The 72,089-nt window shown below is 42.8% G+C and overlaps 1 protein-coding gene and 1 pseudogene across 4 annotated transcripts; both read right to left on the bottom strand.

Moving 5' to 3' along the window:
- Positions 1-31,844: 31,844 nt before the first annotated feature.
- On the bottom strand, positions 31,845-61,723 carry CYLD (CYLD lysine 63 deubiquitinase). 4 transcript variants are annotated; one of them, XM_061594721.1, is made up of 17 exons: positions 61,297-61,723; positions 56,133-56,806; positions 55,485-55,787; positions 54,032-54,137; positions 50,876-50,953; positions 48,773-48,889; positions 46,090-46,469; positions 43,755-43,920; positions 42,291-42,432; positions 40,660-40,782; positions 39,562-39,653; positions 38,752-38,818; positions 37,151-37,283; positions 35,763-35,871; positions 34,334-34,452; positions 33,938-34,154; positions 31,845-32,538 (listed from the first exon to the last, which is right to left on the bottom strand). In XM_061594721.1, the coding sequence occupies exons 2-17, from the start codon at positions 56,640-56,642 to the stop codon at positions 32,354-32,356; spliced, it is 2,847 nt and encodes a 948-aa protein (XP_061450705.1). In that variant the 5' UTR covers positions 56,643-56,806; positions 61,297-61,723; the 3' UTR covers positions 31,845-32,353. The 4 variants fall into 4 exon arrangements, with proteins under 4 accessions (XP_061450705.1, XP_061450704.1, XP_061450707.1 ...); XM_061594720.1 differs by having other exon boundaries at positions 50,858-50,953; positions 61,297-61,722; XM_061594723.1 differs by having other exon boundaries at positions 50,858-50,953; positions 55,620-55,787; positions 61,297-61,722.
- Positions 61,724-69,888: 8,165 nt separating this feature from the next.
- On the bottom strand, positions 69,889-70,007 carry LOC133369437 (5S ribosomal RNA; annotated as a pseudogene).
- Between the last annotated feature and the right edge of the window lie 2,082 nt (positions 70,008-72,089).

Genomic DNA, 72,089 nt, shown 5'->3' with positions numbered 1-72,089 from the left:
GGACACACCCCAGGTGATCTCAGGTAGAACAAGATGCACCATGTACTGTCGTTCAGTCAAACAGATGTTTATTATAAGAAGACAGGACTTTCATTTTCAAAAACTGTCCTGGATAAAGGTGGTCCTAATATGCTTTAAGTAAAATAAACTATGTGATAGAGATAGAGTGAAGCAACTGTAGATTCTAGGGACCTATGCAATATGCACATAAGTTGCCAGTTATTCCTTTTGAATCGCAAAGGGACAAGTGCTATTTCACTAGTTCACTGCCGTTTCCAAGAGCATCCTAAGGCAGGCCTGGTCCCCAACTCCACTACAGCAACACCTGTTGCTGCCTGCTCATGGACAAATTTTCTGATAAGCTACGCAGCCAGCAATCCAGACACGTCTCTTACACACAGATGTGCTCATGGGAGCCCATAAACAGTAATCAGTCAACAATAACTCAGGACCAGGTTACCTAAAAGACTGCCTGCCCTTGTATAGACCTGTAAGATCATCGAGGGAAATTCTGCTTGTAGTACTGCACCCTAGAGCAGCCTTTCCCAAGCAGTGTGCCTCCAGATGTTGTTGGACCACAATTCCCATCTTTCCTGACCATTGGCAATGCTGGCTGAGGCTGAAGGGAGTTGTGGTCCAACAACATCTGGAGGCACACTGCTTGGGAAAGGCTGCCCTAGAGAATAACATCTGTGTCCTGACTCCCGTCCCAAAACACAATGACAGAGGCTCTTCCTTGAATGTAAGAGAGAACGCTTTATTCAAGCAAGCAATGGTACAGGTTCAGCAGCAGGCACAAGATACAAGGGGCCTCGATGCAAGAGTCCAAGAGGAGGCCCAGAAGTTCAAGCCTAGAGAGAAGCTACAAAGATGTCCTGACAAGCTGTCATGCCCCTCCCCTCAAGTTTTTAAAGGCGAAGCGTGGCCAGCTTACCCGCAAGACTCCCTCCCCCAGGGCCGGATTAAGCTGAGGAGGGCCCCTAGGCTGATTGGTGTTTGGGCCCCCCTTCTCCCATCCCATCCCATCCCCCCACTTCACCTTTCTCTCCACTGTTTTTTGTGGCTGCGCGCGCAGGTTTGCCATCAATCAAGATGGCAGCCGAGGTTTCCCTAAGGGGCTGAAGCCTCTGCTGCCATCTTCGTTGATGGCAGCAATGCGTGCGTGTAGCACGCATGCATGCCATCAGAGGCTTCAGTCCCTTCAGTCCCTTAGGGAAACTTTGGCCACCATCTTAATCGATGGCAAACTGCAAAAAAAGCAGAGAAAAAGGTAAGTGAAGCGGGGGGATGGCGGGCCCCCAAGAGGTCCGGGCCCCTAGGCTTCAGCCTACTAAGCCTAATGGATAATCCAGCCCTGCCCTCCCGGTATACAGAAATGGTGTGGTTGCAGATGCATGCTCCTCCGGGGTGGGGGCGTCACCATCGATGAAGGCAATGACAGGACAGCATCCGGCCCCCAGGCTCCAGCTCAGCCATTCCCAGCTACTCTTCCAAAGTGATCAAAGTTCCCTCCACCCACTTCCTGATGCGGGTTTCTGCTCTGCTGGTGGGTTGGAGGGGAAAGTCACTGAGTCTGCTTCTCCAGCGATGCCAAAAGGGCTAAGACCTCCGCTCTCCATCCTTGGTTGTGACAACTCAACCCCATCCTCTATTCCTTCCTCTTCTTCTTCATCCGTCTCAGTCTACTGCTCCAGGCCAGACCCTGTCAGAACTATGGGACTCATGACCAGAGCTTGGAAAAGTTACTTTTTTGAACTACAACTCCCGTCAGCCCCAGCCATTATGGCCACTGGCAGAGCCGCCCCTAGGCACCGGGAAGCAGGGCAGTTGCCCCGGGCCCCACGCTTTGGGGGGGGCCACGCTTGGCAATCTGCTCACCAGCCAGCTCCTCCCTCCCTGCCTGCTCACCTTCGCCTCACCAGGCAGGGTGCAGCGCTCGCTCACTCTCTTTCTCTCCACCCGGGACAGGGGCTTGCTCGCCTGCCCGCCATGCCAAAGCCGCCGCCGCCGCCGCCGCTGCCGCCGCCGCTGCCGCTGCCGCTGCCGCCACTCCTCCTGCGCTCAGCGAGCGGTAGCCACCCCGGGGACAGCGAGCTGGGCTGGCAGTTCCGGGACTGGTGCTTGCGCACCTATGGCGACTCGGCCAGGACCATGATGGTGACCCGGAGCAAATGTGGGGGGGGGCAACTATGGTTTTGCCCCGGGCCCCGCACATGCCAAGGGAGGGCCTGGCCACTGGATTGGGCTGATGGGAGTTGTAGTTCAAAAAAGTAACTTTTCCAAGCTCTGCTCATGACAATAGGGTGGTAACCCCAAAACCATCATAGCAGAGGGGCATTTTCCACTCTTGCTCCTCTACTGTGGAACACCATTACTTCTGCCATGTGTGAAACAGCAACCATCAGTTGCTTCAGAGGCCTTGTAAAAATTTCTCTTTCTCTGACCCCTAAGATCAGATCTGTTTTTTATGCATTTGAATTCCCTGAACCCCTATATTTATTTGTTATGCTTTTACACTACTGTTTCATTGTCTGTATTTTTGTTTTAAGGATATTGTTCGTTGGCTATGTTTTCTTTATGTTTTGTTTGCTGTTCTGTCCTGGTTTGCCATATAGAACTATGCTCTTAAACTCTAATAAACATAAGGGGGGATCTTGTTTATGGTTTATGTTGTACACTGCTTAGACTTTTAAATATCAAGTGGTTCATAAATGCTTTTCAGTGAATAGATAAGATAAAATAAGGACAAAGGCTTCCCAGATTCTCTGCATGCTGAATTTTCCTCTGGACTTTGTAGTTACGAAGCAGGTCTGTTTTCAAGGGTCAGCATGGCTGGGCATTGGCTGAGGATGCATACCCTAGCAGAGGGGACACTGACAAGAGATCTCGGGGCCTGCTACAGTGAGGAAGTAGAACTCACTGAGAGAGGCGGTCCCAAGGAAGGCACTTTGACCCAAACCTGGAGCCAACATTGTGCACGGTCTTGCTTCCAAAATGGAACCAAGGCATTGGAAATCCTCCATGGTACCACAATTCCCACTACCTCCAGTGTTCAGGATGTGCATGATGCAGCTTAAGTAGCCAAAACAGCACCACCCATGCACAAGGAGGAGGAAGCAGCAGGCTTTGCAGAAATACTTTTTTTTTTTAAGAAAAAAAAACCTGAAGGGGAGACTCTAAAACAGCCCAATAAGAACTGAGCATGCTCAATAACTACACAGTGCTGATCAATGGTGGGTGGGGATTGGGTAGGAGGGCAATTGAATGGTGTGTTGTAGAAGAGGGCATGGCTGGCAGGCACCCTGAACTGGAGCTTTCCACATTAAAAGATTTTATTGCAGTCCCTACTCATTGTTTTCCCCTGGTTTTATATAGAGTTCTGTTTGCTTCCCCACCACAACTTTTCCCCTCCCCTCTAAATCAATGGCACCTTTTGGACAGAAATGGTTTGTCCACTGTACTCCACGCTCTGGTAATTTCCAGATTGGATTGTTGCAACATGCTCTACTTTGGGCTGCCCTTGAAGATGACTCGGAAACTTCAACTGGTCCAAAATGCAGCATCCAGATTACAGGCTAGGGTTCCATTTTGAACTCATATTCACATATAGGCAAAAAAAAAACCCTTACAGTTTAAGAATGCACCTATAGCCAACAGATATTTCTATCAAACTTTTAAAAGCAGGGAAATTGGGCAGCTATAGTGAATGTGCCAAGGGAGCAGGAGACTTGACCTGTTCTCTGAGATATTGTACTGCCCTACAACTTTGTAAAAATGCAAACACAATTTGGGTTGGTCTTTCACAGGCCAATCCACTTCCTGTGTAACTTGGAAGAATTTGGTAACATGTGCCTCTGAGCATGTTAAACCACTGGCTACTGGAGCTCTGTCAGGGGAATAGGAGTCTCCTAACAACTCTCAGCACCTTTAACAAGCTACACTTCCCATGATTCTTTGGGAGAAGCCATGATTGTCTAAAGCAGGGGTGGCCACTCTGTGGCTCTCCAGATGCTGCTGGACTACAGCTCCCATCAGTCTCAGCCAACACAGCTCATGGTCAGGGATGATGGGAGCTGTAGTTCAGCAGCATATGGAGAGCCACAGAGTGGCCCCCTGATTAGCCAAGCCAAATAGCTGTGAGTGTGGTTTTTAGAACACTGATGGTTGGTTCTTACTGAGCATACCCAGCACTATTATAGACATCAATGTAAAATTTCTTAATTAAAAATCAGCCAGGCATTTTTTAAACTTTTGAACTGCAGAAGATGAATGTCAGAGTATGGGGCAAGGCCAATAATAGGATTACAAGTCCTTGGTGAACATGGCTGATTTTTAATTAATTTCAAGAAATTATGAGACCACTGACAGAAAAAGTCCAACAGGGGTTTGGATTTTTCCCATCCCTTTTTTCACATTGAACTCTCAATTCTCTTTGACTGTTTTGTGTATCACCATGAAAATTTAGAGGGTTGTTAAGCAAGCATCTCTTGGTTCAGGACTATAAGTTTTGTAAGGTTTTGTTTTGAAATGAGTTTATGGGAAGTATCAGAATGGATGGTGGGTATTTTCAATTTAACATTGCAGAATGCAAAAAAAAAAACCCCACTGGCTATAGTATACAGCTACTCTCATGGCTGTATAATATCTCTTTTCATTGGAAGCTGCATTGGTTGCCAGTTCATTTCCAGGCCTAATTCAATGTGCTCTTGCTAGTGTATAAAGCCCTAAATATTATTCCTCTGATTCTAACTTCTTGTCATAGTTTTTAATACTGAATTTTAAACTGTTGTAACCCACCCTGGGACCTGCTGGTGAAGGCTGGATAATGCTAATACTCATACTAGACATAGGCCCCAAATATCTTAGAGACAGCCTCCTTCCCTACGGACCCTCTCTGGTGTTTAACATTAGCAGATCAACTGCCCTCAGAAGCTTGAGGGATAGTGGCCCAGAAGGCGGCATTTGGGGGGGGGTAAGTTGTGGAATGCCTTCAGAGATGCATCTGCACCTTCCCTATATATAGGAACATAGGCGGCTGCCTTATAATGAGTTGGACCATTGGCTCATCTAGCTCAGTCTTGTCTTCACAAACTGGCAGCAGCTCTCCAGAATTTCAGGTTCTCTCCCAGACCTCCCTGGAGATGCCTGGGATTGAACTTGGAACCTTCTGCATGCAAGGCAGAAACTCTACCACTGAGCTATAGCCCTCCCCCTGCCCCATTTTTGGCAAATTCTCTTTTTTGGTACATTTTTTAGCAAATGTTGAAGATGCACTTATTTACCCTGGCGCTTTGACACTTGACATGCATATTTTTAGGACCCACCCTATTCTTGTGACCATAATTTGTGTTAAACTTTTTTTTAATGTTGTATTTTAAATTGTTGTCCCCTGCCTTGTGACTTTAGGGTGAAGGGCAAGTTTTTGTTTATTATTATTATTATTATTAAATATACAAATTCATAAAACAATGCCAAAAAAAGAGAAGCTCTTATTGTAAAAGCATTTATAGATGTATCAATTCTGCTCAAGTGGTGTTTTACCAACACACAGGACTCCATCATTAAAATCTTGCACAAGGAGAATATTGCTGCCTGTGCTTTAAGATCAGCTTTGGAGGCCCTGCCCCCAGGCCCACGGGCAAGTTAAAGTAAACTTGCTCACACACAACACAGATCCTTTTCAGTGGTGGCCCCATGGTTTTGGAAATTCCTACTTTAATGCAAATAGCCCTGTCAATGCAGGCTTTAAAACAAGTAGCTACATGAGCTGTTATAAACCCATTTATTCCAAGGTGCTTACTGTTAAAGTTATAGATGTATTGCTAGCATTTCTTAGATATGTAGCTGGCCACTGTGAGAAATCTTCATATTTTTTCTACTTCTGAGTAGACACAGTTGGAGTGCACAGTTGGTAGGACTTTACTGACCTCTTTGTACAGATGTGGCCAGGGGGTGGGGACGACACAAATGGGGCAGTCTGTTAAATTTTGTTTAATGAATAAAAGTTTGCTCTCTCTTTACTCAGAGGAAAATTGCTCCTCTCAACTGCTTTTCAAACGTAATAACTTTACCTGCACGCAAGTGACTCAGACCCTGACTGGTCTCTGAATTATTACCGTGAGATGAAACATTTCTTTAACAAAACCAAGGCCTTTAATATCTCCCCATCTCTGTTATTAGATGGACAAATGAATTTCTCTTTGAACATAACATGCGGCATTGTCTGAAAATTGCTGGTATGAACTGAAGTTGGCAGGTATTTTCTTGCTCCCCTCGTCAGTGATTGCCATTTATTATATGTTGCACCTTTATCTGTCAAACGTTGCAGCGCGTGATATTGATTTGTGTCTGCTTGCCAAGCAAAGGTCACTTTGATCAACATACTACAAAACCAGAAAAAGTAGGGCTCTGACATTTCATTACCTGGGAGAGGGAGAGAGGGAAAAAACAAGAGACCTAAAATAAATAAGAATATGTTTGAGAATCAAACACTTTAATATCACGGTGTGGAGTTACTATAATTAACAAAGGGCCGCTCTAGTGAGGTTAAAGAGGTAGGGTGGGTAGACATGCAGGACTGTTATATAGGGGACCAATACTGTAATATTGGGTCTGTGATCTTAAAGAGGAGAGGCGTTTGTTACAAATAAAAATACACCTGCTTCTTGGATATGTTTATCTTATGATAGATAGAACTTGAGCAACACTTTTAATGAGTTTGGTGAAGAACTTTGTGGATTCTTCACAGTGGCAATTCGGGCTTTTGGGGGTCCCCAAGACACACTCAAGACATTTTAATAAAGTTGTGGACCACTGCAAGAAGTTTTAAGGTAGAACAAGAGGTCACCAACATGGCGGCCTCCAGGTGCTGTTGAACTTCACCTCCCATCAACCCGGCTTGCACGGCCAATGGTCAGGGATAATGGGAGTTGTAGTCCAACAACATCTGGAAGGCACTATGTTGGCTATCCATGATGTAGAGAATTGAAGTAACTATCTTTCATTTGTAATTTTAATGCTGCTGCTGTTGTTGTTGTAAGCCACTTAAAGGTTCTCTTACGATTAAGCTGGATATATATTTTGTTAATTAATAAATAACATTTGCGGGGGGAATGGCTACAATTCCTTTCTCTGGCTGAATTCAACCCATACTTGTAGGGGAGTACTGAGTCAATGTTCCTTCACTGCAACCAGAGCCGGCCCTGCCATTCGACAGAGTGAGACACCTGCCTCAGGTGGCAGATGCTGGTGATGAAGAGTGCTGGAAAGGTGTTGGCGGACAGAGCTGTGTGTGCCACCTGGCCTGCCCTTCTTCCTTTACACAAGCCTTCCACTCTCAGGTGCAGTGGAGGACATTGTCCCATTACCAGGTCTGAAGCTAGATTCAAATGCTCATCTACACAGTTTCTCTGCATGGAAAAAGGGGAAAGGGATGTTGTCCTTCCCTCAGGCTGCAAAATGCCTTGCGCTGTTCCTGATGGAAGCTTTGCCACTTCTCCACTGGGAAAGAGACATAGCCCAAGGGTAGACCATCTGCTTTACGTGCAGAAGGTCCCACGTTCAATCCCTGGCATGACAGGTAGGGCTGGGAGAGATTCCCTGTCTGAACACCTGGAGAGCCACTACGAGTCATTGTCAGAGGTGCATTCGTCCAGCATTATTGGGGGGGCGTAGACCCCTTACTTTTTTGGGAGCAGGGTCCCTATGTCTCCAGTGTCCTATGAGCCAATCAGCATGAAAGGGGAGCATGTTAGCCACTGAGAAGAGTCTTCTGGAAGCTTTCGTTGTCTTCTTCTTGTTGAACTTCAAAAAGACAAAACCTCGTCCTGCATTCATCGCTCAACAGAACTCTAAAAAAAGTAAGAGACTGAATGCTTATGTTATTGTGCAATCTTAGAGGGGGGCGTGGCATGACTATCATGAAGGGATCCTGCCCTTCTGAATTTACCATTACATTGCTGCTCAGTGTAGACACCACCAAGCTGGATGGGCCATTGGTCTGACTTAGTATAAGGCACCTTCCTATGTACTGACACCTGCTGGTTCTCAGACCATGGTAGGCCACAGTATATGACTTAGTACTTGACAGTTTATTGGTGTGGGAAATATGTTTTGGGAAAATAGGTTGCAGAGCTTGAGGATTTCACCCTGTGAGTGTGTGTGTTTTTAATTTCTCATGAGTAAAGTTTAGGTACGGGGTGGGTCATTGCACATCATCCGTTTGCTATGAGGACTGTCAGCCCTCCCAACTGGCAAATGGTTAACGGTAAGCAACAGATTTATAACCTGACATAATTAATTGCTGAGATAGTGACATTTCCCATATTATAGACAATTGTGAATTATGAGCCCAGCTGCTAGCCTTCTCATTCGCTGAAATCGGTTGATAAATATGTTTATTCGAGGTCAGCCCGGCCTCATCCATTAGAAATATTGTTTTTTCTAAACATTACATTGATTTAATTTAACTCTAATCAATTTAAAATGGTTCTGACAATTAACAAAAGCTTCAAATATGACCTTAAAGTAATAGGATTCATTAGCTATGTTTAGGATTAAACTTATCCTAATAGGGCCATTTTTCTTCCAGAGACTGACCGGTGGTCAGTCAAAATGAAATCAATTATTATAAATTATACACTTTAAGTTGATTATGTAGTGCCTGCTAATTTGTATAAATAAGGATGTCAAACAATAGAAGCCATTTATTAATAACTCTCTCTCTCTCTCTCTCTCTCTCTCTCTCTCTCTCTCTCTCCTGGGGCCCCGTCATACTTTGTGGTACAGCTGTGGGGTCATCTGTTAACTATGAAGTGTTATATTCGCTGCTGCCAGACATATATGCTAATTAAACCCATAATTAATTGTAACAGTTATAGTTAAAGTCAAAATGCTGACAGCATTTCTTGCCCTATTATTCATGGTAATCAACTGAATCAAAGAGAATCTAATCAACAATTCATATGCTAGCCAGGAGATCAGAATACGGGAACAGCCCTAAAGACAGCTGGTACCTACAGGTCTTGGGACACAATGTGAAACATAAACCTCTCAAATTGCAACACGTCAACATGAAGCCGCCTCTATTGTCTTGCAATACAAATGCAAGCATAAGTCATATTTAAGGATTCAAAGGCTTGGGCTGCATATAGAGAGAGTCATGCATCCTTACATGCCAATAGATGCAAATAAATAAATAAAGTAAAATAACAAAGGCTTGGCTGGCATGAGAGGCCTGCAGCAGAGAACTCTAGGGCTAAAAGGAAGAAAAGCGCATCGCTAGTAGTAGTGATCAGGAAATCGCTTAAGGGCGCTTTCAGACTCACTATCTTGTGGTGGGATTCAATCGTATACTGGCAAATTCAGGTTGTGCAATTAAAGCGGGTTTGGGCACTTTTCTGCAACAAATCTGCTTCCAAAAAGGGGGAGGGAAATACACACTTTTGTGGTAAGGAAAGTAATGGGGAAATGCACTGGAAAAAGTGGGGTAACAGTACATTTATGCAACGTAGTATTATCTTCCTGCAAAAAAATCAGAAAGAATGCTCAATAAACAGCCAACATCATTTAACCTCCCTGCAAACTTTACGCAGACAAATCAGAATGCATGCTCAATAAGCATGTCTTCTGGAAGTGACTTTAAGTCATTTATTTTGAAATGGAAATCTTTATGTGCATTTGTATGTTTCTGGATTGTTTCTAGACTGCCTCCCAGAAGATAGGTACCTGTTGCAGTGCCAAAGTTGGAAGACTAGAACAGACTTTAAGGTCATCTAGGCCAGCATTGCACTGCTTTTTATACCTAGGGAACCCAAATATATTAAGTCCAAGAGCTTGTGCTGACATGAATATTTTACTAGCAAAATGTCTGTCTCTGTGATGAGTAGGGATGGATGGAGTAGTCTGTCTCCAGTCCATTCACTTTGCATGGGTTCACTCATAAATCCATTTCATCCTATTTGCCCAACCCCCCCAAAAAAAAATCTGCACCAAAAGTTGCTCTTCAATTATGGATTTAAATCCATTACTTTAAATGTACCCCTCAAATATGCCTTTCTAACAGCACAGTCCTAAATCACTGAGTTTAATGGGGTTTAGTTCTATGTAAGTGTGTAATGGGATTGTAGCCTAAATGTATTTTATCTCAAAATACACATCTTAAAGCCCATTTTGACCCCCAGTTCAGTCCTGTAGGACCTTATTGCTGCTGACTGTAATGAAAGAAAAACTCTAAGCGGTTTGCAAAAAACAACACCGCAGCATTCAATACAATTCCCCAAAAACTAGATAAAAATGAGATACAAACAAAACACAGCTGTATATCACAAATAAAACAGAACAGTGTACACCAAACAAATATTAAACATTTGCAGCTTTCAGCTGCTCCACTCTGCCTAATAGCAGAGCCAGCTCTGTCCCTCCCTGAGTGGGCCCTCCCTCCTCTGTGCCAATACAGCCTGTGCTGCCCCTGCCCATATGCTTGCCTGTCCAACAGATACCACCTCTGAGAGGAAGGAGGAGAGAGAAGATTCTCCTTGATCCTCTCACTGTTGGCTTGCTCAGAGACAGTAGATGCCCTGGGCTCCTGCTGGGAGGAAGGGTGGGGTATAAATCAAATAATAGATAGATTAGATAGATAGATTAGATAGAAAGAGAGAGAGAGATGATAGGTGAGCAAGCAGCAACCCCAAGGAGGAGGAGAAACAGGGCTGGTAAGTTCTAAGAATTGGTAGAGGGCCCCTAGTGGAAAGAGGGACCTTAGCATGTGCCCAACAATCCCAATCCTGCTGTCAGCCCTGGAATGCATGATCATGGAGCAAAGGTCATCTTGGTCATCCTTACCGTCGTTCCATAAGTCATGGGCCAACTTTGACAGGTGGACGGAGCAACCCACCTGTCAATCATGTTATTTATGTCACGTGATTGGCAGGTGGATTTTCCTGCCCACCTGTCAAAATCCCTTGCCCTTTGCAAGCCTCCCCACACTTCTCTTCATAATGCCATTACACAGATCTATGGTGTAACCGCATTTGGAATACTGTGTACAGCTCTGGTTGCCTCACCTAAAAAATGATATTGTAGAGTTGGAAAAGGTTCAGAAAAAGGGCTATCAAGATGATCAAGGGGATGGAGTGACTCCCCTATGAGGAAAGGTTGCAGCATTTAAGGCTTTTTAATTTAGAGAAAAGGCGAGTAAGAGGTGAGATGATAGAAGTTTTTCAAATTATGCATAGCATGGAGAGAGTAAATACAGAGAAGTTTTTCCCATAATGCTTAGAACTTGTGGACATCCAATGGAACTGAATGTTGGAATATTCAGGACAGATAAAAGAAAGTATGTCTTCACACAGTGCACAGTTAAACTATGAAACTCACTCCCGCAAGAGGCAGGGATGGCCACCAGCTTGGAGGTCTTTAAAACAGGATTAGATAAAGGAGCAAAAGGCTATCAAAGGCTATTTATTTATTTATTTAATTAATTTGTATACCACTTCATACTTGAAAAAAGCCTCTAAGCGGTTTACAGTGTTAAAAAAAATCAAACCAAATTACACATTTAAAACAATACAAAATGTTTAAAAGAAACCATCTTAAACATTAACATCTTAACATTAATAAGACATCATAAGAACCAAATTAGACACTGAAGACAATACAAAACATTTTTTTAAAAAAATCTTAAACATTAATATAAGCTAACATAACTAACATAGTAAGTCATAATCACTACCAACAGATTAAAACACAAACATACCAGGAAGACAAAACAACCCCACCCAGCAAACACACATGTATGTGTACAGGTAGCAGCATCACTCCCACTTCTTCTGCTACCACCCCAACTTATGCTGTCACCAAAAGGTGGGGCAACTCCCCTAGAGCTCCCTCCTCTCACCAGGGAGCAACCACAATCATTCCACCCACACACCACCCATAACAACAGGGGGTAACACCAGGATAATGCACAAAGTGATTTGCAGTAGCATAAGTTGTATGTCCACGGACAGGAATTTGAAGATGCATCATGTTGCATCGTGTTGAAACCATGCAGCGACTATATTACACTGTGGCTACTAGCCACAGTGGCTCTGCCTCCACAGTTGGAGGCAGTATGCTTCTGAATACCAGTTGCTGGAAACTGCAGGAGGAGAGAGTGCTCTTGTGCTCAGGTCCTGCTCATGGGCTTCCCATAAGTATCCAAGAAAAGGATGCTGGACTAGATAGACCATTTGTCTCATGCAGCAGGGCTCTTGGTTCTTATGCTACCTTGCATCCTGGAAATAGCCATATAAACCTGTTTGCGAGTTTCTCATAGGCATCTGGCTGGCCATGTGAGACCAGGATGCTGGAGTGGATGGGCCACTGGCCTGATCTGCCAGGCTCTCCTTATCTTTCCATCCCCAGTGTTGGAGGTGGAAATGGAAAGCGCAGGGCAGCTTCAAAAAGCAGCACTAGGAAGGAGAAGCTGTTTCTATTGAACGGAAACTGCTTCCCCCTCCTTGAGCAAGGCACACTCCTACCACCAAGAACACACCTTGTTCCAGCAAAAGAACAATCAGGACCCCGTTATTCCTTTGAAGCCCCGCCCTTACCCAACTCACACCTGGCATCTTGTGTGATGTCAACGGAAATGGCATCATGGGCCAAGTGGGAGGGCCTGGCTGGCCAAGTCTGACCCACAGGCAAGAGGGTCCTCATCCCTCCTGCAGTTGATGCTGACATTGAGAGGGGACAATGATACGAGCTGAGCTATTCATGACTGAGCTAGAAATTCTCCTCCTCCATCAGTGGTGTCACTAGGGTTTATACAATAAATAAATAAATAAATAAATAAATAAATTGAAGGTATGCAAATGTAGAACTAAAACCATCGGTGGTTGGGAACACATCTCATTTTCAAGCATCTCACTCCCAGGTGGGGATGGAAAGATCTGTCCATGATGGGTCTCTCTTCATTCTTCCAAACTTAATTTCAGTTCTCTACATTCTTCAGTAGTTTGCAATTAAAAGAAAAAAATCCTTACAAAAATTCTCCAGCATTTTAATGTGAAATTCTCCTAATAAATACATATTTGGAGACAGTTTTAACGAATGCACAATTTTTGCAAGCAATTTCTCGTCCTATAATGCATTTTTGTACGTTGTTTTCACTCATATATTCATTCTTATGCACACTTTCCCCAGTGGTATGCATTTTTGTAAACATTGGTTGGTTGGTGAACTGCATTACAAAATTCTAATCTGTGAATTTTGAAGGATGGCTGGGTTTCGGTTCTCACATTGCTTCAGAAAGTGCAAATTTGATAGATTTGGCCTGAAATGCAAGCTGAATTGACTTTTTCACCCTACTCCTAGGAAGTCCTTAAAAACACACACTAAGCATCATGCCTGAAGCTGGGCAAACCAGATCGGCTTCATTCATTCATATGTTCAACGCCATCAGTTAGAGACTGTAGAAACCACAGAGTTATCAGGCCCTGAAACATCCCATCAGACACGCCTTGTGTTGCGATTCTTATAATCAATAATAAACTTATAGCAGCGGTTTTCCCCCTCCCCCCTTTCCTCCACCCCCTCAAACCATCAGCCCGGTTATTGAGTTGAAGTTAATGGCTGGCTGAAAAGTATGTCAACACAACAGCTGGAAAGCAACACTTCCTTGTAGCTTTATGTGACAGCATATGCCAGCCACTCGGAACATGTGATAATTCAAACTGGAGCTGAAACTGCAATAGCAGATGGGCCGGAGCATTGTTATTCTCACTCTAGCTCCCGGCCCTTGAGGGATCACTAAATAAAATCAAAGCAGATGGACCATTACAAGCTCATTCGTGTTCGACGACAAGCACCTCTACCTCCAAGTGGTGATATACGGCACCTTGGCATAAAATGACACAGCTGGGTAACATGACCTAATGAAAACAGCATCCGACTTGGCAAGTGAGGAATGAGACTAAAGAAATATGCACAGATCTATTTATCACAGGAGTTCTCTCGACTTTGTACCGACGAGGGTGGCTTTCACCTCCCTTCTCACGTCTAACGTTTCCGCTTCTTCACACCTGATGCACGCTGCCTGGAAATTCCATCACTGTCTGATTCACATGTGCTGCAGAATGAGGCGTTGTCGTGCACTGGGACTGTAGACTGTCATATTTCAGGATGGCAGGTGGTTGGTTAAGGGGATGGGGGTACCATTTCTGAATGCTCCTTCACATTTTGAAAAAAACCACACAGGTAGATGAGCATATTAGGGATTCACATATTCTCCCTAATGTGCTAACTTTCTCCTCACAGGGAATTTGTCCCCCCCCCAATGTTGAACGTTCAAAAAATGATATTTCTTCCTCTTGCACTCTAAAGTGGCACAGTCCACTGTACAGAATGAAACCAACTCATTCTGTTGCTGGCACAGTCCCAATCAGAGAAAGTAATGACGTGGCACATATAGAATATGCAGGAGTTCCATCACAGTCCTAGATTGGACTAACACTGAACTCAGCACCTCAATATATATTTTTGTCTTCAGCACCCTTAGGCACATCTCAAAATCTCAAAATCTGGTGCAGCGCAATAGCTACGGCCGCAATTCTAAGGCACTGTGCGGGTTTAAAGGCAAACCTACCTCATTTGCACTTTCCAAAATAATATTGTGATAGGATTGTGGGGGTGAGTTTGGATGATATCTGTGAGATCCTTTCTAGTTTATAATTGTGTGCCTGTAAGAGATACAACTTGCAAAGGAAGGAACCTGATCCACTGGTCAGACTAGTTTCGTTTGTTAATCTAATAGAGTGGGTAATGGGTCTGTCAATTGCCTCCATTAACAAGTGTAAGAATCTGCCAGAGAGGCAATGTGGGCCATTTAGAATTCTTTCAAAAGAGAGGCCCTCCTCCCCCTCGTCACCTGGCTGGAAGCTCCCCCCATCCTGGAGCCAAGGAGAGACTTGTGTTTTTAGTCTAGTTTGGAGAGGCAGGGAACTAGGGAGACTCAGAGAGGGGGCTGCTTGCTGGAACAAGGGTGTGCCTCCCTAAACACCTGATGGAAAAGCAAGATCTATTGGACTGCTAATGCTGCAGACCCCTCCATCAGGTTGGAATGTGTGTAAATAAAAACCATATAACCTATAAGACGCCATAGCCTCCGCTGACCTTCTTTCCAAGGAAATGAAACCTGGGTAAGCGTGGGAACCCCTGGAAGTCTCATACTGTTCAGAGATTGGGGCGGCGCACAACAATATGATGTGAACTGAAACACAGCCATCTTTTGAAATCCATGCTTCTCTGAGCCAGCTCTCTAGCCAAGTAACATGTGCACAAATGCATGCGCCACATAAAGTATGCATAAAAATGGCTATCTTTGTGAAAATAGCACACCAAAACGCATTGCAGTAGGGGAAATTGTTTTACATAAATGTGTATATTGAGAAAAACTTGCACCAGAATGCTGATGGATGTTCGTGAGGACTTTAAAAAGAAAATTGGCTGCTAGTCCAATCAGCTTCTGTATGTAGAATGGTGAGGAGGGCACTATCTTTTCCTTTGACTCAGGTAGCAAAATTAGGACTGTGCACAGGGCAATCCAGGCTTCTGCCAGATCAGGCTGAGACAGCCCCGAGTCAGGTGGGCTCACCTGGAGCAATCTGGGGCTGTCAAAAGGCAGAGCAGTCACACTGACAAAGCAGCACCCAGCAGGATTGAACTCACTGTCACTTTCCTTTGCCTCCCTCCTGACCACATGTTTGATTAGGGCTGTCCTCTAAATCAGTTTGGACCCCAGATTATCTCAGGTTGGGTCAGGTTGGGTTCCAGATTGGATGGGAGGCATGCACAGCCCTAAGCAAAATGCCTTGAACCGGCCATGCATGTGAACCAATGTTGTTGACTCAAGATGACCAAGATTCTCTTGGATCCCAGGCTAAGGTCTTTCCTAGCCTTGCAACCTTTTTTTTTTTTTTAAACCCTTTTCATTGAAGATGCTGGGGACTAAATCTGGGGCCTTCCGTGTACAAAGTTGACACTCCAGCACCGGACACTCCCCACAACCCATTCATAAGACCAGCCTCCACCTACATCTCACCACAACTTTCGTACAAGAAAGGAGTTTGTTGTGTGAATCCCCCTGAAGGCAGAATGTCCAACAGGGGCTGGGTGGAAGACTCAGAGGAATTAACTTAGTGATAGGGAGCTGCCTTTTAAGGACTATCAATATGGCCAGCTGCACTACACATTAAAAGCAGTTTTATACCACTTTAAACAGTCATGGCTTCCCCAAAAGGTATCCTGGGAAGTGTAGTTTGAAAAGGGTGCTGAGAGTTGTTAGGAGACCCCTAATGGACCTCAAAGCTATGATTCACAGTCAAGCCCTCTTCCTAGGGAACTGTAGCTCTGTGAAAGGAACAGGAGGTCTCTTAACAACTCTCAGCACCCTTAACAAACTAGTTCCCCGGATTCTTTAGGGGAAGCCCTGATTGCTTAAAGTGGTGTGATACTGCTTTAAATGCATCGTGCACATTGGGCCAGTGACACATTCCCGTATCTTTAATATTCAGGGAGAAAAGAAAGCTGGGAAGAACTGACGTGACTGCGATAATGTGGCCTGGAGAATATTATGACTAGGGCCCATATGACATTTGAGTTCATTAACATGCATAGCAGCTGCTTGGCTTCACCATCACTGAGAGATCATCACCTGGCTTGCAAGAGGGGGCAAGCAGGAAGAGTTTGTTCACCTTTGGGCATATTGCTCTGTGTTGATTAATAGCCGCCCCCCCCATATCATTATACATTTAAATGCAGCATTATGCACCACTTATTCGCTAATTTATTGTAATTGAGAGCTGGGAATAGGATTACCTCTGCAAATTGCTTCCATAGGCTTGAGATCAAAACAGCACAGAAAATCCAATAGGATATAGACTTAGGGAGTCCCAATAGCTGGTCCAAGTGTCTTTGATACAGCTAATGCCTTTGTATTGTAGGTAGGGATGTAGTTCAATGGCAGAGCACATGCCTTGCAGGCAGAAGTTCCCAGGGTCAATACCAGCATCTCCAGGTCAGGCTGGGAAATCCTGCAAAGTCCTGCTAGTTGCTGTAGACCATGGGGTGGGAAATCTCAGGCTCAGCGACCTTTGGTCAAAAATACTTTGATGCTCTATAAGCCAGGCCAACGTCGTAGGAACACAGGGATCTACCTTATACCAAGTCAGACAGTTGGTGTGTCTAGCTCAGTATAGTTGGCACTGACTGGCAGAGGCTCTCCAGGGTTTCAGGTAAGGGATATCCCCAGCCCTTCCTTGAGATGCTGGGGTTTGAACCTGCGACCTTCTGCATACAAAGCAGATGCTTTACCACAGACTTTGGGATTGGTTGGGAGGTGGCCACCACAGACGCTAGTTCATAGGAGCTTAAAAGCAAAAGATGCAGCTGAAATTTGATACATCCAGCAATGTGAACGGACAGGAATGCGTTTGACTAATTTCATTATCTGAAAGTCCTGTGCAGTTTCCAGAGTTAATGCTTTGCATAGCACAATGCCGTGAGCTAGTCTGCAACTGACATGGTACATGGCAATGCAACATGGCAGAGCATACACACTGCATGCAGAAAGGCCTATGTTCAGTCCCCAGCACCGCCACTTAAATAAGGCAGGTAGCAGATGATAGGACAGACCTCTCATCTAAAATCTTGGAGCACAGCTCCTAATTGGAGATGGGCTCAATCACATGGGTCACATGTGGCCCCCAGCTAACTTCCATGCGGCCCACAAGTCCTCTACCTTGCTTATTTCCACCCAAGCTGCCCAGTTGGTTACTACTAGGAATAATTGAATAGTACTCCAATCAAAGTGCCCCTCCTTTGTTTCCTGTGATAATCACCTGGGCAACAGGAGGGAGGTGCTGAAATCCAGCAACACACCTCCCATCTTTACTGCTGCCAGTTGATTGGACCTGCTGGAAAGAGCCAAAGGGTTTTCTAGTTCAGGCCGCCGTCAGGAGGGTCTATAGTGCAGTAGCAGAGCACAGACTTTGCATACAGAAGGCCCCAAGATCAATCTCCAGTTGGATAAATCTCAGCTGGGAGGACTGGGAAAGACCTCTGGTTGGAGGGCAACCACAAGCTAGGGCAGCCGATGCTGGACTAGATGAAGGAACCGTCTGATTCAGCATGAGGCAAGCTCCCCACCCCACCTCAGCACTTTGCTATTTCTTCAAAGCCCTTCCTCTTGCCAATCAGCCCATCTTTCTCTAGCCTTGAGGAGCTCACTCTCTGCCAGCTGGCTTTCATCCCAAAGCTTCCATCCTCCAGACACTCCAAGAGCAAGCAAATGCTTCTGTCAATGTCCGCTAGGGAAGAGGCACAGAGCATGAAGTTGAGAGAAACTCATTGTAGAAATGGACTTGTTATCTGCAATCCATAGTTGGGGGTTCATAGCATTTGCTGTTAGTTTTTGTTTGTTGTTATTTACCGCCCTGGGCTCCTGCTGGGAGGAAGGGTGGGATATAAATCAAATCATACATAAATAAAATAAAATTTGGGATTTTGTATATGTGGTGCAATGAGGAACCAGAGTGGTGCAATGGTTAGAGTGTTTGACTATGACCTAGGAAACCAGGGTTCAAATCCCTACTCAGCCATGATGCTGACCGGGTAACCTTGGGCCAGTCACTGCCTCTCAGCCTAACCTACCTCACGGGGTTGTTGTGAGGATAAAATGGAGAGGGGAGAACGGTTTACACCACTGTGAGCTCCTTGGAGGGAAAGTGATATATAAATGTAATAAATATGTTTGGGAAAATATTACTTATTAAGTGGTATATGAATAATCCCCAACATATACAAAACCCTAAATAACAACAAATGCTGTGAACCACCATCTATGGCTCACCAGTAAAAAGTTCATTTCAACAATGAGTCTCTCTCTCTCAAGTTCATGCAGCCGATGATGGCTTCCACTTCCTTAGGAAAAGCTCTTAATCAGATTCCAGCTTGAATCAATAATAATGACTCATTTGCAAAAAAAAAAAAAGGTGCTATCTGAAAATCAGTATTCACTCCACAACCCTCTCTCCCAAAAAAAGAACCTTGTGAAGACTGGTTTTCAGATAGATTGCATTTTATTTACAAACACAGCTGGTCACAAGAAGCAATTTATTATAAAGACATGGTAGGTCCTAGATAGGATTCCCACCCATTGGCCCTCTTCGTAGTTCCACCGCCCTTGGATCTTTGGGGGGTGATGGCCAGGCAGAGGGCATGCTTAAGTGATAGGCTGTAGCTCAATGGTAGAGCATCTGTTCAATCCCTGGCATCTCCAGGTAGGGTTGGGAGTGTCCCGTATGGAACCCTGAAGAGCAGCTGCCAGTCAGTGCAGACAATACTGAGCTAGACATACCAATCATCTGACTTGGTATAAGGCTGATCCCTGTGTTCCTACAATGTTGGCCTGGCTTATAGAACATCAATGTATTTTTGACCAAAGTTCCATCTGAGGCAGTTAAAGGTGAGTAAATTCAAGAAGGTAAGAACTACATAAATGTAGATGTGCAAGCACTACCTGTAAGTAAGCTAAGAGATGGGCAGCGTTAACTTACCCAAATGTATTACCAAGTCCTACCTTGGCGTTGATGATCTGTGCATAATGCAGCTTCCTGTCTTCTGCAGCGGCCCCTAAGTTGCAAAATTTCTTCTGCACAGGGGTGCGCCTGGCACCTTCATTAAATATCTTTGTTGCATGCTGAAGACAGACCTCTTTACCCTGCCCTTTAACACTGGAGATGTATATAATAATCAATTTTTTTGTTTTTAAGGTCGCCTGCACGTTTTAAACAGCTGCATCACAAAACAAAATTTGGCACCCAAAGCTCTCCAATCTCTTTGTCATCAAGGGGCAGGAACAGGAAGCTGCATCAATTATCCCTTTGCTTGCTTTTTCTGTGCTTAAAACAAGGTGGCAATTTTTTTTACCAATGTTACACCATGCAGCAGTATCTCCATGGTGATAAGGACTTACGAGTTGTAAAAAGATTCAGGGTCCCATGCTCTTTGTGAATGGAAACCTTGCCTTTAAAGGTCAGCCATGTCATCTGCGCAGGAGTGGCAAACCTCAGGCCCTGGGCCAAGAGCAACCATCCAGGCCTTTCTGATTGATCTTCAGAACTCCCCCCAGGCCACATCCTCCTCCAGTGTTTTTTGCCTGGCTGGAATGTGGCCTTGATCTATGCTAATGTCTCTTTGCTTGCTTAGAATGGAGGATGTGGGTGCGAGGAGGCAGTATAGAAACCCAACATTTGCATGGCTGGAATGTAACTTGCTGTACAAAAGGTCCCATTTGTACAATACATATAAAACACAATGATGCCACTTTTCAACAGTCATGGCTTCCCCCAAAGAATCCTGGAAACTCATTTGTGAAAGGTGCTGAGAGATGTTAGGCGACCCCTCTTCGCCTTCACAGAGCTACAAATCCCAGAGTGATTTAACGATCAATCCCTCTTCCCAGGGAACTCTGGGAATTGTACCTCTGCGAGGGGAATAAGGCTCTCCTAACAACTCTCAGCACTCTTAACAAATAACAGTTACTTTGGGGGAAGCCATAGTTATTTAAAAGCGGTATCATACTGTTTTAAATGTATGGCACAGATGGGGCCAGAGTTTCATCCATCGCTCTGTCCATCATTGGCCCCGACAAAAAAAAAAGTTCCCTAGCCCTGGATTAATGGAACGCCATGCTTGGGCACACCTCTCCCCACACATAGTACTGAGCAGATCTCCTTCCACAGCAAAGCTCTGCTCCCAAGACACAGTAAGACAGTGCAGTCAGTTACTGTGTTTTAGAGAATGGGTTGCACCTTTTTCTTTTATCAATTAGCATTGGCCACAGCAGCCTGTTCAGCCTGACAGATGCATCTCAGCCGTTTAGGACAACTGTAGCCTACTCTACTCTTCCCCTTGTAGTGGCCCTGGATGACGACGGAAGAGAGTATATAAATTTATTCTTTTTAGATTTTGGTTTGTCACTATGGGACAATGTAAGGAAAAGCAGTGTCAGTATACTCCTATTTAAAGAATTATTTGAAATTTGCAGCTGGCCCAAAGCCCAACTCTTCAATATAGTTCACACCATCAAAAAGATTCTCCCACCCACAAACTGGCCTATTTTAAATAATCATACAGTTCAAAAGCTGGCTGATGCTTCTCGCGGATCTCTTAAAACAGAAAGAAAACAAAAACCAACATATTTTTGAAAGGATTGTGTCTGGGGGAAGTCATAAACAGCCCATACTTTGGACCCCTAGCCAGATATTTTGAAGTCCAAGAGCTCCAGCAGGAATGATGGGATGTTTATCTTTCTGTCTTTGTTCAGCTGCTGTTGAACAAGTTGCAGCAGAGAGCAGAGGTACAGCGGAAACCATGTTAGGTCTGGATGACGCAGTTTCAAGCTCAAATGAGGCCCTGCAAAACTCACCGGATAGTTTTAAGGGGGGGGCGGTGTTTCATAGATCTGTCCTCACACGGCAAGTGAGAATAGGAACAAAACAAAGGCGAGTCAATTAATTTGATACTTATTATTAAAAACAGATACTTTAGTGTATCCCTTGTCATGCCCTCTACACTGGATCAAGGGACCAGCATCATAGTTTATTAAAATCTACTTATGTCCTTCCTTACAGGGTGACAAGCATGTGTATCTAAGGCCACAATCCCATACCCACTTATCTAGAAACAGAAATTAACAGATTTGTCTATTTTACTTGTTCTGTTTTACATTTTTCCAAACTTCTCAAGTTCAACCCAGTTTTGTTTCGGCATTGAAAATAAGCCTGAAATTTCAATTTTTTTGTTTCTCGGTATTGTATGCTACTATAAGCATTTGTGCACTTTTCTAATGCATTTTTCTATGTTTTTGCAAATTGACACATCTTGCACACACTTTTCCTAATACACACTTTTTGTACCCATTTTCTGTTAGAGAACAAAGTCAGAGCAGCTAATAATGTTTTTCCAATGGTGCCAATTAATTTATCTATTTCTAGGCAATGCAGAAAAGACCTGGAATGGAGATGGAACTATCAAGATCAAAGGATGTTCCTCTGCAGCTGCAATCTCCGTTTCCAACAAACTCCCGTACAACTGCAGCAGCACAGCAATCCAATTCTCCCCCCAATAATGAATGGTATCAGACATTTGAGAGGGTATTCTTGGATTTATTTATTTTTATTCATTACATTTATATCATACCTTTCCTCCAAGGAGCTCAAGGTGACGTACAAACATGGTTCTCCTCCCCCCCCCATTTTATTCTCACAACCACCCTGTGAGGTAGGCTAGGCTAAGAGACAGTGACTGGCCCAAGGTCACCCATGAGCTTCATGGCCAAGTGGGGATTTGAACCCTGCTCTCCTAGGTCCCAGTCCGACATGAATCTTGTCAGGTGTCCTCAGCGTGGAGAAAGTGGACAGGGTAAGTTTTTCTCCTCCTTTCATAGCACTAGATCCTGACAGGGTCACTAATAAAGCAGAGTGATGGAGAATCAGATCTTGTACATTGTTACTAGACGTAGTGATGGCGCCAACTTAGATTCCTTTAAAAGGGAATTCAAGAAATTCGTGGAGGATAAGGCTCATCCTGAAGTTTATATGGCTATTTCCAGGGTGAGAGGCAGCATAAAAACGAAGAGCCCAGCTGGATCAGGTAAATGGTCTATCTAGTCCAGCACCCTGTTCTTGGATACCTATGGGAAGTTCGCAAGCAGGGCCTGAAAGCAAGAGCACTCTCCCCTCCTGCGGTTTCCAGCAACTGGCATTCAGAAGCATCCTGCCTTCAACTGTGGAAGAAGAGCATAGCCATCACAACTAGTAGCCAGTGATAGCCTTTCTACATTAATTGGTATAATGGGCTCCTTCAGGGAGGAAGGGCAGGATATACATTTTAAATAATAATAATCCTTTAAAGCCATCCAAGTTGGTGGCCATCACTGCCTCCTGTGGGAGCGAATCCCATAGTTCCATAGTGCAATGTATAAAGAGGTACATTCTTTTGTCTGCCCCGAATCTTCCCACATTCAGCTTCAATGGATGTCCATGAATTCTAGTGTTAATGGGGGGGGGGCTTTTCTGTGTCCACTTTCACCACGCAATGCATAGTTGTATACGCTTCTATCATGTCAGCTCTTACTAGCCTTTTCACTAAACTAAAAAGCCCCACATGCTGCAACCTTTCCTCACAGAGGAGTTGCTCCATTCAGAAGGTGCCTCTGAATACTAGCTGCTAGGGGGGACAAGTGGGGAGTGTGCTATTGCCCTTGCGCCCTGCTTGTGGACTTCCCATAGGCATCTGGTTAGCCACAGTAAAACTAAGATGTTTGATTAGATGGGCCCTTGGCCTATATTACTCTCTCTCTCAGCCTATCCCGTGGCATTCTTATTAAAATGAGCCAGGGCCCTATATATATACCAACCCTACGCTTCTTAGGGGAAAAGCGTGGGATAAAAATGTGATTCATTCACTTTAAAATCTCATTTTAAAAAAAAGCAATTATAACTAATGTTCAGCCCGAGTATATAAAGTAGCTGGGATAATGTGAACAAATTAATTGGCACTTAAGAAATTAAATGCAAATTAGCTACATTCTGCATGATTTTAACAAACATTGCAGAGACTATTTAAAACAAAGGGACCCAGGCAACAGTTGTGCCTTTTCACCACTAGATGGCATCTGATGTATATATTTCAGCCAGAACTAGCTGGTGGCACAATTGAACAGGTTTCCCATTCAAAGTTCAACATATATGGAGAAACAGTTGCACAGTTAAAAGGAAGAGTGTTTTGAGGGAGATTACAGATGAAACTGGTGGTTTTTATGCAATGGGCATTAAAGGTAAAGGTAAAGGTGTCCCCGCACTTGTAGTGCGAGTCGTTTCCGACTCTTAGGGTGACGTCTTGCGACGTTTACTAGGCAGACCATATATATATGGGGTGGGATTGCCAGTTCTGTCCCCGGTCTTTCTTTACCCCCCAGCATATGCCAGGTACTCATTTTACTGACCACGGATGGATGGAAGGCTGAGTGGACCTCGACCCCTTTTACCGGAGATTCGACTTCCTCCTTTCGTTGGAATCGAACTCCGGCCATGAGCAGAGCTTTGGCTGCGTTATCGCCGCTTACCACTCTGCGCCATGGAGGATCTTCAATGGGCATTAAAATGTACCAAATATATTTTATTGCATCAGGACAAGGCTATGCACACATAATGGAAGCTGTGTCTCTACAAGCACCTACGTTGGACCACAAATACTACAAAAGCAGCCAAGTGTGGCCACAAGAGCACATAGCATATTTCCTAAGTAGCCCATCTGTGTCAGAAGGCAAAGTGCCACATCAGTAGCCTTCACAAGAAGCCCTTGGCAGATGATATTTCTTAAACACAAACATGGCTTGCTAACTATTCTTCATTTCAAGGAATAGTTCCTTACTTATGAAGTTTGCGAGTTGCACCAGAAAAGCAAAGAGCAAGTCAAAATTTATTACATTATGAGGACACTTTAGAGACTAATGAAGGATTGTTTATGTTCTGCATTTTTTTAGCTCTTTAGGTGGCACCGTGTTGCTGGAAATGCTGGTGTTGGACTCTTATCTAGCTGGACGATGTTCTGGGTGAATTCAGTGGGGGCTTGCTACTCGCATGTGGTTTTTGTTAGTTACACTCTGATGAAAAAAAATGTGGAGCTGCCAAATTGCAGTATTAAGTTTTAAAATACTGTTCTTCTCCTTTTTGGTTTTTTTTTATTGTAAGCCATTTTGAACAGGCGTTTGCCCAGAAAAAACTGCCTAAACATATTTTAAGTAAATTACAGAGCCTAGGCTGGGGGGTGGGGGGAGGGAGATTGGGCCACCCCATTAACACAAGGGAATCTTTGAACGCACAACACCCAACACAGAGATACTAGACAGGGCAGTAAGTTTCAGGATTCAGAGCTTTACAAAGTGAGAGTCACGTGTGCAAACATTTTGGTCTCAGGGTTTATGCAGCTTTATATCAGAGATGGGGAACCTGCTGCCCTCCAGAGATTGCTCGACTCCATCAACCCCAAGCAGCATGGCCAAGGGTCAGGAATGATGAGAGCTGGGGGCCCAATAACCTCTGGAGGTTGACAGGGTTCTCCATTGCTTCCATAAATCACATTTTTCCTTGTGTGCTTACACTCCTACGCCATATACAAGACACCGCTCCAAAAAAAGATGGCATAAATACAGAATAAACCTGTTACATGTCAATTGTCACCTCCTCTTCAAATATCAGATTCCTTTCAAAGTAATTTAGACAGCCGTAAAAATAGTAAGTTTTAATAAATATTAATACAGAAATAGGATATGGTACAGTCTCTTCCTTGGGAAGTTAAGGCTTAATTATAGCAACCCGATATAAAACACTTCTCTAAGCTCTTGGTGGAGACAATGTATTGAGGAGACAACTGCACTAGACCACAGGATGTTTATTTAACAAAAACACCAGGTATTGTGCAAGCCAATGCAAAACACGCTTTGTTACAAGGCAGAATAAATAAAATTCAAACTTCAAAAGAGGCAGTCTAAGTAAAGATTAAAAAAAGCCAAGTTCAACCTTCACGTTCACTCAATCACAGTTCTTCCGCAGGCATCTCAGACCCGGGAACATGACACTAGTGTTTGAACACCAAGCTCAAGTAGCAAAAGTCTGCATGAAAACTTGAAACATGACCTAAAAACGAAATGATTCCACATCTGTTGACATTTCCTTCCCTATGTACAGCAAGTGTTTAAATGTTCACTTTGTACAGTAACGTGAGAAGATTAAGAGTGTCAGAATGCCAGAAGTACATTGTGTGATATAAAGGAGAGGGGGAACTAGGGTAGGTGGGCTGGGGAGCGGAGGAGGAAGAGAAATAAGGAAAATATGACACTAGGGGTTTTCTTCTATTTCACATCACACTTGGGTCTACAGATGCATAATCTCCATGTACAAAATGCAACACCAAGTGGTGATTTGAAGATGGGAAAACCACCGTCACAGACCAAAAACCAACACAAAGAAGGGGCTTATGTACACCACCTCAAACACAAAACACTTTTCAATGGAGGCAGCCCACATTCAGATGCACCTCATCTCACTGGACAACCCCCTGGCTCTCCTTTTTTCTTACTGAGCCTAAAAAAAAGACATATTCAAGGAACAAAAGTACAGATAAGTTAGATTTTGCCAGTCCCCACCAACTATCCAGCTAGTGGAGCAGAAGTTCAACAAGGTACATGATCATAAACGGTGACTTAACAACCTCAGCTGTGTCTATCTTGCACATTTCCACATAGTTGAAAAATAGCTCCCAATCAGACCAAGACAGGGGGAAACCTCAGGAACACTACGAGCAAAGCTCACTCTGGTCTTATTTTAAAATTTAAGGCTTCTTGTAGAGTCAAGTCCCAGCAGCCGCAAAAGCATAAGCGATTGTTTCAGCGGTATCTAGAGCCCACATCAGGATTAAGAGCAACAGCATCTTAAAATGCTGCACAAGAACAAAAAAGGAGGGTATTTTTCAAGAAGAGAACTGGGTCTTCTACTCCTTCCACTATATGCTATTGGGGGAAAATGGGGCACCCAAAATCCACAATTGCTTCTACCAAGTAGAGCTTATTCACAGACTAAAAAGACAAACTATGGCAAGCCACAGGTAATATTTGCCATGGAAATCCCTTCTCCATTGCAAAGCAGGCTTGGAAAGGAGTCTTTTCCAACCGAACAGGGAAGAGGGAAGGGCATTCTTAACCCTTCTCCTGACAGCCATTTTTCCCCTGGAACGTCCCTCCATAGTCCTCACCACCCCCTGCCCAGTGTTTCAGACCAGTTTACTCCAAGCAAACCCAGGTCCCAAAGACACTGGCAGGGGAAAGCTGCCCCCTTCTCTGCTGCAAAGCACTCCCTCCTAACGGTGTTTTGTTGCCTTTGTATCAAAGAAGCGGCTACCAAGCTCGCCATTACACAAAGTTGCAGTAAAACAAATAGTCCAGCTTTTACAGATAGGATTAGAGAATTGCCGGCAAGTGGGGCATTTATGTTCACAAGCCACACACACACACTCAGATATCTTTCATTGGTTCCTTCCCAAAGGTTTGTGAACAGGCATTTGATTTGTACAATTATAACACGTATTTAAATGTGTAGCCTGATGCATCCACAAGTCTCAGGCAACAAACCCATGCACTTTTGCCATTTGCAAGGCTGCTTGCAGAGCATGGAAGCTACCAATTTGAAACAAGATCTGCACATCACTACGGAATCTGCACATACCAGAATCATATGGAAGGGTGCAGTTGTGCGAGACCTTCCACAGTATTGGCCTCACCCCATATGATCTAGCGGGGGTGGCTACAGCCTCTCTCAGATGAACAGACACAGTGACTATCCTCATGAGACCAATAGCCCTTGCATGGCCCAGGGAGGCAGAAGCGGGAATGCAAGGCCACCACCATTATTTTACAAGTTAGCAGGAGCCAGAGAGGAATCCCCCACATGGTCAGAGGTGCCAAAATGAGCCTGCTGGAAAAGGAGAAACTGAGCAACTACTTAAGCCCCTTCAATTTGAATTCAAGTAGACAGCACTCTTGACCCTTCTACAAAGAGTACAAAAAAGCATATTCAAGGATTAGCACAGAAAACCCTGTTATGCAAAGAAGCACTTTGGAAGCCTGCAGGTTTCCCCACAAACTCATTTCTCTCTTTGTCTTCTGCCATCTAGCTAAGATGTTGATGTTCCAGCAGGCACTTGATCTGCTGGGTTCTGGAGTTTTAATGGAGTGCTTCCTTGTTTTAAAACTTTTTGAACCTGCCACGCCCATGTTTTATTATCTTTGCATTGTTTTTAATTAGTTTGTGGTTTTACATTGTCAGCAGCCCTGAGCATTGTGACTACAGTGGAAAGGGAAGGATATCAAATGTAATTTTCATATATTATTAAATTTATCTCATTAATAGAAAAGGGTAGTTTTGCAAGCTGTTTCTGTATCTATGCCTGGAGATGGAGAAGCTAGGATACACACGCACCCCTTACGGCCACAAACATCAAATCATTCAGCTATAAGTGACATGAACACAAAAGTGGAATTGGTGCGTTCATTCTCATTTTGAGAAGCAGAAATATAGGAGAATTTTAAAAAGTAAACAAGGTAGCGATACTGTCCTGAAAAAAACATTCCAAATTCCGTATTAGGGCAATACCTTTATTAGGCCAATCAAAATGTTACTAAAAAACGTGGAAGCTTTTCAAAGCCTTGTGCATTAAGTGATATGGATTTAGAACATTTGAGGCTCTCTTGTTTACTCCAAGAAACTGTGGCCCTCCGGACATTGATTGCCTACAGCCCCCATCATCTCTACTGACCATGCTGGCTGGGGTTAATTGGAGTTGGGAATCCAACATCTGGAGGGCCACAGGCTCTCCATTCTGGTCTTGCTCTTTCCTCTAACTTTTGTAACCAGGGGTCCTTCACCCATCTGTCCTCATTCAAGACCTGGTGTCTCCTTGCCACCTACCCAAGCAGACTCAAAATGCTAAGGAGATCACCCCCTCTCCTATGTATCTTTCACTGAGCTCTTCCATCCAGTCTTGAACAACTATTCTTGATCACTCACCTGCATCTCATCTGGCTACTTCCCTGTTCCTTCAGCTTTTGAAATGAGTGGAGCCAAGCCATAAACAACTCTAGGTTGCAGCAAATTCCTCACTTGCATCACTACCCACAAGTAAAGCTTTATGTATTTAAGATGAAGACTTGTCTCAAACCCCTTTATGCCCTCACCGAGAGGCTCACAGGTGATCAGGAAGCAGTAGTCACTTCACAAGTGGTAGGAAAGAGGCTGCAGACCAGTCACGGATTGGACAAGGAAGAAAATACATGGGAGGACAGAATACAAAAAGTCAACAGGGAGAAGGAAGGAGAATCACAGGAGTGTTGGGAATAAAGAAGAAAAAGAAGTGGCAGATATTGGGGAGCTGAATAGGGGTCCCTGTCACTTTACTACATGGCTCCTAGGGAGTTTTGTCACCTCTGCTACATGGTAACAAAACAAATGGAAAATTTAGGTGATCCAAGTTTAAGGATGGGAGGGAAGATGTCTGTATTTTATGTGACTTAGTGACTGCACAGTTCTAGCCTTTACAAATTGGAGTTTAAGCATATAAGCTCTATGCAGACATTGTTTCCAACATGTGAATGTCTGGCAGGCCTCGATGCATATCAGGCAACCAGGTTTGTGGGTGTAGTCTACTACAGGTAAGAGTTTATCCACAGCAGCCCAAAATGTGCCTTACTTTTATCCTCTCCAGTTTTGACACAGCAACCCGACCTGAAAACTACTCATGTAGTCCACCCATTCACCCACCCCAAGCAATTGCAAAAAAAAGCACAGTACAATTTTCAATCAATTTCTCCCTGAAACATTCAAATTGTGTTCACATGGGATGTGCATTTAGCTGCTCTTTTTACAATGAGATATTTAAGGCAACTACAACAGGAGAAATTTTCCCCACTGCAAAGAACTATTAGCAGTTCATAAAAATATTCAATACACTACAAGATACTTGAAACAAGTAACTTTTCATATGTACTGAGCGGCAAGTCAAACAATTTGACTACACAATGAGCCACTTTAATCCTTCATATGTAAGCAATCTAAAAAAAAAAGAAATCTAATCTAAAGTATCACCTTCCATTTTATAGACTATATGTTTCATTTCAATGATGCTACCTGAGGCAAAAAGCTAAACATACTGTCCAGGATGCCACCTTGTGTTTTGAACCTGTGAATATTACACATGGGATAAAATATCCCCTATAGACACCCAACAACTAGAAGGCATGTATTGTCCCCTCAATTTAGTTTTGCACAACACTGTCACCCCCACAGGTGAGCTGCACCGGAAAGTTCCATATGGGCAAGTAAAGTAGAAGAGGCATGGCCTATGCTGGGGTAGCCAACATGGTGCCTGTGATGTTCCTATATATTAGTGTATATATGGTAAGTGCTGGTTGTTTAGAGTATACATGGTAAGTAGTGAAAGAGGAGGGGGAGTGAATGGGCAATAGAATGCTTGATGATTGGCTGAATGTTTAAAATGGCTGACAGTATAAATGAAAGGATGACAGGTAAATCTGGGTGAATGTGAGGTGGTAAATTGTAGAATCTGGGGGGGAGAAGAGAAAGAGTGGATTGCTTGGTGGGGTTTGAGAGAGTTGTTTGCCAGGAGAGAGTGAAGAAGGAGGGAGGTGGAGTTCGGATTAGTATTGAGTAAAACCATATGCTTATGTGCCTTAAGAAGAAATCTTGTTAGCTTTGTTATCTGTAATAAATACTTAATTTGGTTTACCAAAGGCCTGATCCTTGGCTGGGGTTTCACAGACCAGAAGGGAGGGTAAGGTAATGACCAAGGCTGAAGGGGAACTGTAACAAATGGTGGCAGCGGTGAAGAGAATAACAATACCAGTATTCAGAGTCTCTGGGAATACTAGTATTGGGACGTTACTGGTGGTTGCCTAGCAGGGGGATCTGTTGAGATCTGTGCTAGAGCGGGGAGAGAAATCATGAGAGAGAGTGGTCCGGACTGGTGGAGTCCCTGGTGGTGCCTAGAGACAGGCAGTAACCACGAGCAGGTAGGAACCTGACAGGGAGAGCCAGGGAAGGACGCATCACAGTGCCCTTCAAATGTTATTGGGACTCCAACTCCCATCAGCACCAGCCATATAAAATTCCCCATTACATTGCCAGGTGTGATGCGAGTTGTGGTGTAACAGTATCTGAAGCACATCATGTTAGCTGCTCCTGACCTATTACTATGCACCACCTTGACTGACCATTTCACCAACCATAGTAGAAACCAGAGCAATAGAACTCCTTGGTTAGTAATGGCTCAGCCTTGTGGGTGGAGACATTGTTTCCCTTCAGTGAAAGACTGTGGTGCATACACATCACACGGCTGAACTGCTTGTGTGCCCTATATTTGCTTTTTATCACATGCACACACACAGAACTTTCTCACAGAATATAGAAAAATACACTTTAAGAAGGATAGCTCTTTGTTAACATCTCTACCGATGTTTTTGAACCCATCTAAATGAACCTTGACACTTTTTTTTCCCCACCAAACACAACCGCAAGTCATACGATGGTCTTTGACTCTCACAAGCAAAGCTACACTGAAGTCAGAACTTCCAAGTAACTGGGCAGCGTCTGGAAAAAAAAAATAGACACAGAAATCTATAAAAGCAGGCATGCAGAAAATTGGTTAAGGAGTTTCCAAACATAGAAGAAAACCAAAATATAACAAGCAGTTTTTAAGAAGAATCTTTTGTTGAAGTCAAGCTCGAAGACCGTGCCAATGTAATATTTTGCACCCATGGAATGACTTTTGGGAAGGATTTCACGTGAATATACCCACTGTGTAAGTATTACATCAGAATGCGTCATCCACACAGCCCGTCAGAGATGATCCTGCAAACAGCATTCAGTTTACAGAATAGACTTCGAGCATGTTGCATGGACGATACAAAATGCTGAAACGCTTCTAGCTATTAAGTCCTTCCAAACATCAGCATGTGGCTGCAAAACATTTATACCAGCTTAATCCTCACAGTTTTCCCGAAGGCAACCTTTAGCTTCAAAAGGGAACACTGAGCATTCTTGGTCCAGGGTAGCACAGTGGAGCAATCAGACAGCTAACGCGTTTTACACAATCAACATAGTGGAGATGTTTTGTTCCTTTCGTGATTCTACCAGGGCAAAATAAGCAAAACAAAAACCTCAGTGCCAAGATTCAGCTCACCATCCAGTGTATTACAGAGGTTAAGTACCTTAACTGTACAGCCTATACAATGCTGGAGAAAACACAAACATTAACACAGTCCTGTCCTTAGGATGTGTGGTTCTCTGGATGAGGTCTAAGCAGAAAGTCCCACAAGGCGATTTTGAAACACATAAACTTCACTCCATGTACACAACTCCTCTGAAAATGCAGCCTAAACATTTTAATAGCTTCATTTAAACTTTTTATTTTTTTAAAAAAAACCCACACGCTCACACACACACGCTTCCTAGAGTGCAAAATGCTTATTAAGTACTTTAGCATTAGAACTTTGCATTGTAAGGTTTTTTCCCTTCTTTAAAATATGCACTTTTGTTGCAGACATTTGCTTTCCACTCCCTTTGAAGCATCCATTGCCGGCAACAGATGCACAAGCAAATGAGCCAACAGTCCTGCTGAGCCTTCTTGGGTCACAGTCAAGTCATTGAGAAGCTGCTCCCTTCTTCCCAGATGACAACTTTCACTTGTACAAGCTCATGGTTGGGCTCTGATACATGCACATATAAGCGTCACAAAGTAGCCTTCGTGCACAGCCTTGAATTCTTCTTGAGTCCAGTGAATGCAATTCTTCAAGAGACATTTTCAGGTACTCGCTAACTTCAGGGCATGGAGTCACTTGAGGGATATTAAAGCCATTCTGGCCTCCTTTTGGGAGGGAAAGAAGAGAGGACAGATTAATACTCCAAGAGGAAAAATAATTCACTCCCAACTACATAATGCCAAGATAGGGACCACCTATTAGCATGCAATCCAGGGTAAGCAGCGCTGGTTCTCCTTTATGCCAAATAAAACCCCATCAACTTCCTGGATTCTGTTTCAGAATGGACATAAATCAGTTTCATGTTAGATTACAGATCTACAGTAGGGCCCCGCTTTTTGGCGGCCTGCTTTTTGGCGTTCCGCTAATACAGCAACTCAAATAGAGTAAGGCCCCACTCATATGGTGCTTATTCCGTTTTTACGGCGTTTTTTGGGCATCGGGCGCCATTTTATTGACAGAGTTCCGCTTTTCAGAGGGTTTCAGTTTTAGGCGGAGGTCTGGAACATAACCTGCCTTATGAGTGGGGCCCTACTGCATTTAAAAGCAAGTTCTAAATTTTAGTCACCACTCTAGTGAACCAGGGACAAAGACACAGGATGGGACTAAATCCAGGTGGGCAACCTATAGCCCTCCAAATGCTGATAGAATCCCAACCCCCATCATCTCTGACCAGTGGCCAAGCTGATGGGGGCTAATGCGAGCTGCAAGTCCAACAACATCAAGAAGGCCATAGGCTCCCTATCCCTGAACAAAATAGATAGCAGCAGACTTCATTCTTAAGTGGCTGGTGTCCCAGATCAACAGGGTACCAAATTAACTTTCAAAAAATCTCTCCTGCAAGCATTAATCCCTTCCTCTGGAGGAAAAGGGGAAGGCTTTACCAACATGGATCCTACAGGTGAAAATATGTATTGCATCCCTTAGGGGACTTTTGTAGTATATACAAGCTTTCCTTCCATGCATACTCCACCAGTCATAACTACTGTAATTTTTCCAGTTACTGGATTAAAAAGAAAGATGTATATATCCAAGCATAAGCTCGTCTAAAGGGCACATATTTTGTGCAAGCCTCATGCTGGACTCAAAAATATGACATCTGATTTCCTGGCATTTATTATATTTGTATGCCACTTTTCCTAACAAGGGCACATTTTTCTCCCTTCCCCTTATATCTTCACAACAACACCGTGAGGTAGGATAGATGAGTGAGCCCCAGGCTCAAAGTCACCCACTGAGCTCATTGGCCAAGTGGAATTTGAACCCAGGTCTCCCCAGTCCCAGTCTGACAGTCACCCCCATTACTCAATTTGACACTTCTTTTTAACTTCATTTTGGTGTTCTACTAAAACTGCTCCTACTAGCGTAATAGAATAAGCGATTACAGAAGGCACATTACAGAAGTTTAATTGTGACATCGAAAAATTTAAGCCCTAGACTGCATCTAGTTTCTCAAAGCAACCTGAAAATCAGAAAAGGAAAATGAGGCCAAGTGAGAAGACGTACCATCCCGATCAGCCATACTGTCAAAGAAGAGCCAGGCAGAGTCCCCCTTGCCGTATTTAACGAAAGCCACATAGTGGCTTGTCTCTATACAAAGCACAGCAAACAACTCCATCTTCTGACAAGGTATGCAGCCATGTCTCCAATCCCAATCTGGTAGATCTTTAGGAAGAGACACTGGGTTGAATTTATGACTTTGCCTTTTGGGATGGAGGTGAACCTACAATTGAGGAGGGTTAGAATAAGCATTTTTGCAAGGTCATCTTAATCCTTACTGTTTCCTGAAGGCACCCAAGTCTCACATTTTCTCCCTGAAGGCAGCCACTGCCACTGGAAAGATTCCTGACACTGAACTCCGAGTAGACACCAAACCTGGGACATTTGAAAAGAGGAACTTACTTGTGTGTTACATGTTTTGCAAAACTGCTTGATTTTCCCAGCAGAAATGTCTGTATCTTCGTAGCATTCTCGGCATTCGTACATTGCAAGCCCTCCACAAATGCGGCACTGTCTAGGAGCTGTATTTTATGAGAGGAAATTAATCAAAATTTTGTATGAGCAGTGGAAACAGCATGAATGCATTAAAACAAACATGCATACTTAATTAAAACAAGGGATGCTTTTAATAGCAAATCATGATTTTGTGTAAAAAAGGGGGAGATGGCTTAATGTAGTTTGACATTGTTGAAACAGAACAAAATGATACTACTTCAGGAATTTCTCTTACACTGAAGGAAAAAACATCTGTCTGCAGTACATACATTCCACTGGCTCATTTCTAGAAAAGAAATGCATCAGTGAAATAAATCGATGTCTACTCTGTAGACAGTTGCATTCCTTGCTCAAAGTATTACCAACAGAGAACCCCACCTTCACACACCCCAATGGATACGGTTAAGGGGTGACATATTAAGGGCTGACATAATTGGTTCCTATTTTCTGGTGTGTGTGTTTTTTAAGCTTAGAGTTCAATAGCCTCCTCAGAATTATTGAGAATCTAATGCATGTGGGCATAAACTAAAAAGAAAGAATATGGAAAAGGGTACGGCACAGACAATAGAAAATTCCTTCAATTTTAAATTCATGTTAAAAACCTGGTTGGTAGGGAGGGAAAAGAGAATGGATGGATTGCTTCTGTTCACAATTTTTACAACCCCCCCTCCCAAGCATACAATTTTCCCTTTTGGCAGCAGAGCAATTAAATACAGTTCTTCCTGCATTTACTGACAAATAACCTGATGGGAAGGAAGAACAGCCTGAAGGCACCCACAGTACCAAAGAATGGATGGAACAAGACCTGCCTATGAACTCTGTACATCAGGGGTGAAGAACCTGTGGTCCTCTAAATATTGCTGAACAACTCCCATCATTCCTGTTTATTGGCCAGGCTGACTAGTTGGGAGACCATCAACATCTAGAGGACCAGAGTCACCAGCCCTGTTATATATCCTCAGAACTCCTTGAAGGCAGGTAGAATGCCAGTGTAATGAACAAGGCCTAAGAAAATGGGTCCAGTTTTTTATGTCTGCAAGCTCTATGTATCCTGGCAACAAGAAAATAAAGACATTGTAATCAAGGCTGGACCACTCCTGAAGCCTGTCCCCAGCCAACCACCAACATGCAGTTCTCCTAATATTTTGTAAGGAGGGTGTGAGATCAAATTTCTGCTTACATATGCCTAATAAAATATGATTCTCTAGTTTCATAATAACTCCATGATCTATGTCTGTGGAGCAGTCCACCAACAACAACCAGATAAAATACAATTCTTTCAAAATACTCTAGAATCAGCTCTGCCATTCTGTCACAAACATTGTTTTATGCTCACTGTCTTCCAGTAGGTCTGTGATATTTAATTCCAGGGAGGGAAAGATTTTGTTGAACATTTTGAAGTCCTTTCCGAATCGAGGCATTTGAATAATCAGACATGAAGGTGCCTAGCAAAGCCAAGGAGAAAATGCAGTTGCTTAGTCAAATTGTAGCTCTATCAGCAATTTCATTTGCATCCAGCTCAGACACTGTTAAAAATCATGTTGACACCTAGAATGGTAAGCAATCTCAAAGGTTCATACATGTAGGCAAGATGAATAAAGTAACACATTAAGGAATTTCACAAGATTCTACACCTCTCCTAGAGAAAGGGATGGCAATGCTAACCTATGAACATCTGAAGCAGTCTGTGAGCATACTGAAAGCTTGGGGCGGGGGGGATCTCCTTGCTCAGCAATCACCACCATCAGTATTTCTGGGTAGCCAAGGACTTCTGAACTTACAAGTAGCAAGACAACTCCCTCCCAGTTTGCTGTTCCTATGGCCAGTGCTCCAGACAAGACACACAGCTTGTCCCTTTGTGGAGAAACTACAAAGTAGTATGAACTGCGATATCGGCTTTTGCTGTGATGTTCTCCAGCTGTTTTGAATACAGCTTCAATACATTGAATACAGCTTGAATACATCAGCCAGTTGGCAGTAGGCAGAATGACAAGTCTTACTGTACTTGGAGCAAGAGCCTTCTGTCTTGAATTGGAGCGTAGAGGAACACCCTCATCTAAACTTGCCTTACAAGGGGATTCATTTCTCCCTGATAAGAGCAACAGCTTTGCAGGTTAATGGTGTATCGACAATAACTGAATGTAATAACGTTGGGGGAAATTGCATTGTAGTATTCTGTGGCATTCACAGAAATTTAACAGCTGGCATAAGAAGCTACAGCCTGTATTTTAAGGTTGATATGCCAGTTTTACTAAACAATTTTGTGAACTCAAGAGATTTAAGGCTGCAATTCTAGACCCACTTACCTTGGAGTAAGCCCTACTGAACTGAGCGAGGCTTACTTCTAAGTATTAGGGTTGCTCTGTTAAGATCCCACAAGCATACTGTGAAAAGCATTAACACCCTAACAGCCATGTTATTTACACAAGGGATGACAATATGATTTGTAAGATGCATGAGTAGGTCTCAAGAGATCACAATACATTTAACATCATTTGCACAAATAACAATTATGAACAATTATGTTTGCACACTGATGACATAAAGCAAAGGCTTCAGCATCTGACTTAAAATAAGGAACTATCCTCTCCCAGCTACGACAACGTATTAAGACACTACAAAGGTTCAGAGTGTATGCCTCAGCTTCCTCTAAACCTATTAATATCAGCCAGCAAAATGTATGCCCAATTGGTAAAGTTATGAAAGCAAGAATATCCTCCAAACCTCGGCAAATTTCAAGTTGCTGTTGATGAAAGACCATTCCAGTAACTGCTGAATTGTAGGAACGCCAACCTTCTCATTCTTGTCCATAAAAATCTGATAGAAGTAGCAGTCTTGAACCTTTTGACCTGCTGATCTAAGAAAAGAGAATATTTTAAAGACAGAATTTGATAAACAATGGTAAGGCTTAATGCTGATTTAGAGAACATTTTAGTATTGTCTCATCCATTTGTCAAAAAAACTACAAAAATTATGGGGGAGTGAGAAAAATCAAGCATTTTGTCAGGCAATAAAATAATAAAAGCACTAAGTAAGCTGAATTTAAGTCCCACTGAAATCAATGGGACTTAAGTCATGACTTGCGTGCCCAACTGATTTCAATGGGATTCAGGTTCAATTAACTTAATCTGGATCCAACCCTATTTTCTAAATTAGTGTTTAGGTGAGTGTTTAAACATGGGGTTATGCTTTCAGCAGATTACCACTGATTTGTCTACTATAAAGTTCCCATTAAAATATAATACATATAAATAGCTGTTGAATTACCTGGGTTTCAGTAATTTTCAGACTACCTCTTAATTTAATTTAAACTACTTAATTTAAAAATAAGGCTGCACACAGCAAAGCGAAGAAAGTAATGTCAACCCCCATATTTTTAAAATTACTGTTCAACTATACAGATTATAATCACTGCATAACCATGATTAGTAGTACCCAAGCAGATGCAATGTTGAAACGTAATCAACACTTATCAGGGAGAATTGGGGAAGGGAGGGTTTGTATGACAGTGAAGAGGGAATGAGCATGACAGCTTGTGGGGCATCCCAACCACTTGACTGGGAGGTAGCTAAAACAGCTTTGTATTTAACAACTTGCCTGGTAGTCACAAACAAGGAGAAATTCCATGCAGAGGAAACACAGGCTACTGGCCTCTTAACAGGCGAGTAACTTTGGTGAGCTTATTTACAAGGCAGAGCTAAATGTGTGGACATCTATGAGCGATTGGATTGTATCCATGCCATCCAATATGACAACCCCAATTGTGGCCATTTTTGGAACAAAGGTAAGGAAAACATCCCCAAGGTCATAAACAGCAGCAAAAAAAAAAAATCTTAAAGACCCACAACTAAAGACTTATAAGCCACCTTGTAAATAAGACCACTTGTTATTAGACTACTTTTTTTTTTACTAGCTTGCTTTTAGCGATAAGTGTGGTTGGTAATGAAGGGAAATTTTTTTCCACATGAGCAGGCTATCCTAGGTGCATTCGAGGGGTACACGGAAATGCAGGACACTGCAAGAAGGAGGGACAGAGCATTTGGTTCACTCTCTGGTAGCCTGTAACCAATTGGCCTCTGTGAAGTTCCTTGCTTGTCTGGTCACCATAGGCAACAATTAAGGACAGGATTTCCCTTATAAATGTATGCATCTCCATCTAGAATCCAGTGACGGTTACAGAATTTTAACACCTTTAAGAAGCCAGAGCCTTGCATTCATCCAAACAATCTCTGAAAGCTCATGCTACCAAAAGTCCTGAGCTTCATTCTGGAAAATGACTTTTTTCACTTTAAGATTGCTACCGCTTAAGCAGAGGAATATTTTACCTTATTTTTAATAGCGGCTCTACTCTCAAAATGTGATGAAACAAAATATTCAAGAATTCTTCTGGATCTGTGAAAAAGAATGTTATATCACGCTATCAAAGCACAGACAAACACAAACAATTATTACATTTTGTATATGTTTACACAAAACAGTCACATTGGCTTTTTGGTTCACTGGGTGTAACTTACACCAATTGGAAATCAGCATCAAAATTCAAAGGTTTGGATTCTAGCAATTGTCCTTTAAAGTCAAACTTTTCAAATCAGAGACAAGTTAAGGAATTGTATAGCTTTGTTATCCCGAGGTGGTAAACCTGTACAAAGCTTCAGACTACAGGTGGAGGCTTACTCGACTGAACACCCCCCATACAGAAAGATTCCCTGAAGATTCAAGACTAAATGTCCAAGAGAAGAGTTCTAACCTAGTCTAGTCTTCTTTCCGGCACACCAGCATTCTGTGCTCAGGAGAAGTGTTTCACAGAGGCGAATTCAATCAAAGAGAGCCCCCCACCTGCAGCCAGAATTGGTATAGCTCAACACAGGTTTGCCAGCTCAGCAAAAGCTACGCCCAAGTCCCCCAAACAAAACTCCAGCCTTCCTTAAGTTTTCCAACAGAAGATGTACCAAAGATTAGCCCACGTTTGATTCATAAGATATTAAAGAACTACTGCAGAAATTACATAGCATAAAAGTATAAGAGAAGCTAAAAGTTTCAAAAAAGGCATTATATTGGAGATTGTTGCAGAACATCTACTAAATATTTTGGAAAGGGTGCAAACCGGGATATCTTACATAAATAAATCAAGTTACCTTTCTCTTCAGAGGTGAACCCTGATGCTGCTTCAACTTTTTCCAGGATCTTCCTCAGCTTCATTATTTTTGTTGCGCACACATATCCGTATCTAGAAAATAAAAATGAGCAGTCTGAGAAGGGAGACACACACACTGAACCTCAAAGGGGCACAGAGCTTTAAATGATATGGAGAAAAACAGCACTGGCAAAGGGAGCAGCTACAGCATCCGCTCTCTTCCCAGGAGATCTTCCCTGGTTCAAATGTCATTGCAGCAACACGGAAACAATTGTGAACAACTAACACAGAAGAAAATGCTCAGGTAAAGCAAGAACAGGCTCTCAATTCCTGAACTTTATGTTTTATGGCAGTGTTTTAGTTCTCTCAACTGAAGGCAAAACATCAATATTTATTATTATTTAACTTATAAACGTCCTTAACACAGCATTGTTTTATCAATCATTACATTTTTAAGCCTCTAATCATATTCTGAATGTGTGCAACATTCTTCCAACATCTCTTCTAGGAATGAAAGCAGGGTGCCCTTTTGGCTCTTTATTACAGGTGTGGGGAACCTGCAGATGTTGCTGAACTAGAATTGCCATCATCCCTGGCCATTGGCCACGCTTGCTGGGATTGCTGAGAGCTGTAATTCAGCAACAATTGGAGGGCCAAAGGTTTCCCCACACCTGCCTTACTACATTCATCCCAGCAAAAACTATACTGAGTCCTGGCCTTAGGAACTCCACACCTTGCTGACACAGCCTACGGAGCTGGAACTACATTAAAAAGCAGCACTGGTTAAATCAAGAAAGGGTTGAAAGGGCTGGGTGGAAATTGGGGAGGCTGATATCGCATAGTAGTTTTCAAGCTCTCTCTCTTCAAGGAACCCTTGAATACCTGCCACATGCAGCTGCACATTCCTGAGGAACATGGAGCATGCTCTGGGGTGCAGGCCAGATTTCTAACCCTTCACCATCTGCCTGTATGAACTAAGAATCCACTCAGCCACAACTATCCTGCCATACATTGGGCAGGCAAAATTGGTTGTGGCAAGCAAGGGAGAGAGCTTGAAAACCACTGTAACCCTTGAGGCCATTTATTTGCCTGTACTTACATTCTGAGAGGATTTACTATCTCTGTCCGCAGGAGCTCTTGAGTTTCACTGTAATATTCTACATCATTTTTCTCTTTCGGTCTAAGCAAGACTGTGTCCAACACAGAGCTGAATGCAAAGAGGCTGAAAGAGGGGAGAAACTCAATTTAATATGGAAACACAGCAAAAAAGGGATACTTTAAGACTGAGATGGTTGCGAAGTCATTCTTGCATTGTGACTATGGCAAGAGGATTTGAGTTTTAACAAAGAGCTGTTGCAGTCTTGCCAATGGCAGAGGCTACTACACATACCTTACACTATACATTTGAGCCAATACACACAGTATACATAGTGTGAGCTGTATAATCATGTATCAAAGGGGTGATGAGTACAACAGAGACAGAGAGCAGACTAAAAGGGACCACCAGCGGAAGAGATAAAATTAGCCTACCTTGATTGCAAGACTTCGGAAGCTGACCACCACTCCCAGTCTCTCAAGGGGAAATATGTAAGCTTGATGCCAGTAGTGAGGTTCACCCAAGGCTGAACAAAAGCAGCCAAAAATGCAACTCCATTCTGAAGGCAATATGCCTATCATACAATGCAACGAGAGCCTGCAAGGAGGGCCTGTTTATTTATTGAATTTACATAGCTCTTCAACTTAACAGAGAGAAGAGCTGGTTAAAGGGCTGGCTACTACATCACAATTGCATGTGATCTAGGAAACATGTGTTGCCCTACCACCTCCCTACACGGAAAAGCTGGGGAGGGAAGGAGACAAAACCCTATTAAAGGATTTAGCCCTGTAGGACAGGGATGAGGAACCCGTGACCCTCCAGATGCTGCCAGACTATAACTCCCATCATCCGTGATTACAGGCCATTCTGACTGAGGTTGATGGGAGTTCAACAACTTCTGGAGAGCCACAGTGACCCCCTCCCTGCTGTAGGAGACAGTCAACAGGAAAGTACCAGAGACAAGCAGATGCTCTGACTAGTCACACAGACTGTTTGTATTTTATTGGTTTTTCAAGTTTTTGTTTTGTAAATATGTATTTTGGAGTTATTGAGATAGGTTTGTGGATTTTGCACTAAGGAAGCACACTAAACAAGATTTGATTTTGTAGTTTATGGCTGATATTGAGTCCAGCATAACTGTTGGCCATCTATCACACAGGTCTAGGCATTTTAAAACTCTAATGTAAGCAGAGGCTGGTCAGGTTACATACTGTACTGTAAAACAAGGCCACAGCAGAGCTACTATGGTGTAGTCTCATTTCACCCATTTACAATCTTCACCTGCCATCACTTCTCCCTCCTCCTCATGTACTCATCCAGCCAAACAAGAGGCAGTGAGGCATTTCCCAGTCCCTCCCCCATCCCAAAAACTCTGACACAGTAGAATTGTCTTCAGGACCAAGGTGAAATATTAAAGCATCAGGGAATGGGTTAACTGTGAAAATGACTTTCAGTGAATTCCTCGCATTTACAGGTAGAGCTGGATTCAGTGGCTCCATTCATTGCATATCAGGGCACACTAGACACCTGATGTTACTCTATTGAGCTTCCACCTGAATTACTTGCATGGTTTTTCTTCATTCACATTCTTTTCCATCATCCGGGGGTTCAAAGTATGGCTTTTAAATACTTACCAGAATAAGGTGGAATCCAAGTAGCAGGAATTATAATGGCCCTGAATTCCTTTCTTCTTTCCAATCATTGTTTCTAAACCTTCTTTTTCCATTTTGGGGGGAGTGTTTTCTTCAACCACTTCACTTAGGTAACCTCCAAAAGCTTAAGAACAAAATGATGAGAGTAAGCAAGGGACTCAAACTCCTTCGTGATTCCAAGAGCTGCAGCAGCAAGGGAGAATGAAGTGGTAATATTTGTCCTTGGAGGAACAGAAACAGAATGCAAGGCCTCTGTGGTTATGCGACTGGCAGGGTCAAGTGCCTGTGCAGAAACAGTCACCGCCTCCTCCACCATCACCAGTATTTTAAGTTATACTGATTTAATTTTAAAAATGTTTACTGTGTTGGATTGTTGCTTGTATTTTAGTATTGTTTTGTTATTTATTGTATTTTTATGTTTTATGTTCACCGCCCAGAGAGCTATTGCTAGTCGGGCGGTATATAAATTTAATAAATAAAATAAATAATAAATAAATAATCCCTACAGACTTTCCTCTTGGCCACCGCATTGCTGTGGCAGTCAAAATTGTGGAAATGTCTCCCCTATATATAACAAGCAACGTCTGATCATCCTGTTCTCCTAGGAATTCTTGAGTGTGCTTGGACTCAAGAAGTCAGCTGACAGGGTGGGGGCTGTGCCATATGAAAATAACTTTTGTTTCAACATGGAACAAAAGTAGCCTGGTAGCAAGAACAAACAGCGAAGATGAACGCCAAAACCCACTAGCCACCCATCAAAAACCAATATCCCAAGTTTGCAGTGCTTTTCATCTCAAGTATATATAAAAACGCTGATCAAAAGCAAAGATTTAAAATTACAGATGTCATTTTTGTTCAGGTCTTTCCAAATACTAGCTACAATTGACATTAATTTCAAATATACTTCAAATTCCTTGAGAATAACTATAAAAAGGAGCAGCATGAAGGCTGGCATTTCTCCTATAGTATTTTCTTACTTAATAAAGTCCACCGGTTGCCAATTTGCTACTGAGCCCAATTTAAAGGTGTTAAACACCGACATACATAAAGCCCGAAGTGACTTGGATCCAAAATATCTGATGGAGTGCCTCTTCCCACATTGACCTGCCCAGATGCTGAAGTTGTTGTTATCACCCAGGCCTTCTTCAGGATGAAGGACAGGATGAACATTTAATAAATAAAATAATCTGCGTTCAGGAGTCTTCAATTTATTAACCATTCCAACTAGCTTTTTTAAAAAGTCATTTTGAAGGCATTAACTATTACTGTTTAAACCACTGCTGTAAACATGTACACTAGAAACCAGATGTTTCTGGTAAAAAAATAAGTAAGGAAATGTATTCAATTTACTCCATATTGGAAGCTGTGTTGTAATTTTATATGACTGGATAGACATAGCTTTCTATGAGACATTTTTCAAAAAAGAGGGAAATAAGATAGCAATACCTAAGGAGTTGCAGCGTTCAATCTGGTTGGACACAGGCTGCAATGAAGCAAATCTGGAATCTGGCCTGCAGCTCTTCAGCTTAACAAACAGAGCCTTCTTGGGTGCACAGGTAAAGTATCGAGTTCCTTTAAATGTTCCATCAGTACAGCCTGCACATTCGTCTTCCTGGAAAAGGCAAACAGGCAGACTTACCTGCCTAAATGGAAATACTAATATATACAGGACTAGCACCTTGGAAGTCTATCCCTCTCCTCTTTGAAGCACATAATGGCTTTTCTGATTTAAAGTCAGGGACTGGGTGCAATCCTGTAAGCATCCTCCAGTCATATGGAGCTGTCCCAAGGGCTTCTGCCTATACATGACCAAAAGAAATAGTAGTCAAGCAGCAGCGCCACTTGGCAGGGTTGCACTCTGTGTACCCAGTCTGCTATATAATTACAACTCTAAAGAATTGATCTAATTAAGCCACAGCAGCATTAAATATTATGTTATCTTCTCTAAAAATCTCATTTATAATTGTATAAATATTTTGGTGGTGGAAATGTAACTCAATGGAAGAAGAGACCATCTATATGAACATTCAAACTCATGGACGACTCAACACAGAACCAAAAGGACAATTCTAACAAGACATTTGGACAAGAGCAAATCCAAGTGCTTTGTGTACCTGGTTAATAGGCATCAATCTTTGCACTTTGCAGCTCAAAATGGAAAATAAATCTCATTTTTTAATCTGCTGGCTCTTTGTGGATGATTGGGGAGAGTGAAAATATAAGTACATCAAATTTCTCAGCTCCCTCATTTTTCCTCCTGTGAAAAATTGTTCTGGGTTCTCTCCCACCTTAAAACAACCCTACACATCAGCCCACAGCAAGATCCACGTGGAATTACCGTCTGTAAAGCTACCAACATTTGTTTGGCTATGTGGGGTTGAGCATGTGTGTTATTAATTCTTGATATTATTCCACTTAAGGACACTGTGTAATTCTCTCTCTCATGTCAACACCAGTTCATCATTCCTAAAAACTTGTTTGCCACATGCCAAGGAAATAGCTTGCCACCAGCTTACATGTCCTGTTGTAATTTGCTTTACAATGAGAAAAGCAGGTACAGTATTAAGTACATGTAAACTACTGTAAGTCTTACACTGCAAGTATACTTAACATCTAAAACAGTATAATCCTGCTAGTATAGTACATTAATGGCTTTCAGACTGTGTTCTAGAAAACCTCAGGCTTCCTTAGAAGATTATCCGGAGTTTAAAGAGAAGATCCAATAATGATAGAGTGACTTCTGTGAAAAATAGCTTGTGCATCATTACCCATTTTCCCCAGCAACACAAACATTCAAGGGGGGTGGACCTTGCACCTCAGAACATGTCCAGCCTAAACAGGGCAGCAGAAAGGCCCAGTCAGTCTCACCAGTACCCTGCATGCACTCCTTGTGTGCCCTAGATCATTTCCCAGAAGTGTTTGCAACATGCAAGGTTTTCAAGGTATATGTTGATGTGAAAACAGATCGCTGAAGTAGAATAACCTAGAATTCCTTGCCTAAATCACTTCCCTTGAGATTCACCTGCCACAGAAACAGAATAGGTCAGACACTTCAGGTTCAAGGCCAGTAACCAAAACCATAATTCCAGCTTTTCAAGTATTATGGAATGGCTGAGTGCATACATGCACATACACCGAGTCGTACTCTGCAATATCCCAACTGCTCATTTACTTCTTTATAGTTGGGATTAGCTCGGATATCCTGATGTTATTTTTTCTCCTATCAAAGCGGCAGCAGGGAAAAGAGCGATACAATTCTGCCACTTTTCTGCTTGCCTGGAAACAATTGCCCTCGAGGAAGGCAAGAGGTAAACTGAACACCTATTTAAATGTTAAGTTGCAAGGTCAATATGAGTTGTGATCCACACTACAACATTTCACTTTGCCAAGTACTGGATTCTACTGACACCACAAGTGCTATCAATAAAGTTTAGCAGCACAAGAGCCCTCCACAGGTGTTCCCCCTCACATGATTACCATCGTATGAGAGGGTGAGCAGAGGTGTGCTCGGATGTCCCACTCACTCCATCAGCATTGGAAGCTGAACCTCTGCAGCAGGCTCCCCATGCAGTTCAGAACCATGATCAGGGGGCTGTAGAAATAGCAACTTAGAGGGGGCAGGGAGAGGGAGCGCACCCTGCTCTCTCCAACCCCCCACATGATGGCAATTGCGCAGAGGGAAGGACACCTGAATAGGGCTAAGATGTCTTCTTTTAAAAAAGAAGCAGCCATACATCAAAATAGGGAAGAGCAGCAAACTTTTTAAATCAATGTTAATTACCAGTTCAAGCCCCGCAAGCACTTCGTTGACTCCTGGCGGCTGCCCAATCCAACGGATTACTCCGTAGAAAGGAGGGTTCTCCTTCACTTCCGCCAGGGAACCTGCTTCAAGCCCATGCATGTTGATGGGCACTACTGTTGATGGTGGACTCTCCTGGGTGGCCCCTGCATTCCCCTCTCCAATAACCGACTGTACGGATAAAGAGAGTGGGCTATGCCCAATAGCATTGTTGCTGCTGGACATCTTAGTCAGACTGAAAGGCAGGGAATGAAATCGGTTTTCGGCAGATAAAGTACTCGTCGGGGGAGGCTGTAGCGGTGGTGAAGAGTGCCCAAACCCAGGAGAGGTGTCGTTAAGGGATTTTGCAGAATCTTCAGCAACTGTTGATTTTTTTAAATAAAAAATAGAATAAATAAGAATAGAAATTAGAATAATATTTATCAAGTGTATGAACTAATGTTGTGTGCTTTCCACACCAAAGGAGTAAAATATGTAAACCATCTGTCTTGGACCAGATTTTGTTGTAAGAGAATGACCTACTTATATTTAAATTGTATACAGTAGGGCCCCACTCATACGGCAGGTTCCGTTCCAGGCCACTGCCGGAAAGTGGGGCCTTACTCAGCTGTAGTGCAGGAGCTCCCCGCGCTACAGCTGACAACGATCAGCTGTAGAGCAGGGAGCTCCAGCAGCTGTGCTCCAGCGTACCACCATATTAGCGGAAAGCCAAAAAGCGGGACGCCGACAAGCGGGGCCCTACTGTACTGGCAATTGCTTAGAGGAAGATGAGGTAATAAGGGACAGGTATTTTTCTCATGTCAGGATCAAAGAATGAAGGAGGGATCTGAGCTTTGCGGAGAGGGGAGAGAGAGAGAGAGAGAGAAGAGACTCAGGCTGCAAGCTTAAACACATATTTATGGGAGTAAGCCCCATTGGACATAACGGGACCTACTACCAGATAAACATTCATACTGTTACCCTGCCAGAAATCTGTGGACAAAGGAAACAGATCAGAAAGACATAATCAGATTTGCTTTCGTGTGGCACTTAAGAAAACTGCTAATGTAAGGGATGTTTTTACGATTACCACCAAAAGGGTGATTTTTGAACTGTGGTTCATAGAATTCTGGTGATCCTTAATGAAAGGAAAGCTAAAAGAGCGCTTGGCCACTGGTACCAATCTTCCCTCGTGATCGGGACTTGTGGAGGAATGTGGGGAGGGAGGGGTCTTGCCTGCTTTCAGTTCACGCAGGCACCAGAATCACTGCACAGGCTTGGCCTTTGCTCTGTATGAACACACCCTACGGAACACCCCAGAATCCTCTGCAGCATGCAGGGTTCCCATGGTAGATGGGTTCCTCAGCAGACATGTTGGTATGGAAAGGGTTCCCTGAAGGTAGGTAAGTTTAGAGGCCACTGTTCTGTATTCACAATGTAACATCCAGGATACATTCTGTATGTTCTGTTGGCAGTTTGTTTTTAAAGACATCTCATTAACTACAATTCAAGGTGCAGATACACACATTTGTACTATACATTGTATATATACTTATATACTGTAAATGCACTATAGAGCATTTGTGCTATACATTGATCCTGATTACATGTTGTAACTGTTATGGCTTAAAACAATCTGGGAATTGTATTTAGCACAGCTGATAAGAATTCACTTAGAGAATTCTCTTCTCTTTCTCCCATCCCCCAAATCACAATTCCCAAAGTTGCCTGGAAATAATCAAACGTAGCATGTCTGCAGTGTACATATTCTCAGAGAAAGACAGAGAAGAAGAAAAAATGGTGGGGGTGAGGAATATGTGTGCATTAAAAAGATGTAAACTGGATTTCATGTTTCATGTTAGAATTGGGTCCTGGGTTTGAAAAGGCTGAACACTACCACTCTATAATATAGAAGTCTGACATTCAAGAAAGAAAATTTGTACCCCAATCTAATTCTAGTAAAGGCAGAACCCGTCACTGAGAGGTCCAAAATGATAAAGTCACCAACATTACCTGAAGATACGTAAATAAATCATGAGTCAGTGCTCAAAGTATGAGGTTACAAGCTGCTGTAGTGGTAAGCTACTATTTATAAGCATCTTGCATCCTATGCCTACAGTCCAGCTGGTCTAATAAGGAGGTTAAGCTCAAATGTGCACAGAATGTTACCTCAGGAATTATCTATTATGACTGAAACACTCAAGTTACTATGTGAGTTCTGCCAAGTAAAATGCCCTGAGTTACTCGATAAATATTGGCTAGGATCCAGAGAACAAGAAAACTAACACAGTGAGACCACTCGTTTTTCTCAAAGTCCCTACCCATACCAAACTACTTCTGAAACTGACAGCAATTTGCACAGGGGTCAGCTGTTCAAAGGAGACAATACAATTCATTCCCCTGGACAATCACCAAGCCACTCGTGTGAGTTTAAGTAATTCTTTGGATTCTGACCATTACACAGGATAATATACATCTCAACCTTAAATTTTTTTTTTTTTAAAGTTCACAAGAATATGCATCAGAACCACTATCTTCCAACAAGAGAAGGTGAATAAATCGACCTTCCATCAGTTACGGAGTACACACAAAATGTAGCCAAATAATCTGATGCAGTATCTTTTCATAGCCATATAATCAATTATTATGACTGTGATCAATGTAATGAAATCTAGTCTCTCATTACCTTCATCAATATACCATGTGTTTTTTGATTTCGCCTGCAGTTGGGAATCTACTGAAGAGCCATTTAAAGTGTAGAAAAATTCTGATCTGTTTCTATTTCCAGGGTCAGAGAGTGCACCTAAGACACAAACCATGCCATAGAGGAGACAAAGGGGGAAAAACATAAAAAAGCCATTGCTGAATTGAGGAAAAGCAAGCCTTACCACCCTTTAAATCTTCTTGCTAAACTTATTAAGAGTAGGATCTACAGAAGAGCCACAGAGAAATCCAACTTGAACAACTTTTAAGAAACCTACATATCATCTGGTCCAACCCCTGCAATAAGATATGATCCCCTTCATACCCAGACCCTTCATGTTCTCAGCTTGCACTTTCAAGCTACACAGAGAGTCCTTTTTAAGCTGCTACTTCTTTAACTTCCTGTCTTCTTTTCATATTACATTCAATGGAACTTGGCTCCCTTTAGCACTTTCAAGAGCAGCGGAAAAATATGGAGCTCTCATTTCAGAATGTTTACTTTAGAATTTACATGGGGAAAATATTTAACTGGCCACTGATAGCTGCTCTAGGTTAGATCAACTTCTAGATGTCACAAAGCTTTGTTGGTTTTGCTGGTGTTAGTCTGGTTTTGCAGACTCACACATTACTGGATCAGCTTTTGCCAATTCCTCCATATACCTGCCAAGTGAGAATAAACTTTATTCATTTGATGAAATGGACTCTAGCCCACAAAAGCTTATGCCATAAATGTATTTGTTAGTCTTTAACCTGCTACAAGACTGTTTTAGGTCAGAGTAGCAGTTTTCAATTAATTAATAAAAACACCTTTATTAATTAATTTCCAGAGCATGTGAACATGCTTTATCTATTTATTATAATTATTTGTATCCCATCGCTCTATCAAAAGGTGCTGAAGGTGACTAACAGGAAAATACAAAATAAATTAAAGCTTAAAAACAAGTAGCTAAGATGTCACATAAAGCCAAGACATACAATAGACAGTTACCCAAACTGCAACATTTCCAGTGGCAATAACTGTCAGCTTATGAGGCCAAAGGTCTATCTGAGTAAGACTATGATTCCCAGCAGAAGGTCATCAGAGAAGGGCTAGTCAGGCCTTCTTGACAAAGAATTCCAAAGCCTTGGAGCACTCACCAATTCTCTTGAGTTGCTAACAAACGCCCTTCAGATGTTGGTGGGACAGAAAAAAGGACATCTCCCAAAGATCTTAAAAAACGATGCATACTTTTATGGGAAAATGTGGTCTTTCAGGTATGTAGTCCCAAGTCACATAGAGCTTTATAGGTCATAACTAGCACTTTGAATTGTGCCCAGAAACAAACTAGTAGCCAGTGAAGCTGTTCCAACATGGGAATTACATGATCCCTATGCCCAGCTCTGGTCAACAATCTGGGCTGCAGCATTCTGAATTGGGTGGTTTCTGAACAGCGTTCAAAGCCAGTCCCAGTTAGAGCATGTTACAGTAATACAAACAACAGGTAACTAAGGCATGTGTCATCTGTGGCCAGATCAGACATACAGAAGCTGGCACAGCTGGTGCACCACCCTTAGAAGTATAAAAAGCACGCTCTGCCACCACCAAAACCTGGACATCCTTTCGCCATCATTTAGCTCCACAGAGTTATGGCTGTGAAGCAGGTCACTATTCTTCCATTTTACAGATGGACGACTGAGGCCAAGAGCTTAACATGAGATTGCAAAGTCAGCAAAACCAAGCATAGCATTTTTCCTACATGCCCACACATAGGCTATTCAAGCACTCAATCCGGGCGAAGGAGAAAGAATCTGGCTACCAAACAAGGATGAGAGAGCAGGATCCTCAGAAAGGTTTTAAAATATGGACAAAAAGTCCTCATTCATATCCTAACAATGCAGGAAAAGGTAGCAGCTTGTTACACATTCCAAGTGTTGGAAAGCCACTGTTGTAGAAAACATGTGTAGGACCAGGTCAAAAGTCAACTGCTTCTGAACTCCCACTTCAAAGAGACTGCATGTAGCAATTCTCATGTACAAGGGGCAAGAGAAACACCCAGCATTTCACTAAACAGCAGTTGAGCAAAAGTACCTGCAGACTTTGGCTTACTGTGATTGAATCCTTTATCGCAGCCACTTCTAGAGGTAAAGGCAAGTTTGGGAGGTCTCCTATCCTGAGACACAACCTCTGAAATAGAGCAGAAGTTGTAGATATTTTACAACACAGCACAGTACAAAGTTTAGATGCATTGGCTTTAAAGCATCAGTTTGGTACAAAATAGACATCCCTTTAGGCTATAAAACAAGTCACAGTAATACATGCGAAGCCCAGCATCTCTTTCAAGTAGTTATGCATACAAAACCTTCTTCAGATGCAGGTATAATAAGCAGGTATAGGGAAGCATTATCTCTTGGGGCACATAAGCAATATGTAGGGCTGCTACAACTATTCACGTATACTTTTCTTTTCTTTTTAGTGCATTGGGATATCTTTTATATAGCTCTTCCCGGATTTCAGGGCTTACACCATTTTACTTACAGTGGAGCAAAACGCATTTTAGTTAGATTTGTTCTCACAGCAAAGTTACGTAAAAGAAGCTTTAGCATTCATTTCCTCCCCGTTCAATTCTGGTGAACGTTGGAAAGCCCAGTATTGAGAGATAATACAGACAAAGAAAAAATTGCAAAGCAATCATGGGCTTCAAGGTTATTTTATTTGCTTTGCATGCAGTTTGGAAGCAACACATACTTTTGTTTAGTTTCACAACTCATAATTTGCCTGACATAACAAATAGGAAGAAGGGTTGCCAAAAAAAAAAGAGATAAAAAGAGATAAAAGCTCCTCCCTATCATCAAAATAAACTTTTTTTCTCTTTTTTCTGGAGATATGATTGAATTAAAGGAGGGGAGAGAGAGATTGAGAGAAAAAGATGAAGACTAGGCATGCATGAAAAAGCAGTAATTTCAGTAAGAAAAATATTCTGCTTTTTGCTAATGGGACCCCTCTCCAAAATAGCATGATATCATGTACACATAAAATTGCTATTTCCTCTGCATAACATCTGAGGACTTTTAACCATGCCAGATATCTATTAAAGAGTTTAAATGAAAATGTGTCTTCATGTTTCATAATCAGAACATACATTTTAACCAAGTTGCCCCTTGGGAATAGCACTATTAACACACTTCAGTTACTTTCACTGGAGTACGTTAGCTTATCTCTAGCCAGCCAGACCAGAAAACATCTTCTGGGGAAAGAGTGATCTTTCAAGGAAAATGTATTAGTAGTTTTTTAAAAAAAGAAGCAAAGCGTTGCCTCAAGATTTTACAAAACAAGCATGCTTAAAATGGTAATCACTGTTTTGCCTGTCTTCCAATTAGAGTCCCATTTTATCACAAAAAAAGGTTTTGAAGCGCACATCTTTAATTTTCATGTGAACATTTATTCTGATGTTCTCTAAAGCTATTGTACAGCGCAGCCCCTGCTGCATCCTATCCCTTAAGAATACACTGCAGTGATGCACCCACCCAGGTTAGCCCCAAGAAGTCTTTGAAAGGTGTTAGTTGCACTTGCAACTTCCTATTGCAGGAAGCAAACCCCTCCTCTGTCAATAGCCTGGCCTCCCTTTTAAATCCTGGCTTCCCTTCCCCTGGTTATCCCTGGACTTCTGACACTCTCCTGTCTCACGAGACTGCTACACAACATTCCATTCCCCCTGGCAAACAATCCATGACCCTTTCTGTTCAGCACCAGGGCCAAAACAAGGAGTGACCAGCAAACTAGGACATTTTCTCCATTCCTCCCCACTCCGATGTGGCAACCTAGCAGATCCTGCCTGGGCAAATCACCATCCTCCTCCTGTTCAGGCAGGCCATTTCTTAACCCTGCACATGGTCAAAAGGCCAAACAAGGAAAGCTTCCATATTCTAGCCGCACATGCAGCATATAAGTGACCAAGCCATTAGAGCTTCTGAACAGAAAATGTAGCACTCTTAATAACAGGGAGGAAAGAACAGATTGCCTGCAGTTCCAAGCACTACTCACAAATGCCAATTCTTTTGTCAGAGCATATGTGGGCATCACTGGAACATATTCCTTTGAAGAAAGTGTAAGAAAACAATCCAATGCACAATGCCCTTCATATTAAGCAAATACTACCATGTGGCGTAGTGGTTAAGGTGTTGGACTACGACCTGGAAGACCAGAGTTCGAATCCCCACACAGCCATGAAGCTCACTGGGTGGCCTTGGGCCAGGCACTGCCTCTCAGCTTCATGAAAACCCTATTCATAGGATCGCCATAAGTCGGAATCGACTTGAAGGCAGTACATTTACATTTACTGCATGAAACCTGCAGAACGACCTGGAGAGGCATTTATGTATTATTTTTCCACTATCGAATGGGCTTTAAAATAGTCTGACAGTCACATAATTAAGTACACTCATTTGCTAGTGACAAGTAAGGACAGTTATCCTCGTTCCTTACCATACACACTACATAGTACAGCAGTAAAATTCCCCAACCGAGAGAGCCCATGACACATCACAGCGGCCCTGAGCCCTCACCCTCCAAGTCCTAACACCAGGAGAGGGCAGAGGAAACCAGCAATGCCATAAGGCAAAAGGAAAGTACTTCTTCACAGAGTGCATAGTTAGGCTATGGAATTCACTCCCATAGGAGGCAGTGATGGCCCCCAACCTGGATGGCTTTAAATGAGGATTAGACAAATTCATGGAGGATGAGGCTATAATGCTTACTAACCCTGATGGATATCCTCTGCTTCCATGGTTGGAGGAAGCATACCTCTAAATACCAGCTGCTGGAAACCACAGGAAGAGGGAGTGCTCTTGTGCTCAGGACCTGCTAATGGATTTCCCACAGGCATTTGGTTGGGCACTGTGAGACCAGGATCCTGGACAGGCCATTGCCCTGGTCCAGCAGGCTCTTCTTATGTTAATGCAGCACTATGTTGCTATGGCACTTTATGGTGAGGTGGGAAGAGGGGATATGCACTCACAGAGGCATGGAAGACTCCAAAGGGGATATCCAGAAATAAAAGGAAATGTGGGCTAGCAAGGTGAGACAGCAAAGCAACATAAGGCGGTAGTATAGTCAATAAATGGACTAGTGGATTTGTTCCCCAGTAAAGACATTTCAAACAAAGGGTTCACTGCTAAGCAACATTAAAACTAGGATAGGATACAGGGACGTATGCTCTGGGGTTTGCCAACTCTTTTTAAAAAAGACAAAACATACAAAGCATACCTGGGATAACATCATTGATATGCAAGAGAAGTGTGCTTTCAACACTTGCAAAACTGCAGAGCTGTTGACCATTGTATCTTCCATCCCAATTTCCAATTGGATTGTCCTAGAAGTCATTTTAAACACTGTTACATGTTGCCTAAGAGAAGCCTGAAGATATTCAAGAAAGCATCTACAAGATTCAATTAAAGGTCTTGGCTACATGCAGCCCAGACAGAAAGCAACAAACTTTCACAAGAAATGCAAATACTTGCTCCACAACAACATGTCAACATAGTGCTCGTGCTGTCATTTTGTCTTCCACATTTAGAGAAACAGCTTGCATTCTGCAATATTGTTTGGTTACAAATGTGCCACACACATTCATACACTGATGACAGCAACATTTAAAGAAAAAAATCCTCCCAAGTGGTGGGAGAAAAACCATGCAAAGTTTGTCAGCAACACAGAAGGTCCACAACTGACGCCATTCACAAAAAGTACATAAATGGCCTTTATGCCTGAAGGATATATTTTACCTCATGCCCCTTCTATGATGAGCTTCCGGGCCTTGAAGACCTGGCTCTTCGGGCAGGCTTTTGGGGTGGGTTAGATTTTATCTTCATTGTTTTTAGATTTTTAATGTCTATGTATTGTATGCCTATGTTGTACATTGTCCAGAGTGGCTGGACAGCCAGCCAGATGGGCGACGAATAAATTCAATAAATAAATAAATAGTATAAAGAGGCAGCTTCCAGTACTGAGAAGACTTGCCTATTTCCTTACTAAACAGCAAGGGTAAACAAGTACATTCCTTTAATACTTCTCATGCAAATTAATTTTTGCCATGCTGCATACCTACTAATATTTGAAAAGTTTAATAGTTCAGTTTTTTCTCTTTTTTATTTCAAAGCCCCAGTAAGTCTTTGGTTTCAAAAACAAGGAGGAGGAAGATGAGGATCAGCATGTGTTACTAAAGTGCTTGGGAACTTCACCCTTAAAGATAACATATAAATTTGTATTTTTCCTGCAGGCAAAAACTGACATGGCCATATTTTCAGAGGAAAACTGAGAAAGCAGTGCCAAGCTTCAAATGTTATTTAACAAATTAGAAGCAATTCAGAATAGAGATATTTTGCCTGATCAGTTTCAAGTAAGATTTAGTAAGGCCCTGTAAATAAGCCCACAGAAGTTACTAGCATATAAAATGAATTTACTAGCCTGTCTAACATGGATACACATGAGCAATCATATGCGGCCCAACAAAGAAAAAATAAAACTTCAGTATAGCTGTATTGTCTGATCCCCTGGAGGAGATTCTTTCTTGACATGGATGATCAGGCAGGAGCTGATTGCACATAGCAGTCAAGAGCCATAAGTAGCTTGCCAATATTCCACTTCTCCCCACCACTATTGCATGTACTTCTATTTAACACACATGCAAAAAGTTATAAGAATCAGGTGAATTTCTTACCATGTCCACTCCAACAACGTAGCCTAAACTCTCGTTTCCTGGTAAGACATCACAGAATATAACTGTCCCATACTCTATATTCTTTCCTATCTTCACAGAAACCCTGGAGTTGAGTTCCAAAGGAGGAAGTTCTACCTGCATTGAGTCAACTGGAGCTGCATAGTCATTTTCCAGCTCATTGTCATCATCTTCCATCAGCTCTAGTTTGTCTAGTGCAACAAACACTCCACAGTCCTCGTCACATCTGAACAGCTGTTTGCCTTGGTACTGTCCATCAGTAAAACCCTGACCACGACCTTCTTCCTACGTTTGCAGGAGAAAAAAACACAGCTCATTAAGTACTGTCACAGGAGTAACTAGGTCTTAGGGGAGATCCAGGTTCAAACCCCTGCTCAGTTATGAAGTTCAGTGGGTGATCTTATGATACACATTCGCTCTCTTAGCCCAACTGACCTCACAAGCTGGTTGTGAGGATAAAGTGGTGTGGGAAACTACATGCTCCACCCTGAACTCCTCAGGCAAGACATGGTATACAAATGCAATAGATACATCAAAGACTAATACTGTCCATCTTTTCAGAATGTTTCTCCATCATCATACAAAGTCTGTTTGACCCAATGTGTAGTTTTATTTTTTTTAAAAACTTACCAGAAGCTCCACTCCAAAAAATATCCCAGAGAGCGACCTTTCTTGTATCAAGGGTCCTCTAAAGCGAACAACTCCAGGATACTTCTCATCTCCTGATCGCAGTTGTACTTTCACCGGTGAGCCAACATCAATGTGGAGACCCTTGCTCAGTCTGCCTTTGCTTTTAAATATACTGTATCGCTCCTCACAATTGGTAATCGCCAACAGCAGCTCTGCTCGTTTCTCATCTATATCAACAACTTCTTTCTCGTCCACAAACAGAACTGCATGGGGCTGCTCCAAAATCTTGATTCCTATTTGCAATTTTTTGCTTTTAGATGAAGGGTTGCTTCTGGTGTGTCCTCCTGAAGGACGGTCTTGAACAAACTGACCTATGCTACCCTTGGGTACTTTTAATAGCTTTTGAGTCTGTTTGTCTATAATGCTGCATTCCTGGAGAAGCAAATAAAATATACGCTCTTCCCAGTAGGATGTGCTGCCTTTTTCTTGACTCCACAAACTTGAATTCATTGTGGGTCAAGATTTGTATGAATACAAAAAGGAATCTTCAAGACAGACAAGTTGCCAGCATAACTGTAAAGGAATTAGAAGCTCCCACTAAAAGGCCCCAGTTCCAGTAATGAGTTAATGATTCTTCATTCATGTCCTAGTAAGCTAAATCCAGAACAGATGACCTGGGCACAAAAATAAAAGATGGCATCAGCAGAAGCTAAAGGACGCCATAATAAGAGTAAAGCACAAGAAAACAAACCACTTTCAAAAGCAAACATCACTGATTTTTATAGACCTATGACAGCAACCAGCTGGCAAGAAAGAGAGACTTAGGTAGCCACAAAGGTCATGCTGAAGATTTCCTTTGCATAATAAAACTGACACTTCTATATTTTCTACTCATTCTCACTGCTGTGCGTTTATAAAGTTGGCCACATACTGTATAATTTATCTATATAATCCTTATTTACACCTTGAACAAATGCACAGCTGCTTCTGATCTGCTACTGCACATTCAGAATAGTTTTCCCAATAATAAAAGTGAATCCACCATGCAGGACTTGTTTATTTTTAGAAAGAGACGGACAACTAGGTATACATCATCCACAGCCCTGCAGCTGACTACAATGAAGATTCACAGAAGTGCATGTTTAATTTATTTGGGGATGTGCACAAAAGCAAGACACACGTGTATGATATCATGAAAACAGCAAGTAGGTTAACCATTTCTAGAAATAGGTTGGTGGCAGTGAGCTCCAAGGCCATCCCTCTGATTCAGTCAAAAGATGTTCTGTGCGAGGACATGTTTTCCAAACAAGCACAGAACAAAATAAATCAGAGAGGAAATGCCCAACCACTAGAGACTGAAAAGGTCACCAATGTGCTTTGTAGATTCCTTACAGCTAGTTTAGATGGAAAAGGATCCTCAGACCAAAACTGAGGGAGGATTAGAACTTATCTCCAACTTAGATACCATTAAACACACACTAGCATGCATAAACATTGCACACGTCTATTTAATTGTGTAATTGACTTGCCCTCATATATCCATTTAGGGATGAGGGAGAAATTCAAAGATCAGTTCATTTTAAAGGTGCACCTAGCTAATTCATGCTTTCAGAAACTATCTGCGAACTGAAACACAGCCATCCTTTAAATTTTACACTTCTCCCAATTTTACAATGCAGTTCTCCAGGCAAGGAATGTGTACAAAAATGCATTATATTTGGGAATATTGCTTTGAAAAACGTGCATATTACAAGAAAATCACACTAAAATGGATGATTTTTTTTTAAATCGCAGACTGTGGAAATTTGGAGGAATGAACTAAAGATTAGAAAGATGAGAAAATGACATTGACAGATTCATCCATTCCTGCTCTCTCTCTCTCCCCCCCCTCACTAATTTCAAAGGCATCTTCCGTAATCTTATAGGAAAAACTATCCAATATGGATGCATTATTATATTACGCAACAGTGGCAGAGCCTTGACTACACATACTGGTCTGCCCCATATGTGTGTGTATGTGTGTTGAGAGTGCAACTGAAAATATCAAGGAATATCCACTAGTATTACCACCATACTTCAACCCCATAAGTCCTTTTTCACCCCCAGACAAAGATGCCAGATGTGAGCCTAGCTGGGAGGAAAAGCAAGGTGATGGATTTAACACACGACACAATCACACCTTCGCTGATTTAAGTTGCTTACTCCCCAGAGGTATTTGAAGTATCCAGTCTGCTACCATCATGTGCAGCTTGGTGCTTATTTAACTGTGTCAAAGAATAGAGTACTTCTGGGCAAATAACATTACTTGTACCAGACCTATATGAATGGGACTGTCTTCATCCCATTTTATATAAGCTTAGATGGTGTTTTCAGAAATGAGGAAAGTATGTAGGACTGCCGCAATAAATAAGGGCTACAATTAGTTTAGACCTGCAAAACTACACATCCAACAAACTAGTCTCTGGAAAAGCTTTTTGAATAGGCGCCCCATGACAGATAAGATTATCAGAAGAGCCCTGCTGAATCAGACCAAAGGCCCATCTAGTACACTATCTCATTCTCACAGCGGCCAACCAGATGCCTATGGAAAGCCCACAAGCAGGACACGAGAACAGCAGCATTCTCCCCATTCATGTTCCCTAACAAGGGCCATTCAGAGACATACTGCCTCTGATATTAGAGGCAATATATAGCCAACCTTTTTTTATTTTACTAACTACCAAGAACAATTTGGTGTCATCAGCAAATCTGGCACCCTCACTGCTCAACCCCTAATTCCAGGCAATTTATGAACAAGCTAACAAGCACTGATTCCAATACAGATCCTTGGGGGACTCCACTTCTTATATTCCTCCATTGTGAAAACTGTCCATTTATTCCTACTCTGTTTCATGTTCTTTAACTGATCATCAACCCATAAGAGGACTTGTCCTCTTATTTACTAAGCCTACTTGGCAGTCTTTAGTTTTTGATAAAGTCTCCCACTAAAGTCCAAGCACACAATTATCTACTGGATTACCCCAGACACAAATGTGAAAACTGAAGCCATGGGCCCACTGAGTACAAAGTTCTAGCCACTTAAGTACACTTTTACATATCACCACATAATCACCTTGTTTTTATTTATTTATTTTATTTATTACATATATATCCCGCCCTTCCCCCCAGAAGGAGCCCAGAGCAGCAAAGATAAGCTGCCCTTAAAATGTTCTCCCAACCGTGGCGAGATCCGCTCCTACGGTTGGGAAAATATCTAAAAGGTACACCCACATAGGGGAGACTGGTCACATGGCTCTTTCCTATATTATTCCCAAACAGCCCAAGAGTCCAGAGGCACAAAACATAATAATGGCTACTAATTTAGATCACTTTTCAAAAAAGTTAGTCAACATCTTTCAGGCATGTTGAAATGTGTACACCTGAAAATATGTGAATGAGACAAACCAGTGTTGGAAACAGAATGCTGCATGGATTTTGATGTGTTCTGCAAAACAGTTATGTTCTTAGTTCCGTCCAACTTGCTTCTTCCAAAAACAGGCCTTGGGTTGCTATTTTGTAAATACACAATTACTAAGCGAGCTGACATATGGGGAAAAGTTAGTTATTATTGGTTACATACAGTATGCATCCAAGAGCCAGTGTGGTGTATGTTAAGGTGTTGGACTACAACCTGGGAGACCAGGGTTCGAATCCTCATACAACCATGAAGCTCACTGGGTGACCTTGGGCCAGTCACTGCCTCTCAGCCTCAGAAGGAGGCAATGGTAAAACCACCTCTCAATAACGCCTACCATGAAAACCCTATTCATAGGGTCACCATAAGTCGGGATTGACTTGAAGACAGTCCATTTCCATTTACAATATGCATCCTACCCTTCCACTAACAAACTCAAACAACACTTTATACTCATCAAAAAATGTGCCAATGGTTACTAACTCAAGTAATTTTTAAAGTCTGAGTTGCTGATATCTACTATTGGTCAAGATTGTACATTTCAATAAGGCACAAATGCAGCACTGAAGACTGGATGCTGAGGACAAACCACGAGGAAAGGCCATCACTTGTACGCTCCGCTGGTGAGTTACCCGGAAGCATCTTGTGGGGCTGTTGTTGGAAGGAAGATGCTGGATTTTGGTCTGATCCAGCAAGGCAGTCCTTATTTTCTTAAGACAAGAATAAAAGAAAAAACTAGAAAGTTAAGTGCTATTCACCATGCGTAGCCAGTACTCTCAGAACGCAGGACGCTGCCTTATATAATTGGCCTATCCAGCTCAATATTGCCCATACTTACTGGCCACAGCTCTCCATGGTTTCGGAGAGGGGTCTTCCCCAACTGCACCAGGTGATGCCAGGGATTGAACCTAGGGCCTTGTGGATACAATGGCGTTTTCTCTCTCTCTCTTTGTTTGGAGAGCATTCGGGACAAGTGGGTGACTAATCTTGATGAGGTGGTTTAGTGATTATTCTTTCTTTCTCATCTTCATCTTGTATATTAAATATTTTTTTAAAAAAAAAAACAGCCAGCTTAGGTGAGGGTGACAAGCCAGGGGGGGGAAGATGAATGAGAGCTTTTTGGCAGAGGCACCTTCACTATGAACTTCTCTCCCTGTAGAAGTTTAGCAGGTCAAATCTAATTTTAGTTTTATGAAATTGATGAAAGCTTATACCAGCAGGCATTTGGGAGTGGGAGGCAAAGTTACATTTTAATAATATGAGGTTGTTTTATTTGTGGCCAATTTTATGTTTATACTGGTTTTACAACGTTATGGTTTTTATATTGTTTATTTTTGGCATTGTGTTTTATTGTTGTTTTATGGTAACATTATAAATGACCTGGTGGAGGATTTGGAAACCCATGAACAGGGAAGCAATAGCCCTTCCTCATTCTAACATAATCATCGGTAGAATCCAATGTTAGCCAGACTCAGATTAGACTCAATGAAAGGAATGAGCATGGCTAATTTAGGCCTGTTAATTTCAATAGATCGACTTCGAGTAAAAGTTAGCTGGATAAAAGAAAGATTAAAGGGAAAGGATTTCTCTCCCTCCTTCCCCAGACTCCGCAGAAGCCGCTCGATTATCGATGTTCATCTCCAAGAATGCTACTCGCCAGAACAGGCTGCAATTCTCCTCCCCACGCACACCAGCCAGTCCGCCACTCACCGTTCCGCACCCGGCCCAGGGCCGCCGCAAGAATGACCATCTTTCTCTCCCCGCTCTTCCCGGTCGAGGCCGTCGTCGTCGTCGTCGCCGACGCCCCACTGAGGGGCTCCTTGCGTTTCCCCGCCCCCCGGCCTCAGGGGTTCCTCACAGCGACAGCGCTACCCCTCGCCCCCCGCCGCCTCCGCCGCCTCTTCATCCTTTTCCCCATCCTTCTTCCCTCAGAGGTGCAGGCAGCGGCTTCAAGGCGTACACCCTACCCTGCTGCTATATGCCACCTCGTCCTCCCACCTCCTGTCACTACGCGGCCAGCAGGTTCGACGCGGCGATATGTATTCTTCCTGACTATTAGCTGCTCGCCACCGCTCTTACTCTCGGCCGACGAGAGAATTTCCACCCCAAGTTCGGTTGGAGGAGCAGCAAAAGAGCCAGCCGGATTGGCTGACGAGACTTATTCCTGCCTCCTTAGTGGTTGAAAAAGGGAAGCGGACCCGCCTCTCCGCCAATAAGAGAGAAGATATGCTGGCTAAATTGGCTGAATCATCTGTGCTCCCGCCCACATCCTTTTCAGGTTATTATGAAAGGGATGGAGAAAAAGTGGACGATGGTTTTAATTGGATAAAATCTTCCCGGCCCCCGATAGCTATTGGTTGCAGAGGGATAAAAAACAATTGAGTGCCTAAAGAGCTTAGGTAGGGGGTTGGTGTGTGTTTTTTTTTATGCGTAGATTACTGGAGCTTGCTAGAACAGGCACAAAATTTGTTAAAATTAATTTATTTATTCTATTTTTTTTAAAGCAGATACTTTTTAAAAATGCTTCGAGAGAAATGTGTTCATTGCATTTAAGTCTTTATAAAAATCTGAATACCAATGTAAAGACATATCTCTACATTGTATTGTGCAAATGGCATGTACTGTACCTAGAACTCAAATTTTTTCATCTTGCCTGCTTATCATCTTCAACCTATGGACTGCATCAGAGGGGGGGAAATGAAACGGTAGTCCATTTGCTAACAGCAACCAGAATATTAAGTTGCCAGAACTGGGGAAATCACATTACAGTACTACATTTTATAGATCTCTTCCAGGCATCAGTACTCAGGGAGGGAAGGGTGTAGCCTGATGAGAGTGTGTGACCTGAAAGAGTTCCAGGGACCACACAGAGAGTTCAGAGGACTGCATTCAACCCTTAGGCCTGAAGTTCCTCAACCCTGCCTTAGGAATATTTTGTTGTTGTTATGTGCCTTCAAGTCAGTTATGACTTATGGCAACCCTATGAATCAGTGACCTCCAACGGCATCTGTCATGAACCACCCTGTTCAGATCTTATAAGTTCAGGTCTGTGACTTCCTTTAAGGAATTAATCCATCTGTTGTTTGGCCTTCCTCTTTTTCTACTCCCTTTGGTTTTTCCCAGCATTATTGTCTTTTCTAGTGAATCGGGTCTTCTCATTATGTGTCCAAAGTATGATAACCTCAGTTTCATCATTTTAGCTTCTAATGATAGTTCTGGTTTAATTTGTTCTAACACCCAATTATTTGTCTTTTTCGCAGTCCATGGTATGTGCAGAGCTCTCCTCCAACACCACATTTCAAATGAGTTGATTGATTGATTTTTATTTACGGTGATAGACCAAACTGAACATATACAAATACACAAATGCACAACAATACTTAAAAGAAGCATTAAACATAATCACGCTTGTAAGATACCCTCTTACTACATATTAAAACAATAAGTTTAAAATATTAGAATTAAAAAGAGTTGTTTAATCATTGATTTTCGACACTCAATAGCTGCTGCAAAAAAGCTGGCTACTTTTACTGTGACCTGGGGGTTCCGGACAGATATCAAATACTCTAAATAAAATAAATCCAAAATGAGTTGATTTTTCTCCTATCCGCTTTTTTCACTGTCCAACTTTCACATCCATAGATAGAGATTGGGATAAAGTCATGGTCTGAGTGATTTTAGTCTTCAGTGATACATCCTTCCATGTGAGGACCTTTTCTAGTTTTCTCATAGCTGCCCTCCCCAGTCCTAGCCTTCTTCTGATTTCTTGACTATTGTCTCCAATTTGGTTAATGGCTATGCCAAGGTATTGGTAATCTTTGACTAGTCAACTTGAAAGTTACATAAATCTTCTGTTGTCATTACTTTAGTCTTCTTGACATTCAGCTGTAGTCCTGCTTTTGTGCTTTCCTCTTTAACTTTCACCAGCATTCGTTTCAAATCATTACTGGTTTCTGCTAAGAGTATGGTATCGTCTGCATATCATAAATTATTGATGTTTCTCCTCCAATTTTCACACCTCCTTCATCTTGGTCCAATCCCGCTTTCCATATGATATGTTCTGCGTACAGATTAAACAAATAGGGTGATAAAATACAACCCTGTCTCACACCCTTTCCGATGGGGAACCAATCGGTTTCTTCATATTCTGTCCTTACAGTAGCCTCTTGTCCAGAGTATAGGTTGCGTATCAGAACAATCAGGTGCTGTGGCACCCCCATTTCTTTTAAAGCATTCCATAGTTTTTCATGATCTACACAATCAAAGGCTTTGCTGTAATCTATAAAGGACAGGGTGATTTCCTAGGACTGTGTGTTAGGTTGCAGTGACTGAAATATTTATTTCCTTGACATACGGAACAGCTGGCAAGGCTAGGTGGGTTGATGCAGCTTAGGTCCCATACATTTAAAGCAGCATCATACTACTCTAAACAGTCATGGCTTCCCCCAAAGAATCCTGGGAACTGTAGTTTGTGAAGGGTGCTGAGAGTTGTTAGGAGACCCCTCTTCCCCTTACAAAGCTACAATCCTCACGGTGGCTTAACAATCACTCCCTCTTCCAAGGGAGCTCTACCTCTGTGAGGGGAATAGGGATCTTCTAACAACTCTTAGCACGTTTAATAAACTATAGTGCAGATGGAGCCTTAGGTTTTTGATATAATGAGCTTCATCTGTTTTATATGGCTGCCTTTATTATTCAACCACAACCACAATGAATTTTCAGGTGGGAGCAGGGTAGATTTGAAATCTCTGTCAATGGATGTGAAAGCTGGACAGTGAAAAAAGCGGATAAGAGAAAAATAAACTCATTTGAAATGTGGTGTTGGAGGAGAGCTTTGTGCATACCATGGACCACAGAAAAGACAAATAATTGGGTGTTAGAACAAATTAAACCAGAACTATCATTAGAAGCTAAAATGATGAAACTGAGGTTATCATACTTCTGACACATCACGAGAAGACATGATTCACTAGAAAAGACAATAATGCTGGGGAAAACAAGGGAGTAGAAAAAGAGGAAGACCAAACAAGAGATGGATTGATTCCATAAAGGAAGCCACAGACCTGAACTTATAGGTCTGAACAGGGTGGTTCATGACAGATGCTATTGGAGGTCACTGATTCATAGGGTCGCCATAAGTCGTAATCGACTTGAAGGCACATAACAACAACAAATCTATCAATAAGTATAGTCCTGGTGGGACACTTTAAATCCAGATTTTGGCACTTAATCACTAGCAGTTATATATAGCACCTTCTGACTGTGCAGTGCTCTTCACAGGCACTCAATCAGTAATCCTTGCTGAGTCAAGTATGTAGCTATCCATGGCCACCAATCTGGGCTGTGTGAAAAAGACTACGAACTTCCATCCATTCAGCGATAGCGAAATGAGTAACAGCAATTGCTCTGCTACCATTAAAAAGCAATCCATCAGATCTCACCATATTTATAGAATTTCACTCTCCCACAGCATTGAAAAGCCTTTACAAAACTGACGTTTCAGCAAATAGACACTTCTTACTCGGATGGCATGTTGCAGGAGGTGGGCAACTATTTTCAGCCCAAGGGCCACAATTGTTTGTGGGCAACCTTCTGGGTCCCACATGGCAGGGAAAAGTAAGCGGCCAATGGTTGTGACTCTTTCTTGGTACAGTAGGCTACCATCCAGCCATGCAAATATTAGAGGCTTATACATTCAAACATGGGCACACCCCCATCCAGGCTAGTGAGGGGCCTTACTGCAGCTCAAGGACATATTCTAGCCAGGCAAAAGCATGTGAGGAGCATATTAACTTACCCAAGGCCACTGGGAACTTGCTGGCTCACACCGTTAGCCCCTAATCCTGCACACACACCTAAGAAACTTGTCACCCATTTGGCTTACAGAAATTGTGGTGCACATGGAACCAATCAGATTTTGGGCTCTGTTATATGATCCAGTTTCCATGCGACGACAGCAAACAAGTGTGTCCAAGTCACTTTGCAACAGGACTCACTAACCACCAGAATTCACTCTAAAGTAGCATGAAGTTTAGAACAAAAATCACAGAGTTGGAAGAAGCCACAAAGGTCATCTAGTCCAACCCCTTGCCTTTGCAGAAAATCCACTACTACAGCAGCCCTGCAAGGTGGCCATCCACCATCAGCTTAAAAACCAACTTCCAAAGCAGTCTGTTCCACTGTCAAGCCTCTCATACCATCTGGCAGTTCTTTCTGCTGTTCAGTCAAAATCCCCTTTCATGTCATTTGAACCTTTGAGTTGGGGTGCTACTCTCCGGAGCAGTAGCCAACGTATTGCCCTCCATTTGTTTTGGACTACAACTCCCATCAGACCCAGCTGGCATGACCAATGGTCAGGGATGATGGGGGTTGTAATTCAACACCATCTGGAGGGCACTACATTGGTCACCCCTGCTCTGGAACAACAGAATGGAGATGTAGCCTCCTTATTTACAACAAGCTTTGAGCTACTGTAGTTACCAATATGAAATAAATATGTCCTGACATTTATTGAGAAGTTAGGCTTACACTTTTATTTATTTTTTATTACATTTATATCCCACCTTTCCTCCAAGGAACTCAAGAAAGTATATATAGCTCTCCTTCTCCCCATTTTATCCTCACAACAACCCTGCGTGGTAGGTTAGGCTGAGAGACAGTGACACACCGAAGTCACCCAGTGAGCCTCATGGCTGAGCGGGGATTTGAACCCTCGCCTCCCAGGTCCTGGTCCAACGCTCTAACCACTATACCACACTGGCTCCTTTTCCTTTTTTTGTGCACTTGCTGGCACATCTCCATCAATGTGGTGCTAGTATGCAAATTATTTGGACAAATGGCAAGAAAGTATTGGCTGAGAGGTGTCACAATGGCAGCACACAGTGACTGAGATGCCATGATCATATCATGGAGTCACAGAGCCTTGGTGTGTTGACTAATCAGGAATCTCCACCCAAGCCAGGAGGGTTTGTGGGTGTGGGGGGTTACCTGATGCTGAAAGAGTTTGGATTTAATTTGGATCTTGGTGGGTTGATCTGATTGGAAGTTGCTAATCTTGAGCTCAGCTGTCATTCCCCAGAGATAGTGGATGTAGCATCAAATGCTCAAAGCCAATGAGGACATCTAAGTACTTGAGCTGCTTCCAAGAGACTGTCATCTGCTGTCTTTCCTGTTTTAGGACAAAACGAAGGTACCAGATCTGCTTTCTGTTCTAGGGCTTGCTTAAAAAGGTATGGCAGGGCAGGGCTGACTTGAGGGACTCCTCCAAAGATTTACTTAGATCTGTGGATGAAGATCTGTTGATGGTACCACACAAGCATGTGGTTAAATATGATGCCACACAAGCATGTGCTTTTAGCACTGTGGCGCCAGTTCTCTGAAATTCTCTCCTCTTAAAAGCGAAGCAAGCCCCAACACTATTATGTTTTTGACATTGGTTGAAAACGTTTCGTTTTCTCCCAAGCCTTCCCAAATTAGCCTGTTTTATTTCTGCAGCTTTTCATTCTTGTTGCTTTTTCTGTCTTAGTATTGCTTTTGTATTCTGTACGATGCTTTATGTTCTGTTTCTGAACACCCCTTTTTATGCTGTCATATTTTTCAGTTGTCCTGTAGTTTGTGGAGTTGGTTTTTTATTGGAGATTGCAAGTTGCTTTGTGGAGGAAGTTCTTCAAAACGTGGGTTATAATTTTTTGAGTAGGAGAAGCATAACATGATCATAGCTCCAAGAGAGAAAGTTCAGCAACAACAACCTGCAATTGACTTGAGGGCAAAGAAGAGGCCTCCGGCTCCTAGAAGAGTCAGTAAAATCTTTCCAAAACAGAATTAGCATTGAACATTTGGGATACCGCAGAGATGGTCACATTAACTCATTTGAAATGGCCCAGTCAAGGTTTGAATAACATAGGCTTGTATATATTCAACTAAGGCTGCATCCAATACATGTCTACTCAGAAGTAAGCTCCATTGGGTTCAATGGGAATTACTCCCAAGCAAGCGTGTATTGCATTGCAGGCTAACTCCTATTCAGAGCAGACCCACTGAAACGACTGAACCTATGTTAATTATGTCTATTGTCTTCAGTTGGTCTCGTCTGAGTCGGACTTGCTTCGGCCACTCATTATGTTCATAACTGTCTAATGAAACAGGTTCTCCTTTATTAGATATTGGAACAAATCTGTTGGTTCTTGAGAAGCCCCTGAAAAGATGTGTGGTGGTTATTTTGGGATATCTATACACATATATACAATACCTCTATATGAATCCAGGATGCAATACTGCTCCTACAAAGGGTCCTTTTCTGTCTCAGAAAATCTATGTTCGTCAAAAACCATCTATATTAGAAAATCAAAACATAAAGCACCTTGACTTCTCAGAAAATTGGTGTTGTCTTGGAAACCACCCACTCCAGTTTGCCTCTTATTTTTTTTTATTAGGAGCTCAATATCTAAATATTTCTTTTTCTATTTGGAAAGTAGACCTGACTGCTATTCCCATAGCCAGAACCGCCTTGTGATGGCTGGAATTCGTACAGAGAATGGAAGACTAAAAGGACCTTACTCTGAGCAAGCAAGGCCTTCCTTATATTCTGAGGCATCCCTTAAACTAGGACTGGAGGACCTTTTGGCTATGAAGGGGTATTGATCATCAAATCAAATCAAATAACTTTATTATGGTCATAGACCAGCAAGTAAATATACATGTTTAAAATAAACAAGTTGCATTAAAAAAAATTCTGACAGACTCTATCTAGGATCAGATCTAAGTTTTATATAGACTTATAGGGTTATCAATGTTCTTCTGCAGAGAATGGCGGCAGCACAAAAGCTGGCTACTTTTGCTGATACTTGGGGAGTTTTATCAGAAAGAAGGTATTCCACATAAAATGCCTCATCTCTGCCAGGAATATTTTGTAAAATCGGGGTAATTAAAACAGATCGGTGATCGCGATAAAATGAACAGTACAATAAAACATGGCCTACAGTCTCCTCCTCACAGGGGCACGTCCGCTCAGCATAAGAATTTTTTTTAAACCTGCCATCCAACAGCGCCGAGGGCAAGATGTTAAATTGATCATCAGCAAAGTCAGTTGGGGGCCACAGCTGATGGGGCGGAGCCAAATCCAATGGTGGGTGGAGCCAAAAATGTACTGAATTTGTGGCATTATAGTTACCTAGCTTGCTCTCTCTCTCTCTCTCTCTCTCTCACACACACACACACACACACTACACCTCTCTTCCAACGTGGAAGCAATTTTCTGCAACTGGGAGACCAAAAATAGGCCCCTAGCATCCAAAAAGCCAGATGAAACTGAGGGCCACATGAAATGAGGCCAAGGACCACATGTGGACCTCAGGTCACTGCTTCCCAGCGCCAGACTGAAACTATTGCTGTTAGTGTTGTTATTATCACACTGATCACGTACATGGCCCTTTATGGAGTATAAGAGGACTGACCCATGCCCCAAGGGCCTTACAGTCTCAAAAATTCAGAAAGAACAGAGGAAGGGGAGGAAAATAGAAATAAGGGTAGACAGTGAAAGATTATGTAATGGTTTCATGCCCTATCCAGATGTTTAGTACTTACAGGCCCGGCACCAGCGGGCGGCCAGGTGGAGCATGGGCCAAGGGCCCCAGCCACTCCCAAGGGGTCCCTTGCCTAGATCTACAGGCTGGGGCTACGTCAGGTCATGGAGGGTGATTTTCGACTGCAAATCATGCCCCATATCCTCACACTGATTGCGGATCACTCCTGAGGGGCCCTGCTGAGATCTATGGGCTGGGAGGGTGGAGCTCCACAAGCCACAATGGCATTGAGTTGTGGGGTGTGATTGATAGCTGCAAATCACACCCTGCAACCCAACACTGATCACAGATAGCTCCCGAGGAGTCCCTGCCTAGATCTACAGGCCAGAGCAGTGAGGGTGGAGTTCCACCATGGTGTTGGGTCGCAAAGTATGATTTGCAGCTGCAAATCACGCCCAGCAACCTGACATTGATCGCAGACCCGGTGCTCCACCAGTCTCCCAGACAATGTGCCCCCTGCAGCTTGCACAAGCTTCCGCATCGTCACATCAATGTGTGCTGACATCATGACATGAGAGGTGGGACAGCCATGGGAGGGGGGGTTGGTGCCCAAGGGCCCACCCCAATCTGGCACCAGCCCTGGGTACTTACAAATTTGTTGTTGTTATATGCCTTCAAGTCGATTACGACTTACGGCGACACTATGATTCTTTTTTGGATATATTCTTACGGCTTTCATGGTAAAAGGTATTCAGAGGTGGTTTACCATTGCCTTCCTCTAAGCCTACGGCACCCGGTATTCCCAGGCAGTCTCCCATTCAAGTACTAACCAGGCCTGACCCTACTTAGCTTCCAAGATCACACAAGACTGGGTGTGTTCTGGGTAGCATGGCTGTCGGTATTTGCAAACAGGGATGGACAAATCTGTCCATTTTGGTTCTCCAACTTTTTCATTTTTCCGATCTTAAATCCAGTTTATCTTTCTGCAACAATTTGTGATCGTCATAAACATTCATCAGCATTGTAGTGCACTTTTCTCCTAATAAGCATGTTTTTGTATGCAGTTTTGATGAACATACACATTTGTACAAGCAATTTCCACTAAAATAAGTGTTTTTATGTTATTTTCACTAATATAGGCATTTTTATGCACCCTTTACCCTATATGCCAGAGCTTGGAAAAGTTCCTTTTTTGAACTACAACTCCCATCAGCCCAATCCAGTGGCCATGCTGACTGGGGCTGATGGGAGTTGTAGTTCAAAAAAGGAACTTTTCTAAGCTCTGGTATATGCATCTTTGTACACATTACTTGGCTGCAGAACTGCATTGCAGAATTCAGAGAAGAGTGAATTCCAAAGGATGGCTGTGTTTCATTTAGTGTATTGTTTGAAAAAGTGCAAATTTGGTAAGTTCGCCTTTAAATGCAGACTGAATCAAATTTCTTTCCAGTCCCTACTTGCGAGTACCAACAATGTGATGGGATTCTCTAGAACAAGCAGGCCAGACATGCCCCCTAGACAGCAATGCATGTACCAACTGCACATGTACTGCCCTGGCAAACATGAGGGTCTTTGCACAAACCGATATGTGAGCATTGGATGCCCTCTACGAGCATGGGAACCCTACTTTAGCTCTAGGTGCTTACGCTGGGTTAGAGGCTTAGCTGAAATAGGGTACAGGAGCAATGTTGTGCTAAAAGGCTTTGTGGAAAAGATAGGCATTGAGGAGGGATTTGAAGACAGTAAGAGGTGGCATCATGCAGGTGTTCTAGGTGGTTGTTTCTGGTATAAAAGGCAGCAAGGGAGAGAGAAGGGGGAAGTCACTTGAGGGAACAGGAGATCTTTTGACAGCTGAGTGTGTGAAGCTGAAGGAGTGGAGGCACATCAGAACTGGTGGGGCGGAAGACAGGGAGCCCAACTGTAGGTGGAACCAGAGCCAGTGACAGGTGGTGCCAGAGCCAATGCCAGAGCCAACTTAATTCTACTTTTATCTTCATCCTCCTCCTTATTAAGTTCTACAAGGACAACATTAAGGAGGAGACAGTGGACAGGCAGTTCCACCCCCTCAGCTAGTTGTCTGTAATAAGGCAGAGGTGGAAGCTGACTGAAGGCAGGCTGAGTTTGGTGGGGCACTCGCCCTAAGTGACCAACCTCCATAGAGTGAAGGTCATGTGCAGGGATGTTTTGGCACTTAAGAACAAAGAGGCAAGGGAGGCAAGGACATGTAAGGCTTTGAAGGTTATGATTCTCGTACAGTGAAAGTAGGCTATGCAAAAACTGAAGCCAGTTCATCCTAGTGAAGTAGTTTGTGGTTATCCATTCAGATCTGCGCCTGATGATAAATGTGGTTTCTCTGCAGTTCAATGGAAAAGATGCTTGACTTTTCTGGAACCAAGTGGAAAGCTCAAGGTCTGGAGCCGGTGATAGTACACGACATCTTATCAAATGACATTCCGGACCTCAGGGACAGCGACAGCCTTGAGATCGTGGCTATGATGCACGGCACAAAGGATGGTGGGGATCTGTTGAACAGCGCTTCCGAGCTGTGTCTAGAAGATGGTGCAGAGCTGGGAGATGTGCAGGTAAAGCTCCACGTGGAGGAGTGGAAGGGATACGGCACATTGCCAAGCAATGAAATGGAAGCATGCGGAACAGAGAACCCAACAGACCATGAAATTGAGAAGGAAGAACCTGAGGATGAAGAAGAAGAAGAAGAAAAGAGTCATTCAGGACCATCAGGAGAATAAGAGAGCATTGTTTTCCATAAAGACAAGGGCTTAACTGTAGGAAATGTCAAGTCAGGATATGAAAAAGGAAATTCCGCATGGACGTGATGTCACACTGGATCTTGTGGATGGACTCTGGCTGGGCGTGGGAAAATCCTTCAAGCCTGGAAGGGCCAGGTTAGTTAGTCAGCCAGATGTTCTCCTGCAGGATGGAATCTGGAGTGACTCTTGGCCTGCTAGTATCTGTGGCTGCATA

Source organism: Rhineura floridana, chromosome 13 (genome assembly GCF_030035675.1).
Source record: "Rhineura floridana isolate rRhiFlo1 chromosome 13, rRhiFlo1.hap2, whole genome shotgun sequence".
Taxonomy (NCBI): domain Eukaryota; kingdom Metazoa; phylum Chordata; class Lepidosauria; order Squamata; family Rhineuridae; genus Rhineura; species Rhineura floridana.
Note: the sequence above shows the minus strand (reverse complement) of the source record. Positions and strands in the feature narration are given on the sequence as shown.

Coding starts and splice junctions, on each gene's coding strand:
- CYLD (XM_061594720.1), bottom strand. CDS start 56,642: ATGAATTCAAGTTTGTGGAGTCAAGAAAAAGGCAGCACATCCTACTGG. Junction 50,954..54,031: donor TATCAATGATGTTATCCCAG/GTATGCTTTGTA, acceptor GCTCTATTTCAG/AGGTTGTGTCTCAGGATAGG. Junction 43,921..46,089: donor TGCTTGCGGGGCTTGAACTG/GTAATTAACATT, acceptor TGCCTTTTCCAG/GAAGACGAATGTGCAGGCTG.